The sequence below is a fragment of the Elaeis guineensis genome, chromosome 10 (assembly GCF_000442705.2).
Source record: "Elaeis guineensis isolate ETL-2024a chromosome 10, EG11, whole genome shotgun sequence".
Lineage (NCBI taxonomy): Eukaryota > Viridiplantae > Streptophyta > Magnoliopsida > Arecales > Arecaceae > Elaeis > Elaeis guineensis.
In genome coordinates, this window is record NC_026002.2 from 75,203,097 (window position 1) to 75,275,185 (window position 72,089).

At 40.3% G+C, this 72,089-nt stretch overlaps 3 protein-coding genes across 8 annotated transcripts; 2 read left to right on the forward strand and 1 right to left on the reverse strand.

Annotated features, from left to right (window-relative positions):
- Positions 1-16,122: 16,122 nt before the first annotated feature.
- On the forward strand, positions 16,123-19,239 carry LOC105052240 (uncharacterized). Its single transcript, XM_010932991.4, has one exon. It carries the CDS (start codon positions 16,139-16,141, stop codon positions 17,615-17,617), a length of 1,479 nt encoding a protein of 492 aa, XP_010931293.1. The 5' UTR covers positions 16,123-16,138; the 3' UTR covers positions 17,618-19,239.
- A 3,250-nt stretch (positions 19,240-22,489) lies between these two features.
- Positions 22,490-54,180, forward strand: LOC105052225 (transcription factor MYB3R-3). 4 transcript variants are annotated; one of them, XR_833338.4, is made up of 10 exons: positions 22,490-22,847; positions 22,939-23,117; positions 38,095-38,146; positions 38,825-38,882; positions 44,130-44,224; positions 44,324-44,427; positions 45,678-45,806; positions 48,161-49,363; positions 50,818-50,872; positions 50,980-53,611. XR_833338.4 is itself a non-coding variant. In XM_010932963.4 (9 exons), exons 2-8 carry the CDS (start codon positions 22,963-22,965, stop codon positions 49,341-49,343), a joined length of 1,776 nt encoding a protein of 591 aa, XP_010931265.1. In that variant the 5' UTR covers positions 22,490-22,847; positions 22,939-22,962; the 3' UTR covers positions 49,344-49,363; positions 53,637-54,180. The 4 variants fall into 4 exon arrangements, 3 of the variants coding, with proteins under 3 accessions (XP_010931265.1, XP_010931266.1, XP_010931267.1); XM_010932963.4 differs by lacking the exons at positions 50,818-50,872; positions 50,980-53,611 and adding an exon at positions 53,637-54,180; XM_010932964.4 differs by lacking the exons at positions 50,818-50,872; positions 50,980-53,611 and adding an exon at positions 53,637-54,180 and having other exon boundaries at positions 22,490-22,786.
- A 652-nt stretch (positions 54,181-54,832) lies between these two features.
- LOC105052226 (transcription factor AS1) lies at positions 54,833-59,625 on the reverse strand. Of its 3 annotated transcripts, XM_019853469.3 has the most exons (3): positions 58,442-58,641; positions 57,983-58,275; positions 54,833-56,665 (listed from the first exon to the last, which is right to left on the reverse strand). In XM_019853469.3, exon 3 carries the CDS (start codon positions 56,619-56,621, stop codon positions 55,593-55,595), a length of 1,029 nt encoding a protein of 342 aa, XP_019709028.1. In that variant the 5' UTR covers positions 56,622-56,665; positions 57,983-58,275; positions 58,442-58,641; the 3' UTR covers positions 54,833-55,592. The 3 variants fall into 3 exon arrangements, with proteins under 3 accessions (XP_019709028.1, XP_010931270.1, XP_010931269.1); XM_010932968.4 differs by lacking the exons at positions 57,983-58,275; positions 58,442-58,641 and adding an exon at positions 59,480-59,625; XM_010932967.4 differs by lacking the exon at positions 57,983-58,275 and having other exon boundaries at positions 58,442-58,637.
- Between the last annotated feature and the right edge of the window lie 12,464 nt (positions 59,626-72,089).

Sequence of the window (72,089 nt, forward strand, 5' to 3'; positions counted from 1 at the left end):
ACTGATCGATAGCGACGTCTGTAACCGTCTGGTTGTGGGCCATTCGTGGCCATGCGGAGTTTGTTGCGGAGAGTAGTGGCGTCAGTGGACTGTTCAGAGCCACGTGAAGTTTGTTATGGAGAGTGGAGTGGTGTTCGTTATCGCAACTTGCCAGAGAGTGGTGGGGCCACGTGGAATCTATTACAGAGAGTGGAGTGGGATAGTGGTCATTGTCGTGACTTGCCAGAGAGTTCGAGTTTGATGGCTGAAGCTCGATTGGGACGTCTGATGGAGTGGAATGGCTCTCTGTCTCTGCAATCTAAGAGAGGCTCGAATGTTTTCGAGGTTGCTGACGAGTCCACTGTTGTCGGGTGCCTAGAGCGCTGATGCTGCAGGCGGAAGTCATCTGCTGTAGAAGCTCGGATGGAGACTTTCTGTTGGAGAAGTCTGATTTCATGAAGAATCCGATAGAGGGTCGACCGACAGTGGAGTTCAGATGGCATTGTGGAGGTTCGTCCGCTGGAGGAGTCTTGAGGATACTGTGGAAAGTCGAACATTGGAGGAGTCCGAGATTCAATTCTATTGTAGAAGTTCGGATGAAGATCAGTTATCATGAAAGTTCAGATGGAGACTTCTTATTGTAGAAGCTCGGACGAAGACCGATTGTCGTGGAAGCTCGGATGGAGGCTTCTTATTGTAGAAGTCCCACTGCTAGAGAAGCTCGATCATTGACGAAGTTCGAAAGAAGTTCGGAGTAGAGATCCGACTGGTGGAGCCCGTCCGTTGTAGGAGTTCGTCTGGAATCTATCCGCTGTAGAAGTTCGGCTGGGATCCGACTCTTGTTGGAGCTCGGATGAAATTCGGAAGGTGGTCGACCGTCGTAGAAACTTGGATGGAGTCTGATTACTGTAGAAGTCCTGCTATTGGAGAAGCTTGGACATTGACGAAGTCTGAAAGAAGTTCGGAGTAAAGTCGTTCGTGGTCGGAAGAAGTCTGAAAGAGATTCGGAGAATAGTCGATCACTGTAGAAAATCGGCTGATCGTGAAGCTCAGAGAGCGTTTGGAGCAGTCCGATAGATGAATGGAGGAGCTTATTATTGGAGAAGTCCGGATGGTATTATAGAAGCTCGGACGGTTGGGGGAGTTCGGAAAGACGCCACACAAGGTCGGAAGCCGGAAGAGCCCTGGAAGGGTCGGCCTTTTACGAACTTCGGCTGGGGTTATTTTATACCCAACAAACAGTATCTAAAATAATCATCTATAAAGGTGATAAAATATCTACTACCACCTCTAGTAGGTATTTTAGTAGAGTCACAAATATCAAAATGAATTAGTTCAAATAACTCTGAATTCCTTACAACTTCCTTATAAGGATGTCTAGTTTGTTTACCTTGAACACATACTTCACACTTCTTAAATAAATCTACTTTACTTTTAGGAACTAGATTTCAATTCATTGTATATTGTAAAGTATGATAATTGACATGTCCTAATCTATCATGCCATAAATTTGAGAATTCAACATTTAAAACAATGGAACTTGAACTTTCATTAATATTGTACAGTCTTACATTAAGTTTGTACAAACCATCACATGAATATCCTTTACCAACAAATAATTTTTTATAACTTATAACAAGTTGATTACCATCAAACATAAGATGATAACCATCATTACACAATAAAGAACCACTAACTAAATTCTTCCTAATGTTTGAAACATACATCACGTCCTTCAAGGTAATAATCTTTTCAGAAGATATCTTCAATAAAATTTTTCCAATTCCCTTGATAGGCACAGCTGTATGATTTTTCAGTATTATACTTCCTCCACATTTATCCTGAAAGATGGTAAACCAGGAAGGATCAAAACAAATATGAGTGCTAGCCCCAGTATCAATCCACCAATCAAAGGAAGTAGTAACATTAACAATAGGGTTAGAAATAAATCTTAAATTATTTTTTCCTTCAAGCACATTAACTTGAGGATTTGTAGCACCCTTTGGCTTCATAGAAGGTTCCTTCTTCCAAAAATAGTACTTAGGGGCCAAATGGTTTGTCTTTCCACAAACATAGTAGAACTTTTCCTATTGACTTTTAGTTCGATTTTGGAACTTAGGATTTTGTCCTTGGCCTTGACCCATTTTCCTTTTCTTGAATTTCTTTTCTTTTGGCTTGACTTTAGAGGTTTAAGGCTTGGAAAGAACTTCAATTACATTTACTTTAGGTCCTTGATCATTCGAAGGTTGAAGTGTAGACCTACATTGATCTTCAACTCGAATAGCATTAAGGAGTTCAAAGAAAGATATTAATTTTTGGATCAAATAAAAATGGTTAGAAAAGTCATTCCAGGAGGGTGGGAGAATATCAATAAGAGAAGACACTTTAAAATCCTCTGAAAGAATAGTGCCAAAAGTTTGAACTTTCCTAAGTAACTCTTGAAACTCATGAAGTTGAGGATTAATTGGTTGACCATCAACAATTTTGAATTTATGAAAAGAAACGTTATTGAATCTATCAACTCTGGCATTATCCATGCCAAATTGAGATTCTAGTCCTTTCCATAATTCAATGGCTGTTTTGAATATCAAGAAATTTTCATACAAGATTTTATCAAGAGCACTCAGAATCCTATTCCTACAATGGTAATCAATTTCTTCATCAGTAAGATTATCAGATTTGGCAATCCTAATTGAAGATAGGAGACAAATTGAATCATCATCCTTAACAACAGAAGATGATGATGATGAAGATTCAGAGTTAGATCAAAATTTATAGAGACTTCAAAAATAGTTGAAACTAGACCTAAAGATGCAAGCCAATATTTTACTTTGGTCTGCCAAGTTTTGAATCCATTAGTTCCATCGAACTTTTTAGATTTTAAGGTTAATGAATCCTCAGACGGTGCCATTATAGATCTGAATGAAATATAATAATATTAGTGAATATAATATCTTAGATAGTAGCAATTATCCCAATACGTTTTTAGACTGTTAATAATTATGCTAGAATAATTGCTAACTCAGAACAGTAATTAAGTAAGTATAATATCAAAATTTATACATAGATAATTTTTTTTAAATAAAATATTAAAAAAATTGGATGTGACAAATCTGACCGAAGCGAGGCATGCAATTCAGCACTGCCCTAAGAACATATTACCTCCTATTGTACAGGATTTTTTGGCCAGATATGCCTCCAAGGTTCAACCCTCATCGGCTGATTCGAATCCCCGATAAGTATGAATCTCGGAGATGCTTATTTCAAGATTTTGTTGTCTCAACAGTGCCCCAAGAGATAGAAAAAAAAAAAAAAAAAAGACTGTATCGTAGAGATTTGACTAAGGATGGAAAGGCTCTTGGACTCAAAAAGACAACATGAGGGAGAGATTTATATATATATATATATTTGTTTTTTGAAACAACAGGCTTTGAAGCCTTTAAATAGACTGTTGATGTATCGTAAAGGTGCATCTTTTTATCATTTCAAACTATTTCAGTTTAAATGCCTGTTAAAGGCATCTCTCCAGATAAGCCTTCTTGTTAGCCGATGAAGCCTGTTATGGTATCATTCGGAAAGGCTCTATTAGACTGTAGTCCAAAAATAAAAGTATGGTTCTTTTAGCCCATTCCCTACAAGCTCAACTAGAAGCAATGGGTTGGGAATCAATATAAACACTATTATCCCCTTTGTTTCTTTCAAGCATGGGACTATACATTTTGAGGAGATAACCTTTTCATAATAGCCATTCCCCACAATAAAATAAGATGAAATCAAATCATAAAAATTTAGGAAACATTTTTAATTGAAAGTATACACAACCTAGATTAATTTGATGCTTTATTATCCATTAATTTATTTTATTGATTTTATTTAAAAATCATTAAAAATGGCTGACAGCTCTATGGCAAATTATTTGATGCATGGATGCCCTATACTGGATTAAAAGAAATTCTAACTTCTATACAACAAATTGAGTAAAGAGCCGGAAACAGTGGAGATAGCAAACCCATGAGAATCAAAAAATTTAGGTGAAAGCAGATATTTCAAGATGTGAACACCATGTATTTTCGCAGGTGACATGGCTTTAGGTCGTCTGTTGCTTGCAACAGTTCTCCTAACTTGCCTCTCCTCCTACCAAAAACAGAAAAAAAAAAAAAAAAGCTTTACTACCTGAGCCAGAAGGGATGCAGCAAATTTATATGCCTCTGTTTCTTCACAGCAGACACCACATGTCACTTCTTCCCTGATTATTTTAGCAACAAATAACTGCCCATCCATCTCTGTGATTTCAAGGAAACCAAGAGAAGGATTGCTGAAATTTTGGTTTTTGTTTCCTTCACAAACAATACTAAATTCAGTAAGCACTCAAGAAAATTATTGAAGAAAGAAGCACTGAGTTCGGTCTTAATTCGACAACAAATACTCCAGCTATACCATCATAACTATCAAGAAGAAGAATTTACTTTCCAAATGAAACAGTGATTTTGAAATCTAAAGTTTGGTCGATGTTTCTCATATAAGTCGTTCTTTGCTGATTTCTTAGCCTTTCATAACTGTAACAATAACTGTTGGCTTCATTCAAAAAATCCAACTATCTGGGGTTCAGTTTTGTCAATCCTTATTTGCAAAAATAGTTACTAAGAATAAGTCATTGCAAGATAAATGAAGATGTTGGTTTTGGCAATGTTGTAAAACAATGTTAATTACGAGGTCTTATGAACTGTAGAAGAAAGTATTAGTGCTCGGTTTCACATTTTCAAAACTGCTTTATCTGAGCTCGTTTCATCAAAGGGGCCGCTAGTGCAAGGACATCAACACTGGCATTGTTGCTGCACCACATACATCGGAAGAATCTAGAATTCTATTGTAGGGCCATGAGAGTTCATCTTGTTCTGGTCACAAAGATAAGGAAACCGACATATGCCATGCTTATTAGGCTTTGACTGGAGGTGGCACACTTCTCTCCTGGCACAAATCCAATTCAGTTACATAAGCTTGGATTTCTTGCAACAACAAGGCGGTTTAATTATTTTTGTCACCAGTAGTTATTTCTTTCATTGATAATTTATCACCAAAGATTCATCAGTATGTTGGAACCTGAACCTCTCTCCAGGTAACATCTTATGAAGCACATGCTATTTGGACAGATTAGAATTCCAATCTTATATGAAGATAGGTGAGCAATGTAATAATTGAAGTTCATATTTGCCCTGAGTTGCTTCAAAAGGATCACAACCAATCAAGAAAAGATATTATATTTTTTGCTTTTTTCCGATAATAAGTCTTCTGCCTTCTTGTCTCTAAGATACGGGGGAAAGTGGTATAGATATTATCGTTTTCATATCCGAATCATTTCAGATATGAACAGAAATTTAAAGATTCGATTAATATCCGTATTTGTATCCGTATATGTCAAAGAAAAATAGATATGGATATGTATAGACAATTATTCGACCCATATCCAAATATTCGAATTTACATATAATCTTATATAATTTTATATAATATTTATTAATTTTTGATAGAAATATACAATCATATAAAATCATTATTAACTTAATTTATTATCTATATAATAACATCTTTGGTTCTGTAGTCATAAAGTTTAATTATCTAAGTAACATCTGTAATTATATCCGTACTTTTAATATTCAACTTATATCCGTATCTGTTTAAACAAATATGGATATGAATTTTTACATCCCAATAATATCCATATCCATATTTTGTATTCATCAGACAAAATATTTTGCTAGAAGGGTTGTCTTCTTGGTTGCTGCCTCCAAAAAAATAAAAGAATTCCACTTCTGGAGAGGTAGAGACAACTGAGAAGCTTCAAGATCCCTCATAGCTTCTTCCTTCACTTTGTATCATGTGCTTTAATACACCTCGAAAGCAAGAGAAACTACAGTACATGCAGCTTCTACTAAACTACCCTCCCTCTCCAAAATCTTCTACGCAGCGATGACTTCTGTTACTAAGTAGTCACTTACCGAGCAACTGCAGTTCCTTCTCCAAGCACTCGGTCTCCAAACCTCCTTAATTTGTATTTTAGTTTTTCCTCCACCAAACAATTTTTGCCGAATTCACACTTGGAGAAAGTGTTTTTGAAGATTCTTTCTTCCAACAACTGTAAATTGATGGCTCCCAGATAATGACAAGCAAAGTCAACAAAGGGCCAATTTATGAAAATGATCCATTTTCTAGGGGGGGCACGATGCCAAAAACTGAGAAAAATCTGGGCAGTAGTGCCTGGTTCTCTTCCCCTCTTACAAGGGATATGCAATTATTCTTTCGTAAAACGCCATTTATCATGATGTTACTCTTCACCAAAGGAGAGGTCACCTTACTTATAAAATGTCACATTTTAGTATTTTTCCATAGATTGGATCCCAAATCAAACTGCATATTGCCAAATTTCCCAAAGGATCCTAAAGTGCAACATTTTCTAATAATTTCATGCCCAGATGCGGGAATTTGGACAAAAATATAGTCTAGAGCAAGAAATTATGGTTCCACAGTCTCAACAACAAGATTTACTTTAAGACTGGCAGACATCTGAAAGCAAGCAATCATGCATCATAAAGGTCCAATTTTGTATCTTCCGCATCGTCTCACCCCCAGCCAGAACCAAACTGGTTTGCTCTTCAGCGCAGAGAGAGAGAGAGAGAGAAGAAAGAGAAGATAGATAGAGACAGGGAAATGGAAAATCAAATCTGTAGCTTAAGACATTGACTGTGATGAGCTTCAAACTTTTGGAAGCAGTTGCAAGTATTGATTCATCAATGAGGCAATAGCCCAACATTCTTTTTTTAATGGAACAACAATATGAATGCTCTCTCAGCAAATCACCATTATGCTCATAAGACCTCGAGGTCTTTAATTTAATTTCAGGAGCCATGCAAATTTTCCACCACATCCAGTTTGAAATATGATTCTATGCTTCTTAAACAACGCGTCCCAGTGTCAAGGAAGAATGTGAGAACCAAGGGAATGCATTCTTGATCCTAGGCTCATTATTCCTAACATTTAGAGGTCATAGATTTATGCACCTCTCCTCTATTTGCTTCAGATTTTAGAAGAAGGGCATATGTCATGATGACACCATCGCGTAATCCTAATCAAGACAAATGTACATAGCAAACCATTACTTTGTGAAGGATCAAATTAATGCGCAACGTGCCCCAGGAGCATAACATGAGATATGAGATGTATCAATTGAAATGCGCTGTGCATACCATGCATGCGATATGCATGTGACACAAAACACACATATATCACGATGCTTCCCTTTATATGTTGCTTTGTATGTATATATGCATGTAAATCTATATTCAGAAAACAACTTCAGAAGGAACCCAACAAAGGTACATGACAAGAACTACTAAAAAAAAAAAAAAAGGAAGTATAGGTATCCTTTTCTAGACATGATTCCTTTTTAAAAAAGTAAGAAAAAAAAATGAAAAGAAGAAATCCGGTACTCATTCTAGAGTAGTTATCAAAAAGAAAAAAAAACAGTCGGTACATGAAACTAATGAAACCAAACGGCACTTTGAGACATTTTCTTGAACAACTTAGTTTCGTCTCCAGAAAGAAAGCCAACAGTTAGATAAGAGGGGAATGGAGGTGAAGAAGAACATCCGGATAAATTCTAAGTTTATAATCTTTAGTTGCTCTTAGCGAGCAATTGCAGTGGGTCCCACAGACTTATTTGTAGAACACGCATCATACGCTTATGGGGTGCTTAGTTCATCATCGGAATCAGAATCGGAATGGATTGGAATGAAAATCAAAAAGATCAAATCCCCTAAAGCATTTGGTTTATGATTAAAATAAGAATCAAAATTTGAATCCATAAGAGAGAGTCGGGATTGAGCTTTAGATAGATTGGGTCATTCTCATTCCACTCCAGAATCGAAATCGAAATGAAATTCTTTCCAACCAAATAGTCGGAATGGGAGTCATCCATTTCGATTGCCATTCCAGATCTCCATTCTCTCCAATCAAGCACCCCTTATTGGATTAGGATGCCGATTCACTACCAAATAGACATATCAATCGTATAATTTGATATAGTGAAATATCCCCTCAACTTTAGCTCAATTTCATTTACATCCTTGTACTTTAAAAAGTATCAAACTAACCCTTCTAGTTTCGATATGTTCCGATATATTCTAATATGGTCCAACCATCTATCTCCGTTAATAGAATTTTATAAAATTATGAAAATATCTTTATATTCATCCCCCTCCTTCCTCTCCGACAGATCCCCTCCTCCATCGTCGGCATTCTCTTTCCCCCTTTTCCTCTCCTTTCTTTTCTTCTTCCTTCTCACCCATTTTTTCTTCTCCATGACGGCTTCCTTCTGTTGGAATTTATTCGATTAAGTCCCATCCGGATGTAGCCCACACTAACATACATCGGGATTTATTTTGATTGGTTTTATTCATCTGGACTCTGACTAAAGATAAGCCTCCAATAAATTGAGGATATACTTGATGATTATCGTGATAAAGTTAATCTCTATACAACTATCGTGGATAACATCCATCTTCTAGTATTTGAGACTGATTCAAATACCGCCTCTAATAGATGAAATGCATTATAAAAGGACACCCCTTATGGACTTGGTTCCCAGCTCATCCAAGAGTTTGTGAGGTCATTTCCATCGAAAATTCTTGGAGTTGAGATTGGAAAATCAAAGTGCTGCTCGATGACAATGAGAGCACATCCAGCTTGATTCTTTTCTAATTGCAGGTTGTAGATGACTGTAGGATATTGTTGCAAGCTAATTCGATAGGCTGAGGGAAAAGATCTTCAACGACATCAATAGTTTTATCTTCGTGTAAGTTATATTATCTCGTAAAGTTCTTATATTATGATATCATAGCCATATATGTTTTGGCTTAAAGATTGAAGCCTTCGTATCCATATAAAATTTATACGGAGGTAGACCTGGCTGACCATCTTGATCAAAATATCACGATCTGAATCCGTTCTGATTTCATAAAAAATTTATGATTATTAATTTATTTTTAAAAAAATCGTATCATTTACTGATTGGACTTGCGATATTATTTATTTATTTTAAAGAGTTTTGATCATGCATTTTCTATTAAGACCATGATTATTAGATAAATAAATAATTAGTTAAAGTAGGGAAAGATGAGAGGCCGACGGTACTCTGGTTTCATGCCATCATCCCCCTCCCTCCGATGAGGATCTCCGGCCTATGTCCGGCGGCCACCTAAGGTAAGCCGCCGGCGTCCTAACCTCCAGCAGCCAAATTGCCGGTCCCCGATCTCTGAGGACCAGCATACAGATCCAACAACAAAAAAAGGTGGGAGAGATGAGAGGAAGGAACCGTCGGATCTTGGTAAACCAATGGTCCTCTCTCTTGATCATCGGGGAATATAGGCCAGAGCCTTAGAGTGATGATGGCGGTCCACCGCTTCGGGCTTTTCCAACGGCCATTGACCAGATTGTTTGGGAAAAGGAGCCTCGATTTGGCGCCTCCCTCCATCGATCTCCCAACGATCGACAGATCGCTTGTACACCCATCAGAAAACCAATAGAGAGCCTCGGCGAGAGGGCGGCGGCCTGCCGATTGGGTGTTTTCGGTGGCTGCAAGCTGGGATGTGATGGAATGGAGCGATGGTTTTGGGCGGCCTCCATTCCAACTGACCAATAGCCGACAAACCGACAGTCGGGTCGAACGTCTTTAGCAGGCTGTCGACGGTTGTGGGCGGTCCGTGACTACTGGCGGTGACTAGGAAGAAGAGATTGATCGACGACCATGAGGGTTTGGGTGGTAATCGGGAAAGGGAGAGAGGCGGAAGGAAGAAGATGGGTTTTCGGGTTTCGAGTTTCGACCCATAAACCTGGATCCGGATGCATTAAAATTAAATCCTAACCCATTAGCCCTTCAAGATGAGCTGGCTTAAGTTGATTCAGGAAATTTTGCATTTAAACCCCTGACAAGGCTCATATTCAATAAAGGTCCTTTCCATTTAGGAGTATTTTATAATTTAGCCCCTGATAAAATACTTATCAACTAAAGATCCATGTAGATTTGCAATTTAGTCCCTAGCAAACTACTTATTCCATAAAGGCCCTTCTAAATTGCTTGTTTTAATCCCTATAATGTAGTTTATTACATAAAGATCCCTAAATTATTATTAGTCCCCGTAATAAACTTTATTACATAGAGATTCTCTGATTATTATGATAAGATCCCTGACATATGGTTTTATTGCACAAATGTATATATTTGCACGTTATATGGTTAATTTATGTGCTATTTAATTTATTTATATACAAATAAAGTATTGAAAACCTATTATCATATTCTTTATAATATATTCATGCTATGTTTAGCATGTAAACTTTACTGACACTATTTATAAAGAATTGAAAGTTTTTGGTTTGATTAATTCGATGCGATCACCAAAGTGATCATAAATTTTTAAAATCAAAAATTTTCTATAATGTCTAATTCTAGATCAATATAATTTATCTAATAAAATTTTAATAATATCATAATTGCATCTAAGCTACTGAAATATTGATCAGCTCTCAAAGGAGCATCTTCATGTTCGATACTTAGATGGGTGAAATGGCAGGATTATTTGTTGGATGGAGTGACATTTTCATATCCAAAGATATAGTATTTGCATATATCCAATATACATATCTTGTTAGGTTTACTGGTGATATGACATATCACTAAATGGGTATAGCTACTAGTATGTTATAGCACTCGCCAAAAGAAGAGACATAGTGATGCATCTAGCTGCCCATCAAAATTAAATATTAAGAAATTTATTTATTTTGAATCAAGTTTATTGGTCTCATTATTTGATGATAACGTGAGCATATAATTTTTGCAGCATTAATTCCCCCAATTATTAATAGTAGCATAAAAAAAATTTAATAAATTAAATTTTTTGGAATAGAAAGAGAGATTAATACTTACATTAGGATGTGCTGACGTTGATCTGATATTTTCAGTGGATGAACTTTCATCACTTATGGATGAAAGTATACTAAAACAAAAGAGCTTTTGAGATGTGAGTGTTCCAATCATCTCAATTTGCTCCACAAAAAATTTAACATGGTACATTAAGAGATCCATCCCTTCATTTCATAAGGCACGTGTTGCTTTGATAAGATAAAGACCAGCATCCATGAGTATATTATGAAGATGAGAAAAATTACAACACAATTATCCAATATTAAAGTTTTCATATCAGATACTTTCTGGTCCACTTTATTTCACTTCTCTTCTATCAGATTTTGATCTCTTTCAAGTCTCCTATAATTCACATAATAAGGATTGAACAGTTAATAAATTACTGACCATTTGTATGCAAGTGGAGAAGAAATTGATAGTAGAAAAGATAGAAGCATGAACTTTGATTCACATCAAGTTAATGAAAAAACAAATAAAGATAAAGGTGTATCCAAGATAAAAGAGAAAAAAGCATTAGTTGTGGTGTAAGCCATTAATAAGGTTGTTAAATACTTCTTCTACAAAAAGAAGGGACACCTAAGTAAAACTGCATCAAAAGTGACAGCAAAAGAATAATACCCTTTACTCTTATGTGTATTTTGAATTCAATTTTGTAAAAGTTTCTAATTCCACCGATGCATTGACTTTAGTGCATTTGTGCACATTGCCAACAACATTTAGGACATCCTATTAAGAAGGTATTTGCTTAAAAGTGAACGATCCATTCTTATTGGATATCAAGTACGTTTACTTATTAAGACTGTTAGATGCTATAGGATAGTCTTAGATTCTAGAGCTATTTTTATATTCTTTTTGAAAACTCTTTCATGTTATAGTGTTGGCATTGGAGGTTGGGGTATACCTCTAAAAGAAAGAGTCAAAAAAATAGTGAAGGATGGGATCTTAAGATCATTAAATTTCACTAATTTTGTAACATATGTTGACTGTATAAAGGTAAAGCAGACATACACATTTAAGAAAGGGTACTAGGATAAGTAAAAAAATTTTGGAAATCATTCACATGATTGTATGTAAATTTTTTCTCTACATTTAATAAGTATTTTGTTATACTCATTGATGACTATTTACAATATATATATCTATAACTTATGTTTGATAAGGCTGATATTTTTGAAGCTTTTAAAGAATTCAAAATAAAGTTAGAGATACAATCAAGAAAAGTGATTAAACTAATCTAATCAGAAAAGAGAGGCAAGTACTATAATAGATATATAGAGATGGAATAAAGATCAAGACTATTAGCAAAATGCCTACTAAATTACTTATGAGGTGAGGCTGTAAAGAGAACTATACATATATTTTATATAAAGTCTCTACTAAGGTAGTTCAAAAGACTTCTTATGAGTTATGAACAAGTAGAAAATCTAGTTTGAGATATATGTGTATATGGAGTTGTCCAACTGAAGTCAAGATTTATAATCCACAAGAAAAAAATTTTAATCTAAAGAATTTGATCTAAAGAACAATTAGTGATTTTTTATTGGTTATTCGAAGAGGTCAAAAGGGTATAGATTCTATTGTCTATCTCATATACCATAAATAGTAGAAAATAAAGCTAGATTTCTAGAGGATGGCATGTTAGTGGGAGTGGAGAACCTCGAGATATTATTTTTGAGGAAAGATAGGACTTAAATTTTGAGTCTGAAAAGCAGACAAAAGTGATGATTCCTATAGTTATTCCTTAGGATAATACTCAAAAGGAACCACCACTTTATCAAGTTTCACTCTATAGGATTTCTATTATCAAAAAGGCGACTGTCTCACCACTGCCATAGGTGGATCAAGAAGCAACTCTCTGGAGATCTATTAGCATAAGAAAATCTATTATACCTCCAAATTATATGGTGTACTTGATTAATATAGAGAAAAAGATATGACCTTAAGACGTTCTTACAATCCATGAAAGATGAGGACTCTTTATAATAGTTGGATTCCATAAAAGGAAGCACTAGGCTCTATCGATAATAACTATGTTTGGAAATAAGTTGATCTACTTGAAGGATGCGACCAATAGATTGCAAATTGATCTATACGACCAAATAGAATCTAATGGAAAGGTCGAACGGGATAAAACCAAATTTATAGCAAAAGAGTTCACACAAAAGAAAGGCATTGATTTAAAAGGATCTATTTTTTTTAGGATTGTCATACTCTTAGTAGTTTATTTTTGACTTAGAGCTATATTGGATGGATATAAGAACGGCCTTCCTCAATGACGATCTAGAGGAAAAGGTCGACACCCGAGGATTTTGTGGTTAGTGGACAAGAGCATATGGTTTGCAGATTAAAAAAATTAAGTTATGGACTTAAACAGACTTTCACACAGTGATATCTCAAATTTAATAGGATAATTATTTTCTTTGGATTTAAAAAAAATATATTATTAATGTATATACCTGAAATTCAGTGAGAATAAGTTCATAATTTAGGTATTATATAGATAATATTCTGGTTGCCAGTAGTATTTATAATTTATTTAAGAAAACCAAACATGTTCTATCACCAAATTTTAAGATGAAAGATATAGGTGCAATCGCTTATGTAATCGATATTAAGATTCATAGAGATAGATCCTTAGAGTTATTTGGACTGTCTTAAAAGACTCATATCTCTATAATACTGAGTTTAGGATGGAAAATTGTTCCTTTGGATGTGTTGATATAGTAAAGAATGATAAAATTAATAAAGCTCCATATCCAAGAATTAAGATTAAAAAAAAGAAATAAGGTTTATAACCTATGCGTCAGTTGTAGACATTTTAATTGATGCCCATATGTGTATGCATCCAGACATTACTTTCATTATATCAGTATTTGGACATTATCAACATAGTCCAAAAATGGAGACTAGAAGCTACAAAAAAAGTCATGCATTACCTATAAGGTATAAAAATTTATCAGCTCATATACAGTCGATCTAATCATCATGAAGTAATAAGCCATTAGGATTTGAACTTTGCTAGATGCTTCAACAGTAGGAAGTCTACCACCGATATATCTTCTTACTTATAGGAGGTGCTATATCATAGATGTATGTAAAATAAGATCTTATTTACAATATCCACTATGAAAACAGAGTACATAGCCTATATGAGACTTCCTCACAAGCTATATGTTGTTAAAATGGATCACAGGATTTAGAGTTGTTGGTTCTATTAAGTAGATCGATAAAGATATACTATGATAATAATTCTATGATAAAATTCTTCTATAGTATGGAGAGTGCCAGCACCAGCAGATATATTGGTGTTAAATACTTGGCTCTTTGTGAGAAAATAAAGAACATAGTGTCTATAGAACATATTATACAGAGTTGATAATTATAGATCCACTGACTAAAAAACTCATTTTCAAGATTTTGAGAGTTCATATGGATCATATGGGTATAACTCATTTTATGATATGTATTAGACATTATGTATAAATTCATCATATTGGGTTTTATAATAAATTTAATTTATTTTATTTTATACTGATCAACTATTTACCATGCGATATAAACTGACCAAGGAATAGACATAAAGTTCTGTCTATTCATAAAGTAAAATTTCACATAAAGAACTTAATTATGGGAGGTCATTGGTGTTGTGGTGCATGAAAGGTCGTGTGTTGATTGATAATGCATTTGCCACCATGATTCACATTGATGATTATTTTGTAATCAAGTATGCAGTGTATATCCTATGGATTAATTAAATTTTTAAATATGGATCCACATCAGTTTTTCAATTTTCAGATCCAGAAAAATTTTTATTAATTTTTTTTAAAAATATTTTAAATAATTAAAATGAAGATGCTTGTATTAGGTTGGGCCAAGTAGAAAAATATTAAAATTTATTCGATTAAGTCCCATCTGAATATAGCCCACACTAACACACATTAGGATTTATTTTGATTGATTTTATTCATCTGAACTCTGACTAAAGATAAGCCTCCAATAAATTGAGGATATACTTGATGGTTATTATATTGAAGTTAATCTCTAAACAACTATCATGGATTACGTTCATCTTCTAGTCTTTAAGATTGATTCAAATACTGTCTCTGATGGGTGAGGTATGTTATAAAAAGATACCCCCTATAGATTTGATCTCCAACTTATTCGAGAGCTTGTGAGGTCCTCCCCATCGAAAATTTTTGGAGTTGGGATTGGAAAACCAAAATGCTGCTAGAAGACAATGAGAGCATATTCGACTTGATTCTTTTTTGGTTGCAAATTGCAGATGATTACAGGATATTGTTGCAGGCTAATTTGACAGGCTGAGGGAAAAGATCTTCGACGACATCAATGACTTCATCTTCATGTAAGTTATATTGTCCCATAAAATGATTATACTTCCACCTTCCTCCTCTTCTTTCTCCCCATCCTCTTCTCCTTATTGTCCTCCTTCTCCAACCCATTTTTTGCGGTTGGCAACCCCTCTTCCTTCTCCTTCCTCCTCATCCATTTATTTTCTTTATCCTCTTCTTCCTCCAAACTCACCCGTGACCCCATCTCTCTACAACGATCCTCTTCACATCCGTCCCTTTTCAACAACAACCCATCTTTCTCCTTCCTCTTTCTCCTCACCCATGCTCCTCCTCCATGACACCTTCCTCCAGCTCCATCCATCTCTCCACTTTTCTTCATCCTCCTCATCGTCCTTCTTCTTTTCATCCTCCTCTTCTAAGCTGTCCATAAATCACTTCCTTTACGATGGCCTCTCCACCTTCATCCTTTTTTATCGGCAACCCATTTTCTCCTTCCCTTTCCTCACCATTTTCTTCTCCTTTTTGTCCTCATTCTCCTCATCCAATCTATTTGGTCCTTCTTTCTTCTCTTTATTTCTTATCTACTCCTCCTTCTCATCTTCTTTCTCCTCAAAATTTATCCATGAGCAATGGATATTTTCGTCCATTGAGAAAAAAAATTAATATCATTTATCGATAAAATAAATGGTTAGATCACATTAGAACATATCAATAATTATAAAGATTAATTTGATATTTTTTAAAATATAAAAATATTAAAAAATTAGATTAAAATTGGGGGAGTAGTTTTGTAATTTTTTTTATTTTAATTTTTCCCCGGTCTTTTGAAAGAAGAGTAATAGCCAATGATCCCGCGGATTTCTTCCCGCAATCGATGATGCCTCTAACCCACCATCCCTTCAATCTCATCCCAAGAATAGTGAAGACTCAACCAGATTCCACGGCTCTCATCTTCGATCTCCTCATCTCCACCTACGTCCGATCCCAAAAACCCGACCCCGCCGCCTTCTACCTCGACCGCATGCTCCGTCTCGGTCTCAACCCCAAGACCCGCACCTTCAACAACCTCCTCCACCTCCTCCTCGCCTCCCATCGCTTCCCGGAGGCCCGCACCCTCTTCCAACAAGCCCGAGGCCGGCTCCAGTTGGACAGCCACAGCTTCGGCATCATGATCCGAGGCCTCTGCAATGCCGGAGAGCTCGGCGAGGCTTCGGAGTTGTTGGCCCAGTTCGACGAGAGTGGCGAGCCACCCAATGTGGTCTTGCATACTACTTTGATTGACGGATTCTGTAAAAATGGCGACTTGGACCAGGCAAAGAAGTTGTTTGCCAGAATGAGAGAGATCGGTTTGATTCCGAATGCGTTCACCTACACTACAATGATGAACGGGCACTTCAGAAAGGGCCTTAGAAACGATGGGTTTCAACTCTATGATGAGATGAAACGAGAAGGTATACCGCCCAATCTTTACACATATAATTCATTGATATGTGAATGCTGTAAAGATGGAAGTTTTGATCTTGCGTTTAATCTGCTCGACGAAATGCGTGAGAATGGAGTTTCGTGTAATGTCGTGACGTATAATGCATTAATTGGCGGGATGTGTAAGCAGAAGAAACTGCGAGATGCTGAGAAGTTGTTCGGGGGAATGAGACGGGATGGATTGAGGCCGAGTTTGGTTACGTTTAACCTACTTATTGATGGGTATTGTAAAGCAGGGAAGATATCGAATGCTTTGGATGTATTGGCTCAGATGAAGGCAACCGGCTGTACTCCGAGTATTGTTACATATAATGTGCTCATTGCTGGGTTTTCTCGGGCTGGGGATTTGGTGGGGACTGCCAAGGCTTACAAAGAAATGAAGGAGAGGGGCTTAGCTCCTACCAAAATAACTTATACTATTCTTGTCGATGCTTTTGCTAGAAGGAATGATATGGAGAGGGCATTTGAGATGTACCAGTCCATGGAAAGAGCTGGCCTGGAGGTTGATGTTTACACCTACGGTGTTCTGATTCGAGGGCTGTGTTCTGAAGGTAATATGAAGGATGCATGGAAGTTGTTCAAGTTGATGAGGGAGAAGGCACTGAAGCCGAGCAACGTGATCTATGACATGATGATTTATGGGTATTGTAGGGAAGGCAGCACATACCGGGCTCTGAGATTGCTTAGGGAAATGAGGGGGAATGGATTGGTCCCTAATGTTGCTAGTTACAATGTAAGCATTCGTGTTCTGTGCAATGAGGGGAAGTGGCAAGAAGCTGAGGTTCTGCTTAATGAGATGCTGATATCTGGACATCAACCAAGTGAGTCCATCTATAAAGTACTGTCAGATGCCAAGCTCAAGTGCCCATAAACACTTCATAAGGTTTCTGATGAACAAGCAAAGGCAATCCATGCACAGATCATAGATTGACAGGACAAGCAAAAGGGATTCAAGTGACAGTTGGTGGCAGCAATCAGCATCAATAACCATCGAGCTGATTGCAGCATTGTTAGGTTAGTAGGTTGTGAGCCTTTGCTAAAGAATGCAGAATCAAGCAATATTAACTGATGCAGGCTCTTTCCTGTCACATGCTTCAGAAGAAAGCTGATGTCTACTTGCATGTGATCAATCCATTTTAAGATGGCCCACGATACTTAATTTTTTTGAAAGAAATTTGGATTCCTTCCAGTTGGATGACTGTAGAAGAATACCCAGTCCATGTTATGTAGAACCTGCATTTTGACTGACAACAGTACATCGCAAGATATTAAAGGTATCATTCACATTTCTGGATTGCAGATGACATGCTAATTGATTCAAGCTCTTCTCGTCATGCAATCTGCTGTCTACTTGAATATAATCAATCCATTTTAAGATAAAAATTGATATTTAACTCTTGGAAGACAATATAGTTACTTTTCCATTGGATGGCTATAGAACACCCACTAAACTTTATTCAGAAGCTGCATCTTAACAGCTGCGTATTGCAAAGATATCATATACATTAGTGAATTGCAGATGGTACCGTATACAGGCCATGGACAGAAGGATTGAAGTTTGTAGATTAAGTGAACCAGAGGTGCTCAAGCTCTGCTGGGTTTTCAAGTCGATAATATAGTTTGGTGGGTCTGGAGATCTGAGAATGCACAAACCAACTGGTGACAATTGAATAGATGCTCAAGTATTTCTAAATGCAGAATGTGACTTTAAGGAAGGTAGATGAGGTAGTAAATAAACCAACTGTAGTGGTTCCTGTTGCTGTTGGAAACCATACTACATCTTTGTCATATGACACTTGTGTGGAGGGTACTTCTGGCATTTTCTTATTGGGAGCTTGATTGTTTGGTTATCAGATGGACACAGTTTGATATCAAATCTTCAGGCTATTCAACTTCTCTGATATTTTGAAATACAGCTCAACTCAAATAAGCCCTAGTCCCAAACTAGTTGGGGTCTGCTACATGAATCCTTTTCCTCTATTCTTTGATATTTTGTAATAAAGATGTCAAATTAATATGGCCTGGATGATCGAGAGGAGGGTCTAGATTGGCAGACAATGACTGGCATTTGAAAGACTAGATGGTCCATTTGGCTAATATCAGAAGTGGATTTCAGAGAATTGCACATTACCGGTTGTCGTTCTTATGCAGTCAAATGCAGAAACAGATTATTTCTTATCTATTGAACATGTAGTGACCTGATGAATGGGAACACTTTTGCAGACTGTGACTTCCACTTGCTATAATCATCTTGAGAGATTTGCACAATCACCATCTTACATGCTTCATGAACAGCAAAACTAGATGCCAAATTATTTGGTTTCACATTCACAGGACTGGATACATGTCTCCTCATGAGTTCCAAAAGTTCACTACAGAAGTTTTCCAAACAATACCTTGTTATTACGCTGGAGAAAAAACAACTAACATGGTCATGTAGCTTCACTACAATCTCATCCTGTAGCTACACACTTTCTACATCTCAAAAAAAAAAAAAAAAAAAGAAAAAAAAAAAAGAAAAGAAAGAAGAAAGAAGAATCACACTTTCTGGACACTTCATCTATGTTTGCAGAACTGCCCTCTTAAATAAAATGAGCAGAAATGATGCGAAGCGGCCGAGAGTAGCGCCTCCACGATGACTCATTGCCTCAAAATACATCAGGATTATATAGAGAATAGGCCGGACCAATGCTCTAGGTTATCTCATATATGCTCTTTTAAAGAGAGCCATGTATCCTTAGGGGGCATTTAGTGACCCAACTTAGATCACTAGTGATCCAAATACTAGTATGATCTAATCTCTAGTAATCTAAGATCATAATATTTGGTTTACCATAGTGCAGTGATTAAAGATTCTCAGATATGTACAAACTATTTGTTTGGTATGCTATAAAAATTCAAGATCACCAATCATATAATACCAAAAATATCCTGATAACTTGTTTGGGAGTTGGGATTGGGGATTGGGATAGAAAAGATTTTAAAATAAAATTAAATAGATTTTTTCTCTTTCTAATCAGCATGACGAGAAAGAAGAGAAGGAAGGATTTCCTTTTCTTTCGCGGAGACGACGCTTCTCTTCTATGGAGAACACCTCAACTATCCCTCAAAGTGTGTGGAAAAATATAGCGACAAAAAAAAATATTTTTTTTTTCGGAAGTATCTTAATGTTGAGGATATTTAAATTAATATATTTTAATATTAGATCATCATGATAGAGTGATGTTAGATATCCATCCTCAAGAGTAGGTTTCGTATCACCGTATTAGACGATAATTTGAGGAGTGGAGATAATTCAAAATCACCACCACGTAAGATCATCATGGTGCAACTAAATACGGTGATCTCATCACCTCCACTTATATCACACTTGATCCTGAGTGGATCATCCCATACCAAATGCCCTCTTAGGGCCACACGTATATATGCCAAAAGCAACTCACCTGCGGGCTTATAAATGTGGGCTTGGCTCAGATGCGGGTCAAGTGTTCAGCATTCTATCCCATTTTTGACATATGTAATCCAAATTGATCAATCAATTGCATATCCTAAATTCCTAATTGGATCAAGATAAGGGAAATTTATTACCTATACTATATATACTACATGACCGTATATACAACAAATCATAGCTGCTAATTCATGTAGACCCTATTCATTAAGTACTTATCTTCATGCATCATCATAGGAACCGATGACTATGATTGACTGTATGCATGGCCATATTAGTGCATCCAGCATGGACAATAATTTCTCCAAGATAAAACCATAACTGTTGTTCTACAAATGATTTTAAAAATAGTTATACGGCTGCTCGAATCACAATTTGCAAAATAATTGAGACTGATTTCTTTCATCTGGTAGAGCACATTAAATCCAACCCCCCAGTTAAGTTCCTTCATTTCCTTTGACCTAAACACTATGGACTCACAAATGATTTAAAAGAAATAAAGAAGGATATAAAATTGAGAAATAAAGTGCCAAGAGAATAAAAAACTAAAATTAAGTCCTATACATATATTTAGAGAATTGGAGATAGCAGATTGTTCCATACTTTAAATATAATTATTGAAGATGCAAAATATTGAAAGTCCAATTATTCTTCCATTAACTGCAATTTTTTTTGGTAACTCATTAACTGCAATTTTGAATCTTAAAAAATAATTTCTTTTTATTCTATATTGTTCGTTCTCTGATTTTAATTTTTTTTCCATTTTCGAACTTTCTTGTTTTAACAACCAAATCACTCTGAAGGAAAATTCAACTTTCAAATTTAAACAAACAATAGTTGCCTATTTAATATTGAATCATTAAAGTTACCAAATAATTTTGTTTGAATAATTTGATCTCACTACTTGATTGGTTTGCATAACTTAATTAATTATTACTTGATTGGTTTACATAACTTAATTAGTTATTGTGCATCAAACTTAATTCAGATTCGTTTTGAACCTGTTAGTGAACTGATTCAAATATGACTTCAATTTAAGTAAAATAAAAACACCATGTCAGTCAATAAATTGGATCACTGGTTAATCGTTAGATCATAACTTAAAGAATTATTGATGTAATTTAAAAGACTAAACAAAATTAACTAAACTTTGTTGTAGAAAAATTATAAATAATTTACATAACATTAAGACATAAAATTAATCAAATTCAGAAACATGTTGGACACTGTCCTGAGACGTATTTTTATTTTTTATATAGAAATATCTAGAATATCCATCCCAAGATACGATCGGGATCTGTTTGCGGGCATGAATGTGGAGGAGGTTAATAAAGACTTTTTCAGTACTCAAGAAAATTAATTACAAAGATAAAAGATTTAAAGAGAAAAGTTAGAAATAAGAGAATAAAAGGATTGGATAGGATGTATAAAATTAGATCTCAAGATGATTTTTTTATAGCCATTTAAAATTATGATCGTGAGATTTTTATTGATCTATCAATATTCTTAATAAAAAGCTCAATGGTCAGAATCTTAAAATAAAATTAAATATATATGATAGTTGGTAATTAAAATTTCAACGGTTAAAAATTAAAATTATGATAATAAAAAAATTAAAATATTTAAATAATAAAATTAAAATATTTGAAAAGATATTATAAAAAAATTTTAAATTTTTTGTAAATGACTTTATGTACCTTCATCATAATGTTCATTATCTTAGTTCTATAGTATAACAATAATTACAAAGATGCTGATGTTAAGTCACCTTTCTTCTTGCACACAGTTTCAAATTCTACAATATTCCCGGCCAACATCATGACACCAAACAGATCCGGGTCGTCCAAATCCTACTAAGCTCCGTATTCCTTCTGGACGTACATCCCTCGAACATCATTCCATCAACTACGCCAATTAAATCCCGACCATTAAAACCCCAAAGCTCATTGCTTATCTCCAGTAGTTAAAAGGTAACTCTCCTGACCCCGGATCCTGGAAACGTTCCATTAAAACCCCGGCCCGGGATCTGACAGCCCACGTAAACCCGAGAACGATCCGACGGCCCCCAGCCGCCCTTAACCCTCACCACAAAGGCAGAGGGCCGTTTGAGGTTCAAACTAGTTCGGCAACGGTAACGTTGTCGTCACTGACCGTTAGCCAATTTCCAGTTCGCTTTAACCATATCTCTGACGGCGCCGTCACGTCGCCGTGACATGGTCGCTTTCGATGGTCGTTTCCTTCGTCTAAATATTAGGATTTTGATCCCTCACCTTTCTCCCCTTCCTTCAACGGGCAAGGTTTTTTTTTTTTTGAAAGGCTTCTCGGCTTGGCGAGAGAGCTTTCTTCGATTCGAGGGTTTCGTACCTCTCCGTCCCAACCCCCCTCGCGAGCTCTCCGGCAATCCCCGTTGCGCCCCCTCAGCCGAAGTTGCTCGATTCCTCTATCCTCCGTGGTTCTCTCGGCCTCTTCGGGAAGGGATCTCCGTTCTTGAATTCCTACCGACAGCGCTGGATCGCTCCGCGGCGGCTTCTTGATCCGTCCTCGCTTCGATTCCTCCGGTTTCTTGGTCTGAAACCCTGGAAATCTGAGGTCTTGTTCAAGTTGCCGTTCTTGCTGCTAATTCTTGGTGTTCTTAAATCGGGATTCGAACGTTGGTGTTCTTTCCGTTTTCTTGTTATCTTTTCGTGTTGATGGGCTATTGAGAGTAATACTATGGTTCTTGGGTTGGTTTCTTGATTTAGGATGCGGAGTTGGGGAGGTGATCGATGGAGGTGATGGCGGCTGTGAAGATAGAGCAGAGCTGTATAGAGAACAAGCAATCAGCTGCCGCATCGAGTTCGTCTCTCTCCGAGGGTAGTTATGGCTTTTCTAGAATGTCTCCTGCTGTTTCCAGCCCGGCGACATCTTCGCCGTCACACAGGTAATCGTTGTTTGGTGAATTTAGATGTGGACTCGATCTTTCTTGCTTTAGTGCTATGCGTGTGTTGTTGATCAAATTCATGATGTTTTCTAGTTTCGGTTCTTTATGATTTTGGATTTAGAAAGCTGCAAATTTGAAGCGGTGATGTGGTTGTTCAACTGCTGTATTCTGTGGGAAGAGGACCTAGTTCCGTGTTGATTCCGAGGGTTGATTTCTTGCTTTGCCTGTAATTATGTTTGTTGCTAACGCTTCCAGTTTGGACCAATGTTCCTACAGCCTTGGAAAGTTTTTATGTCAGAACTCAGATGTGCAGTACTTATCAATGAACGTAAATAGTTGCCACGAGTGTGATTGACATGTGATACAAGAAGACATGCATGCTGTAACACAAGTGTTGCTACGGGACTCAAAATTTGAGACTGGGGCAGGTTGGACGAAGCCGAGCTATAGGTCGGTAGCAGTCCGATCTGAAACGTCTTCGAAAAAACCTACAAAACAAGTCAAAAAATCGGATGAGAATCCTCTGATTCTTGACCCTCCAATGTTTAAATCAGTTCGAGTCTCGAGAATAGGAGTTGGAAAAGAGTAATAGAGCACAAGAAGAGGATGGAACTAGAGAAATTGGACTGGATAGGAACTAAAGTCCTTGTTCAAAAATTGGCAAAGTTTCTACTGGTATAGTCTCATTCTAGTTTTTGGAGTTAGAACTTACCATTGGAGGATCTCTGGCCCTTTATTTATAGAAGGACTGATGAGGCCATTACAGAGTTTGTTAGGTTGTTAGAGGAGTTTGTTAGGCGGTTATAGCCAGTTGTAAGTAAGCTAGAGTATAGCTATACATATTAGCTGGAAGTGAGGTCATACTTAACTGTATCTGCTAGTTGTATATGAGCTTATGACCAGCCGTGTATGAGATCGTGGCTAGCTGTGATTTAGCTATAGAGATTACAAATAAACTCCACAAGATGATTGCTATAGATAATATAGAAGTTGACATTAGCTAAAGACCGATGTGCACCAAATGAGATCGGTCATTGGCTGATCGGAGGCTGATATTATAGATAAAGGTATCACCGATGTACCTTACTTTAGGTCAGTAAAATCTCGATCTTATTATTTGTTAGCAAGTTTAATTCACTGCAACTCTGTGTTTTGAGATTGATAATTCGGTGATCTCATGTGATGATGCCACGTGGCATGAAGTTGGTTTAGTGTACCAATATTTTGCCCCGCACTTCCTATATCCGAAGTGACAGTTATCATATCGAACATGGGAGTAGAATTATCTGTCAATTTTTGTCGTCAGAAATAAATGCATCATATCTTGATAATGCCAAAATTTATTACTTGAGTTGAAAACGGAGAGACGTGCACTCCTTTCTGGAAATGATACAGCTGATCTTCCTATCATCATTATCTGAGAAGGTGATTTCAGAACATCAAATAGACATCTATTATTTGTCAGTACTTGATTAGTTAATCAGTTCGATCGTGGATCAGTCCGATATGGCAAAATCTGGTGAAGGTGCACTGAACCGTCGTCTGACAAAGCCGTTAGAGTAGTGCCAAACATCACAAATCGATGATAAGATCAGTTCATCTGAACTGTTGATTTGCCTATAAAAAGCTTTCACTTTAGAACAGCTATTCATCTTCGCCATTTTCTTGTGGAGGTACTGCCAGTTTTTCTCCAGAGGTCTCCCGTGCTCAAGACCGTCGGAGATAAGGAGTTCACCGGAGGTGGAGAAGAAGAGTTCTTTTTCATCTCTGGGAGAGTCTCATCAAAGTTTCTTAGGTAGAAAAATTTTTCTTTCTATTTTGAACCTTTCCATTCCAGTTCTCCTTTCTTTTCTGTTCTTCAAGTTTTTTTTTCTTTTATTTTTCTTTAGAAAAGCATATCCACTCGAGGTGATAAGGGGAAAGAGGTTGTAGGTGACCCAAGGATTTAGTCAATCCAGCCTTTACTAGATTTTGAGATAGAAAGTCCTCCTTGAAAAAGTCCCAATGTCGATCCCGTAGATGAGGGGAGTCCAGAACAACGTGGGGAATCTCCTATACGCGATCTCCTGGACTACTTTGATCGGAAAATGGAGGAATCCATTCTGACCGAGGAGAACCTGGTAATTCTTTGGAAAAAGTATAACATCTTCGATGAGTACGAGATGTTGGTGCCTGATCTGAAAGGTTGGATTTTTGAACCCCTAGAAGGCTGCATAGCTTTCTATGATGAAGCTTTCCAATCTGAATTTTGGTTTTCACTGCATCCCTTTTTCTGTAATATTTTTGACTTTTATAAGATCCATCCTACTCAGGTGACCCCAAATGCCATTATGATGTTTATAGTGTTCATAATAATATGTAACTTTCAACTAGGTCTGCAAATGGGTCGGGTCGGATCAGATCCTGAGTGATCCCGATCCGACCTGGTTTCTTGATCAGATCTTGATATTGGACCCATATCCATCCCGATAAAAAATTGGATCGGGTCGGGTTCATGGTCGAATTTATTGACCCATTGGATCATTCGGGTCGAGTCGGGTCGGATCCATATATAACTTGGCCCCAATCCATGAAATGCAGGTCCGGTTCGTGTCGGATTGAATCACGGGTTTATTTTATTTGAAACCTACCATCAGTGAATGCTAATGCTAGATGACAACTAAGAAAGACCTCTTTTCTTATATTGCTAAAGGGACGGATTATATATTGATGGAACAGGAAGAGGGAATCCATAAAAAAAAAAAAGCAAGGAAGAAATGTCAAGCATCGTAGTACATGGAATTTGGGAGTTTGAATATTCTGTTGGCACTGGGGTGGCCTACAAGACTGCATCATTGGTCTCCTATAAGCCCCCACAAGCGGTAGCTTTGCTCTATCAACTTTCTCCTTTTCTCAGTCTTATAATTCACAACCGCATCATAGTAGTCTTCTACGCACCTGAATCATATAAATGACAGTCATTAGTTGCAGACTAGAGGAGCTTAAATATTTGTATTTAATATCTAGAAATCATATGAAAATTTTTTTTGATGGGAATAGGAGGTAACATATTGTTGCCCCCTGATTATTATTGATCATGAAAGTATCCATGATCTACAAATGAATGGGCTTGATGGGAGCCTTTTCCAATATGACATGAATGTATTATCATTCTAATTTTTTGTGATTAATATTTTTTCTGATTTCAGTTCTTTAGCACTAAACTTATCAGATCACTCGAAAATTAATTTTTTTTTTTTTATTATTATTGCCTTCTAGCGCTTTAGCATTAAAAAAATCATGACTCAAAACCAAATAAAGAAGAAATCAGAACATACGGCATCAAAATATAGAGATTGTAGGAGATAGGAACGACAAACCTTAAGATCAAATCGGTCCAACCGAGGTACCCAACCTTGACAAGATTGTCGATAGTGGCATCCCTCAAATGCTCCCGTCTGGAAAAAATGAGGAAGATCTTCAAACCTCATGCTCTGATTTCGTGGTCTAGATCGAGCATATGCTCTCGGAAGATCGAAGGGTTTGAAAAATTTTGGTCCAAGCCCAAACTCCTATTTGGGTGAGTCACTCTAACTGGGTTCGGATCCTATGTTTGGATTCGGATCGGGTCGGATCGGGTCGGGTCATGTATCTTAAGATCCAAATTAACCCAAAAATCTCCACGGATCGGATCCAAATTCAAAAAATCCATATTCGACCTAGAAAAGGGAACGGGTCCAATTTTTGAACCCGATCCGACTCCATGGGTCTTTTAAATAGGTTCGGGTCGGGTCTAACCAGGTCAGGTTGGGGCGGATCACGGATCAACCCGACCCATTTGCAGCCTTACTTCCAACACATAGGGCTTAGAATTTTCTTTTTTAGGTTTTTAGTAGTTTTGAAGAGGCATCCGTATGAGAAAGGTTGGGGGTACTTTTCTCGAAAAAATTATAAATTCGCCTTCCTCCATTCACGACTGGAAACACCGTTTCTTTTTTGTCCGACCCCCTATTCTATGGGATTTTAGATCTTTCTGGGGGCATCCAGATACCAAGTGGAACTCTCATTATGAAATTCTCCTGGAGATGAGGAGGCTCACACATCTCTGATTACCATAGCAGTGCCCAAACTATCAAGGCTTGTTGATGATAAGGCATTGTACGATGTTGGTATCAGCCTGTACTTTTCTTGAGGTAAAATCGATGTATTTCTCTTTTGACTTTCTTTCTTTTGCATCTTCTTATTTTTTTAAATATACTGCTCCTTTGTGCAGAAATGAGGTTCGACCCAAAGAAGATGACATATGCAAGGAAGAGGAAGGAGGATCCAAAGCAAGCTTCTCCTGCCCCCGCACCGAAGAGAATTAAAGGTGTGGATCCTCCTGCAACTCGGGTGCCTTACCGATCTTCTTCAGCAACCCCATCTCCGACCACTTTAGGGAAAGCCGACCCTCCTCCAAGAGTCGCACAGAGCAATCCACCTCGGGCACCATCGTCGGAACCTTCACCTTACCCACCAATCGATGCGAGGAAATCAAGGGAAAAGGACAGTGCTCATCTTGCCCCTCCAAAGTCAAGTCAGAAACCTACTTTTGTTGCGGCACCGTCAACTTCGGCTGAAGGAGATAGCATCGGGCGGATGTCTCTACTGGAGCAACCTTGACTTGGTCACGATCTTCTTACCTCTTGCCGAAGGTTGATATGGGGGCACGTCGAAAGAATAAATTGGAGATAATGAATCCTGGCTTTGAGCATCTTATGCATGTAAACTTTTTTCTCTTTTCTTTTTTTTTTGGTCGGTGTCTAACCGATCTATTATTTCTCTGTGTAGGTCGCTATTGACTTTCAGATCATGTATGAGAACATGGCCTGGCTTGTAGAGAATAAAAGAGCCATGGATGATAATATACTGATCGTCGAGGAGCAAAAAAAGGCAGCCAAAAAGAAAGCTGAGGAGTCCAAGCTTGCAAAAGGACTCAAAAATCAACCCAATAAGAAGATGAATACATTGAAGGCAAAGAATTAGAATCTTCTGGACCTTCAGCGTAAAGTGAATGAACAGGAGATGCGAATCTTCGAGCTACACGAACGGGCCAAGAAGAACAAGGAGCTAGAGCCGAGACTTCTGGAGGCGATGAAGGCCAATGAAATCCATGAGAAGGCTATTGAGGCTCTTAAAAAGCAAGTGAAACAAGAGCAAGATAAAGCGGCCAAGGCAGTGGAGTAGTACAAGGCCTCCGAAGAGTTTCAAGATGAAGTGACTGAGTGCTCTGAGGGGGCATACGACTTCAGATTCTATTAATATCAGAATTTGGTCAAGCTGTTTCCCGAAGTCAACATTTTCAAAGTGATTCCAAAGATTGCCATTGACATGGGTATTGAGGGGGAGTTCGAACCGTCTGCCAAAGTATCTGAAGAACAAGCAAAGAAGGCAGATCGGGATGCCACCGAGGTCACTGTTGCGGAGCCCATCTTAGCGGTTCCTCTAACTGTGACCGAAGTCCCCAATACCGAAGTTGTATATGCGGAGTCCCCTGTTGTTAAGGTCGCTGAGAAGCCAAAGCAAATTAAAGAAGAGACAGCTCCGAAGAACTCCGATGCTCCTGTCGTTATCCTGTAATTTATTTTTTGTTTTGGATGCATTGACCCAATATAGGTCTTTTTGATGTGTAATGGCCCGATGTGGGTCTTTTTTTTCTTTTTGCAATGTATGGATCCGATGAGGGTCTCTTCTCAATGTATTTTACTTCCAAATCAATGAAAGTAAAATTTTCGATATGTCTTGATCCGACATATATATTTTCGTCATTTGGATAGATTTTTATAATTTTTCCAAATTTAAAGAACTTTGTGTAACTTTTAGGATCATAGTTCAATCAAATTAAATAATTAACAGAGAAAATCTTATCAGTTAATAACTAATTTAAAGTTAAGGTTCAAATATACCATTGTTTGATGTGGCCTTGAATAGATCGGCTTCTTATCAGAACCTTAAAATTTGACCTCGATCCTGAGATTGTCATTTGATCTTGGCTTGTAGCTATATTCATTTGATCCGAAGATCAGATTGACATAGGCTTGATCTGGAGATCGGCATTAGCTATCCAATTAGCTTTGAATAGATCGGATTTTTGATAGAAAAAGATAATCTCGATCTGGAGATCAGTACTCTTCATCAAATGTAGCTTTGAATAAATTGGATTGTCAATAGAACTTCAAGATAATCTCAATCCGGAGATCGGATTTTCATCGATCAAGAGATCTTATCTCTATCTTTGCCTTTTGGGACTTATCGATCCGAAGATCGGATTTTTATTGATCAAAAGATCTTATTTCCATCTTTGCCTTTCGAGCATCATGATCCAGAGATCGAATTTTTATTAATCAAAAGATCTTATCTTTATCTTGGCCCTTTGGGGCTCGTTGATCCGGAGATCGGGTTTTCATTGATTAGAAGATCTTATCTCCATCTTGGCCCTTCGAGGCTCGCCAATCTGGAGATTGGATTTTCATCGATTAGAAGATCTTATCTCCATTTTTGCCCTTCAGGGCTTATTGATTTGGAGATCAAATTTTCGTTGATCACAAGATCTTATCTCCATCTTTGCCCTTCAGGGCTTACCGATTCGGAGATCGAATTTTTATTGATCAGGAGATTTTATCTCCATCTTTGCCCTTCAGGGCTTACCGATCCGAAGTTCGAATTTTCGTTGATCAGGAGATCTTGTCTCCATCTTTGCCCTTTAGGGCTCACCAATTCGAAGATCGGATTTTCATTGATTAGGAGATCTTATCTCCATCTTTGCCCTTCGGGGCTTACTGATCTGGAGATCGGATTTTAGTTTTTCTCATACAATATATGATGTGCAAGAACGAGCTCTTTGGAGTATTTTTATTGATAATACTTTTTGAGATTTTTCGAATTCCAAGTACGAGGAATAGAAGACCTATGTAGGTTTACAATTCTATAGGCTCTTGGGCGAATAATATCAGTGATTCGATAAGGTCCTTCCCAATTTGGAGCGAGTTTGCCTTGTTCATTTGGCTTAGAAACTTCAGTTCGTCTTAGGACGAGATCATCTTTTTGGAATGACTTCGATTTTATCCGAACATTATAGTATTTAGCAATCCTCTGTTTATAGGCCGCCATTCTGATGTGGGCTTGCTTTTTTATCTCTTTAAGAAGATCTAGATCGGTTCTCAATCGATCAAAATTTGTTGCCTCATGAAAATTTCTCACCTTTTCAGATGGTAAACTGATCTCAACTAAAATTACAACTTCGGCTCCAAAGATAAGTTTAAAAGGAGTTTCTTCAGTCGAAATCTGATATGTGGTTCTGTAAGCCCATAGAATGCTGTAAAGTTCTTCAGCCCATAACCTTTTTGCTTCTGTAAGCCTCGTCTTTAATCCTTGAAGGATAGTCCTGTTCGTGACTTCGGTTTCATCATTCGATTGTGGATGCGTAACAGAAGTAAGCTGATAATTAATATGAAGTTTGAAACAGAATTTTTTAAATTTGGGATTGTCAAACTGTCGACTATTATTAGTAATAATTATCCGAGGTAAACCAAATCGACATATTATTTATTTGCAGACAAAATCTTGTATTTTTTTCTCAATAATTTAAGCCAGAGGTTCTACCTCCAACCACTTAGTGAAGTAGTCAATAGCAACTACCAAAAACTTCCTTTGATCTGTTGCCATTAGAAAAGGTCCCAATATATCCATTTCCCAAATTACAAAGCACCATGGTGCGGTAATAGAAATGAGTTCGACAGCAGGCTGGCGTTGGATATTGGCATACCTTTGACATTGATCGCATTTGTTGACAAGATCTGCTGCATCTTTTTAGATGGTCGGCCAATAATAATCCTGTTGAATTACTTTGTAGGCAAGTGATCTGCCTCTCAGATGATTTTTACATATTCCTTCGTATATTTCTCGAAGTGCATAATCGACTTCGGATAGTTTTAAGTACCGAAGTAGAGGAAGAATAAGACCTTTTATATAACTGATCCCCCTGAAGAATATACTATGGAGCTTGTCTTTTGATGTTTCTAGCTTTAACTGGGTCATCGGGCAAAATTTTCTTTGTTATATAATCCACAAGGGGGTTAACCCAACTCGGTTCATGACCGACCTGAAATATGGAGAGAATTTGAATGCTGGGCTTCTCTAACTGCTCGGTCAGAACCTTTTGATTAAGTTCTGGAAATCCCGATGTAGCAAGATGTGACAAGGCATCAGCTCAGATATTTTTCAACCTTGGGATTTGTAGGACTTCATGCTCCTCATAATTTTTAGATTATTTTTTTATATTTTGCAAATATCGAGCCATTATGAGATCTTTAGTCTCAAATTGACCTCATACCTATCCGACGACAAATTGTGAGTTCATGAAAATTTTCAACTTTTTGACTCCAAGTTCTTTCACCATCTTTAATCTTACAGTCAGGGCTTCATATTCAGCACCATTATTAGAAGTGTTGAAATTAAACCTGAGGACTTGCTCGGTAATAAATCCTTCAGGACTTGCCAGAATTAAACCAGCACCACTTTCTTAAGAATTCGAAGCTCTGTCCACATGCAGAACCCAGGATGAATTAATATCTTCAAGGTTTCTAAAATTGATCCATCATCGAGAATAATGCATTCTATAATGAAATCAACTAATACTTCGCCTTTTATTGCAGATTGAGGTCGATATTGAATATCAAACTCATTGAGTTCTATTGTCCACTTAGTAATCTGACTTGATGTATCAACTCATTGTAATACCGATCTCAATGGCTAATCTATCAATACTATAATTGTATGAGCTTGAAAATATGGCCGAAGTTGTTGGATCGATGTGATCAAAGTATATATTATCTTTTCGATTTTTCTGTACCAGGTCTCGGTATCTCGTAACAATCTGCTTGTGTAATAGATCGACTTTTGAATACTTTTGTCTTCTCGAATAAAAACCGAGCTAATAGCATTAGGTGAGACAGATATATATATATATAAAATTCTTCCCCTTCAACTGGTTTCGAGAAAAGAGGTGCAGAGCCCAGGTATTTCTTTAAATCATCAAAAGCACTTTGGCATTCTTCTGTCCAGTCGAAATTTTTAATCTGCCTTAATATTCTAAATAATGGAAGACACCTTTCAGCTGATCTAGAGATGAATCGATTGAGAGCTGCTACTCGTCCAGTGAGTTGCTGAATTTCTTTGATGGTGGTCGGACGTTTCATTCCAATAATGCATGAATTTTCTCGGGATCTGCTTCTATTCCTCTCTGATTTATAAGAAAGCCAAAGAACTTGCTCGAGTTACTCCGAAAACACACTTGTTCGGATTAAGCTTCATCTAATGCTTCCTGAGCTCTTCGAATGCTTCTTCTAAATCGGTGATATGCCAATTTTTTTCAGCATTTTTTACCGGCATGTCATCAACATAAATTTTCATGTTCCGATCAATTTGATGCTTAAAGACTTTGTTGACAAGATGCTGATATATTGCACCTGCATTTTTAAGACCAAAAAACATCATTTTATAACAATACAGACCTCTTTCGGTATTGAAGGATGTATTTTCTTCATCTTCTGGAGCCATTCTGATCTGGTTATATCCTGAAAAAACATCTATAAAGTTGAGAAGTTTATGACCTGAAGTAGCATCCACTAGCTGCTCAATTCTTGGTAGAGAAAAACTCTCTTGGACAGACTTTGTTAAGGTCGGTGTAGTCAATGCATATTTTTCACTTGTCATTAGTCTTTTTGACCATAACAATATTGGCTATCCACTTCGGATAGTGAGCTTTTCTGATAAATTCTGTCTTCAGGAGTTTATCAACTTCCTCATCAATTGTCTTTTGTCTTTTTGGAGTAAAACTCTTCTTTTTCTGCTAAACTGGCTTAAACTTTGGATCAACATTCAATTTGTGAACAATTACATCAGCAGGAATATCAGGCATGTCGGAAGCCGACCAGATGAATACGTCGGCATTTGCTCGAAGAAACTTGATATTTTGTCCCGCAAATCGGATTTAAGATTTGACCCGATTTGAACTGTTTTTTTCAGATCATCTTCCAGTGAAATAATTTTTAGTTTTTTAGCAAACTCACCTCATTTTTTTTCGACCTCATCTATTGGATCTAGTACTTCAATTGGTACACTTTTCGAGAGTTGCTTCATCTTGGAGGCAATCATCAAGTACTGTCGAGCTACCATCTGATCTTCGTGCATTTCTCCAGTCCCCTCCTTAGTCGGGAATCGCACCAATAGGTGATACATGGGACAATAGCTTTAAGAGCATTATGACCAGGTCAGCCAAGAATAGTATTATAAGCAGATGGGATTTTTACCACCAGAAATGTAAGCTGCACTGTTGATTGCTTTGGTTTCTGTCCTGCTGTAACTGGTAGAGTAATTTTTCCTTCAACAGCTACTAAATTTTCTGAGAATCTGAGGAGCGGAGTGCCGACCTGCTTCAGTTGATCTATCATATTCATTTTTGAGAATACATCGTAGAACAATACATCGGTAGAGCTTTCATTATCAATTAGAATTTTTTTTACATCATATTTTACTATTGTCATAGAAATGACAACAGCATTATTACGAGGGATTGGAATCTCCTTTACATCATCCTCAAAAAAAGAGATAACATCTTCAGTCGTCTACTTTTTAGGAGATGGATTACCAGTTTTTTTTGCAGTACACCAGATATCATGTTGATGATCCCGACAATTAGCCGATTGTGGTTCTCAGGATTCTCTTCTATCTGAGGTTGATATTCAATGGCTTTGGTTGGCCTCATGAATTTGCTAAGGTAGCCTCGATGCACCAGGGCCTCTATCTCATCTCGAAGTTGCCTGCATTCTTCGATATCATGGTCGTGATCTCGGTGGAAGTGGTAGTACTTCTTTTTGTCTTTTTTTGTTGGTGGGGCCTTTATTGGTTCTGGCTTCTGGAGATATCCTTCAATTTAGTAAGGATCTGTGCTCGGGGGGCTGATAAAGGAGTGTAGGAATCAAAACGTCGAGGTGGGCTTCTTGACCTCGGATTTTTCTGAGGTCGGTCGGAGCCTTTGCTCTGTTGAGCTCCATCATCCTCTCTCGATCACTTCTTCTCATTTTTATTTTTATTTTTATTAGCCTTCCTGGCGATGGCTTCTTCCTCGATCTGAGCATACTTCCGTACTCGGTCGAGCATTTCATCATAGGTATCTCAAAAATTTTTATTCAAAGAGAAGATCAGGCGATTGCTTTTAAGTCCCCTCTTTAAAGTAGACATGGCGACCGCCTCATTGAAGTTTTTTACTTTCAGAGTGGCTGCATCGAAGTGAACCACATATTTTCTGATGTCTTCTCCCTCTTGCTGCTTAATAAAGAACAGACTGTCTGTGTGCCTCAAGTGAGGTCGGTTAGTATCGAAGTATGTAACGAACAGTCTCCCGAGCTGCTCAAAAGAAGAAATGGACCCCTGCGGGAGTTAAAAAAATCATACTCTTACTGCTTTCTTGAGGGTAGCAGAGATGGCAACGCATAGTAAGGCATCAGAAGCCCCCTGTAAGGCCATAAGAGCTCTGTAGCCCTTAATATAACCCATTGGATCGATGGAGTCGTCGAAGGACTCAATTATGGGCATCTTGAACTGATTCAAAACTGGCTCATTCAGGATTTCTTGAGAGAAAGGAGATCGGAGATTATAGCTATCATTATTTTGAGATCGACCTTCTACTTGAAGCTCCATTAGGCGCTTCTCAAGATCTTGAATCTTATGCTCCAGATCGTCCTCTCTTTGAGATTTTGCATTGTTAGGAGCAGATTCATCGTTAGCCTTATCATCAATGTGGTGTTCATCTTGATGGACTGGTTGACGGCTGTGCTGAGACATAGCTTTCGGAGGAGAAGCTTTTTTTTGATGTCACTCCTCAATCTTTTAAAGCTGTTGAACAATTGCTGTCAGAACTTGAACTTGTCGAACAAGCAGGAGGAACTGTTGAGGATCAACAGCAACTGGTTATTACTGGAAAACTTTTGGCAGGACGTCTGGAGAGGATGGAGATGCCAAAGAACTGTTTGGTGCTCGCGCTCTGACCATCTTTTCCATAAGAAATAAGTCAGACCTTTCTTCTAGCGTCAATCTGTTGCTGCAAGACTCAAAATCTGAGATGGGGCAGGTCGAACAAAGCTGAGCTATAGGTCGATAGCAGTCCGATCTGAAACACTTTCAAAAAAACCTGCAAAATAAGTCAAAAAATCAGATGGGGATCCTTCGGTCCTTGACCCTCCGATGCTTAAGTTAATTCGAACCTCGAGAACAGGAGGTAGAAAAGAGTAGTAGAGCACAAGAAGAGGATGGAACTAGAGAAATTGGACTAGCAGGAACTAGAGTCCTTGTTCAAGAATTGGCAAAGTTCCTACCGGCATAGTCTCACTCTAGTTTTTGGAGTTAGAACTTACCATTGGAGAATCCCTGGCCCTCTATTTATAGAGGGGCTGATGAGGCCGTTACAAAGTTTGTTATGCCGTTAGAAGAGTTTGTTAGGCGATTATAATCAGTTGTAAGTGAGCTAGAGTATAGCTGTACGTATTAGCTGGAAGTGAGGTCATACTTAGCTGTATCTGCTAGCTGTATATAAGCTCGTGGCCGATCGTATATAAGATCGTGGCCAGCTGTGGTTTAGCTGTAGAGATCATAAATAAACTCCATAAGATGGTTGCTATAGATAATACAGAAGTTGACATCGGCTAAAGACTGATGTGCACCAGATGAGATCGGTCATTGGTTGATCTGAGGCTGATATTACAGATAAAGGTATCATTGATGTACCTTACTTTAGATTGATAAAATCTCGATCTTATTACTTGTTAGCAAGTTTAATTCATTGCAACTCTGTGCTTAGAGATTGGTAATTTGGTGATCTTATGTGATGATGCCACGTGGCATGAGGTCGGTTTAGCGTACCAACAACAAAAAAAAATGAGTGTCTTCAGTTAGCTAAAAGGTTTAAGATTATCAACAGAAAATAGCAAAAATTACTACCGCACATATTCTGTTTAATATTGTAGACACCTATGCACTTGTTAAAACGTCTTCTGTTTAGTACACTTTAAAGTAGATGTCCCACTTCATGCCATGGAAACACCTGTTTTGAATATAAATGTGGATCTATCACCAAGCATAGCCTTTTAAAACGTTGAATCCTGAAGGCACAGTTAGAATTTCAGATTATAAATAACATGCCTATCATATTCTATGGGGAATGTCTCGATAAAAATGAAAGCTGTGGAAGTATAAATGAGTTTTCTCCTTTTTGATATGATGATAGAAGGTTGAGATTATCATTATTGAAGGTAAACAAGTTTAGTTCATTCGATAAGCAACTACTATATGTGAAAAAAAAAAGGGAAGAGCAATGATCTCATAATAAACTTGGCAGTATTTTGAAAAAAGTTCCACAATTGTAATTATTGACTGATCTAAGCATATAGGTGTTGTGGGTGAAGTAGATAAGTTGCTTAAAATATATTATTCTTCACTCCTTAATTTTCATCCATCCCACTATATGTTCTTTTCCATTTTTCTTTTTCACCCCTACTTCCATTCTTCTCTATCAATGCTCTACCATCAGAAATCCTACCTAACTTTAAGAAATATGCTCCTTTTGTTGTGACTAAATTCTAGAGGTAGGTCTTAAGATGTGTTCGCTGCATCATGCCCATACTAGACCATTTTATTAGCATAGTTTTCTGATCTTTTTTAAAACACAAATTTTCATGCTTACTAGTTTACAATTAATTATGAAGGTCCATAGAGTCATCAATAATTCAGGCCACCCTTTTTCAACAGGGTAACCCATTTGAACCAAATGCAACACTCAGCTCATGGTCGCTAGTTATGACATATTAAGCTTTTCACACTTTGTGTTAGTATCTGCAATTATGGAACTTTTGTTAATGATAATCCAGTGCCTCATATATGTCACCAAATGCAACAGCAAGCTCATGCTTAGCACATCAGACTCCTCTTTGTCATGTCATAGTTATCCAAGCAAGTCAGAAAATGGTGAAGTGTTTTCTCTGCAGTATTCTGAACCGTAACAATCAAGGCCTCTATCATCATAAAACATGTCAGCAGCCTTCATGTTAGATACAATTCAGTTTAAGCTCATTTCATCAAACATCCTATATTCTGAGATTTGTGTACAACTCGTGTTTTTATTGATTAATGAAATTATTATTACCTTTTGGCGGTCAGTTACAACCTTTTTGCCAATTATGAATGCTGAACTGCAATTATTCTTGGCAGTCCGCTGTCATTTATTTTGATTCAACTATCGCGTTTCTAATTTAAGTCCTTCATGCTTGACCCTGGCTTTCTTCAGAATTTAAAGAGTGCTAGAATCTTCACCTAAATTGAGACATTCGCATTATTGCATAGATAAAGTAGTAATGAGTCAATTATGAATCTTTTCTGAGATATACAGAAGTTATATTGCTAGTAGAATTTCATATATTTCTGCAAGTCAAAAGTCTTGTAGTTATCAAATAAGTCACCATAAGCAGATTCTTGGGAAGATCAAAGGTTAAAGTCCTTTTGAAATGGATGCTGGTGCAAGTTTATATATAAAAATATCTACCTATTGGAAATTAATTTCTTGAACTGAAAATTCTCTTTAGCTATATAGATTATCATCTTTTTATGGGGGATGTTGTAGATAGAACAGTGCATAAGTAGATAGGATTATTACCAATCGATAGATGCAAATTTTTTCACTTGTACTAAAAGTATTACTTTTGTTCATCTTTTTTGAACTTTAAGCTATCAGCTAGACTTGTTCTTGGATATGTTTACCAGCTTCTGATGATTATTTTCATCTTTATTCTATTGACCATCTATTCATAATCATTTTATGCTATTTGACACAAGAATTAAATTTCCAGTAGCAATATGGATTTTGTTACAAATTTTTCTTTTGTTGCTCTTTATCTACTTTTAACTCTAGGAGGACTAGCGGCCCAATAAGGCGAGCTAAGGGTGGTTGGACGCCCCAAGAGGTGAGTTCTTTTATTGCAGTTCTTTCTTTCTTTTGTATCTATATATATCACACAACAATTATAAGTGTCCAAGATCTTGATGACAACTTTGGGGATGGTTTCATTGAGTTTGTATATCTTTTTTCTCAATCCCACATTTATGCTTCATGACCATCAGATTATGGAGTTTTCTTTCAAATAATCTTGTATGATGTGGTAATGACTGTTTTCAAAAGAGAAAAAAAAAAAAGTAGAAAAGGGAGGGGGTTGGCAGTCACCCAACTACTGGGGTGTAGGTGGGATTCAAGCCCAGGTCATTGGATACCATAGCCCAATGACTTCACCCATGGAATAGTTGACACCCAGTACACAGTAAGGTTACTTATTACAAACATTATTTCTAAAAATATTTAGATACATGTGAACCTAAAAGTTGCCTCTCCATGTACCGTGTCTTTTGAATTGGTAGGATAATTGTGGGTTTCATTTTAGATATCTATATCTTAAAGTTTAGTGCATTACTTTCATTTGGTCTTCTTTTGTCTCAATTGATGTCCCATGGATTAGACTTCTTGAATTTGAAGATTGTGTTGGCCATGCTACCTATGAATTTTAACTACTTGGATGCTTGAGTGAAATGTTTTCTGTAATTCTAATGATTATATATTTCCAATTTTGCTAACCTCTAACATGCCACAGGATGAGACACTAAGGAAAGCAGTTGAAACTTACAAGGGAAGATGTTGGAAGAAAATAGGTTTCTACCTATCTACTCTCTTTCATACATTTTGTTTATTACCTCACAGAAGCCAATCTAAACACCACTATTCATTACTTTTATTTGTCCTATTGCATGTTGTCTTAGTAGGTTTGTGCAATTATATATAATTTAACCTAGAGGTGATTTTGGTTATGCCTTTTTTTTTAAAGGAAGTGGTAAAAGGGATAGGACTTTTGCATTTTAACTTAGCTGGAGAAGAGAGAGTAAGGATCTATATAGGAAGATCTATGTAAAAACCTTGATTATAAAGTTGCATTGCACATTAACCTAATCTATTCAACTCATAAGGTCCGCCAACTAGTACCAGGTGCCATACTAGTCGGCGACTAGTATGGCATGGTACTGGTTTGGCATCATATTGATGCATGGCATGGTATATAGCTTATCAATCATCTGGCTGATACACCATATTCTTTTTTTTTTTCATTTTTATTCTTATTTTTTTATTTATTATTTTAATCATTGCCGTTGTTTAATTTAGGATTTTGATATTATTCTGAAGTTTTTTTTTATCATCAAATGGGCAAAAAGTACAATTAATGCAATCATAACATAACTGAGTATATGAATACATATAATTGAATATGCATATAATATATCAAATGGATTAAAATTCAAAATATGTATCGATGTCCAAGATTTTGTGGATTATATCCCTTGTAGATATAAGGATCATGATCATAATCTCGGCTTGGGTTAACTCCAACTTATTAGATAATCTGTTTTGTATCTTTGCATGTTATAACGTGCATTTGCTAGATAGTCACTATGATGCTAATCCTTTGTCTGATATTGGATGGTCGTCTGAAGGTCGCGGTAGTGAAATCCAACCAATAAGCTACTGGAGGTATGATATCTCGGGTAAAGGATACCCATGAGGATGATGTTTTGGCTGTGGAATAGGATTTGGCGTAGGACTTGGATCTAGATATGTGTAGGGATCATACTCCATGTGCAAGGTAATCTGCAGCAGCAACCCCATGCCTTGAATGATCTTGAATGGCCCATTTTCTATCTGCAATTGTATTTTTATGGGCTCTAATAAGTTGTGCACCATGGGCCCTATCCTATAGTATGAGTAAATTGGGACTCACTGATATATTGAAGATCCTAGGGTTGAGTTATATGTAGCCATGCCATATCCATTGTTACCTTTATGGCCACCAAATACATTATTGCTCAAACTGTCGTCATCATTGCTTGTATCATGAGATGATCCGGGCAACTGGTTATCCGAGGGCTCAATATTTTCTGAACTAGAGTGAGGAAAATCCTCATATCCACTCTCCAATAGAATAATAGTTTTTTTTTCTTTTTCATTTTCCTGCTGATCCGAGGAATTACCTTCTTTTCTGGATACCCTTGTTTGCTTAGTTCTGTCGGGTGGTTTGACTGCCCCCCCACCTTGATTGGCATTACCCGCCTAACTAAATGGCATATCATGGTAACCCTATCTCAACATCTCTCAAATCTTTGGGAGGATCTCTCAGACATGGAGCCCTGGGTTGATGATTGGCTTCCTTCGACCTTTGTGGCCACTTGATTGGATCTGAACAAGGTATGTATTGTTTTGCCTATTATTCTATATCCATCCTAGCCTCCCTTGCTATGAATCCGGTCACTTGAGGAGATGATCCTGACTCATTAAGTTCTAGTTGCTTCTAGCTCTCAAGCCAACCAATGATCAGATCCTCATCATATTCAAAATTATTGTGAAGTGGATCATCATATTTCAATTCCATTTCTTCTCCAATACACTTCAATTGATTCTCGAATTGTGGTGAACAAAATGAGACAGGAGGTAGATTAGTTGTGCTCCTAGCCACTAGAGGAGATCAGCTGCAAGAGGATCCAGATTGCCAATCTCCTTAGGATTTTCAATGATTGCCCCAAAATAGAACTATCATTCACCTGCAAGCGCAGTCAAGCAAATTATCAGACATTACTTATCATAATATACTAGACCAGTTATACTCGATGTCTAAAAATATCTGGATTCATACTTTGTTTACTTGCTGCAGCTAGCCTATCACCGAAGCTATGGGAGACCTCCGTAAAGCTTTCGCCTGTGAAACACAAATATGCTATATGATGTCAATGATTTGCCATTAAAATTAACACAAAGTAATGATCCTACATGCCATTAAAATTAACATACCTTTTTCAGACATTGGTCAACAACTTCCGGATCATATAGATCACATTGTGCAAGGTAGTCGAAAGTTCCTTATCCATGTCTTTTCCTAGGCACTATGTTGAAACTTCGGATTGTGGTAGTAGGCTGTCAATATATTTTGCAATTGATTTAGTTAATGAATAAATTATGGTACTTGAATTTTATTGTGCAAGAATAAACGAGTATAAAATGAACAAACTATTACCTGTTGGATGTAATTCCCTATCCATCTGATAATCCTGCATTTGCTTAATGATGTCAATGTAATCCTAGGCATGCTTCTGATCTGCCTATCTAATATCAACCATAGCAAATATCATTATGTGATAAAGATGCCCATCTAAGTGTATCTCTTACTGCCTATGACCCTTGGTACTCGATATAATGGTGCGATAGACGTAACAATTCTCTCAATCCACTGCAAAACTTGCTGACTTTTGACTAAGCCCTCCCTATGACTATCTTCTGTACCAACTCGGGCATATATGCTCTCTGGCCACTTTTCACTCTTGAACATCTGATGTAGGCCTTCTTTCTTCTCAATGAGAATTTAATTCAGCAAGTAGGACAATGAAAAGTTGAAGTAGCCAAAAAATGGAGTGTCATAATCTTGTCAATGAAGGTTACTTTTTAATTATTAATACTGAAAATTCCAAATAAATATCAACAAATTAGCGTCATAAATGCTAGAGCCATCTTTTTGGTTATATGTAAGAGTTCATAGATGAAAATTTCAAGTCAAAGCTCTCTCTCACTTGCCCACATGCTCGCTCATCTAATCACTTAGGTCCTATTTGGGATTGCTTTTTAAGGAGCCAAAGTACTTTCTCGAGTCCAAAAAGCACTTCTGGGTGACATATGGATGTTTGGTAAAATAACATGAAACAACTTTTTGGTTCTCCTAGCATCTGAAAACCTCTACTTGGAGCTTCTCCCTAGAATACCCTTGAACGTTACATTGTCACATTAATATGAAAATTATATTATATTATATTATACTAATATTATGACAGTACTATGTTGCTATCATTATTTTATCATAATAATCATATTTTAATTGTATAATGTTTTTATATTCCTATAATATTATACTATCAAAATAAATAATTTGTAGATTAAGAATATTTATAATAATAGTTTTTGATGTACAAAAAGTTAAAAAATTAAAAGCACTATGCAATATCCTTTATTGTTATTTTCTCGTACTAAAAGCATTTTTTTTGTTTGGTTATCAAACAACAAGCAACTTTGCTCTACTTCCAAGAGCTCTACTACCAATAGCAATCTCAAACAGGGCCTTACTCATTCACTAAGGAGGGAAGGGGCATTGATATAACTAACTTTAGAATTGGGTAATTTTAGGTGGTTTATTGGGATGCAATTTTAGTGGGAGCCAAAATAAGATACAAACTGGTTAGAATTGTTGGTGTGGGACCGTCCCCGGGGGGGGGGGGGTGTTGGTGGATGTTGTTGCTGCAACCTGATTAGTTTCATGATCTTTGATCAATCAAATAAATAAATGTGCAGATAGGTGAAAACATCTATAGAATTAGATCATGGTGGTCAAATCTCATAACAAGCTGTGCTCCATATGGAAGTAAGCAAACCATCTAATAAATCTAACTTTATCAACTTAATAATTGCCATTGAAGAAGTCACCAGTATTTGGCAGTGAAACCTACTGACAAAGGTTTTGGGAGGAAGTTGTGCAGGTCAAATTCAATTGGGTGGTTGGCAATGGATGAGCCATTTCCTAACGGTGACTCTTTGAAGTTATCACAAAATTCCAATAAATTTTAAAGCGTCAGTGTTGGTAGTTTACAGCAATGCAATGAATCCATGGGTGAGGGAGATATCCAGATACATGCAATTAGAAAAAAAAAGTTATAGCCACTGACTTATAACATTTGGGCTTTTTGATTTATTGACATAGACACCTAATGTTGGATGTTGGCTCTGATTTATTCACATATATAGAATAACCTAAGATTGAATGTTGGCTTTGATAGGTGAAAACATCTGTAGAATTAGAGCGCAGTGGATGAAAGGAAAACTGCATTGAAAATGTATGCAAATGCAGTATATGTTTTTGTCTTAGTGACTTAAAGCATTTTTGATAGACACAAATTAGATAGAATATTTTGAGCTACTGTACATTGGTTAAAGGCCCATGCAAATGATGGTGGGATGAGCCTTTTCTTTCAATTCTCATAACGAGCTGCGCTCCATCATGAAAAATAAAGCAAACCATCTAATAAATCCGACTTTATCAACTTTTCTGATGTCATTGAGGAAGTCAAATGAAAAGTAAAGCAAACCATCTAAATGCAAAGTAAAGCAAACCATCTAACAAATCTGACTTTATCAACTTCTCCGATGTTGTTGAAGAAGTCACCAGTCTTCGGCAGTGAAACCTACTGGCAAAGGCATGGGGAGGTTCCTATGATGGTTAAATTTAATTGGGTGGTTTGGCAATGGATGAGCCATTGGTGACTCTTGGAAGCTGCCACAACAATTCCAATGAAACTTAAAGTGCCAGTGTTCATAGTTTACATCAATGCAATAAATCCATGGTGAGGGAAATATCTAGATAGTGCAATTAGGAAAAAAGTTTTAGCCCCTAGCTTACATCATCTGGGCTCTGATTTATTCACATAGATAGAATAACCTAATATTTCCTTTGATATAACTATTTAATATCCATAACTCTGAATATTGCAACTCATATTTTCAGTATGTTGGAGATTTCCCTTGCCAACTTGAATAATTGGATGAACTTTGTCTGTTTGTTGCATATATGTCTCTCATGCATGTTTAGATCAAATTATTTTTTGCATGCAAGGTTCCCAAAAGCCTTGAAGTTATGAGCTAATAATCTTTGAATAAAGTGGCATTATTAGTCCTTAAACATCTGAAAAGCTTTATCTGACTGAAAACATATGATATTTTTTTCGTATTTGAAACTTTCGCTATTTTAACCTTTCTTCTAATGTAATTCTTTTGAGAATCTGGTTTGATTTTCTGGTTGTTCGTATGTGCCTGTTCAGCTGAGTTTTTTCCTGATAGAACAGAAGTTCAATGTCTGCATCGGTGGCAAAAGGTTCTTAATCCTGAACTAATCAAAGGTCCATGGACTCTGGAGGTTTGATGATGACCTACTACCCGTTCAGTTACAGTTTTAGCAAATCAATGCTGTGAAATAAATCACTTTCTTCATTCCCATTGTTCCTTTGCTTTGCAGGAAGATGAAAAAATCATCAATCTTGTACAGAAGTATGGGCCAACAAAATGGTCTGTTATAGCAAAATCTCTGCCTGGCCGCATTGGAAAACAATGTCGGGAGAGGTACTTTCTGAATATACTGTTTTAGTGATAATTAACAGACCACTCTTAATATTAGTTCTGTAAATATTTCTTGAGAAATTTTGCAGTCCATTTACTGTTCACTGCTTGCAAGCTATGTCATGCAATGTGCAGAGTAAGCATAACCAGCTTTAGGAAGATGGTGCAATGCATCTGAATAAATGTTACAGTTTACTGGACATGACAATCACTGGACAAATAGTTGCAAATTGCTGGCAGATTCCTACTCTTTGACCAATGGGAGGCTCATAAATTTATTTTTGAGAAGAAGATTTCAATGCTCTCCTTCTCCATATCAAAATAATCAAGAGGGAGGGCCTAAACAAGGACCTTAACTAAATGATCTTGTATTGTTTATGTCAAACTTTTTGTTTTTTCTTAACTCCTTGTTTAATATGTTTTTCCATTTTCCACTATAAATAGTTTTTAAGATTTTGTGTTGCCTCCATCAGCTAAATGAAATTGCAAGATATGTTGCTTCTTGTGCTAATTTTTGGCTGTGATTTTAGATGGAAGTCAATGTTAACTAGAATTTTTTGCACATATTACTACTATCATGTTTTGTTGAATTTATTATATTGTCAATAATAGAAAAGTATAATGAATTCCTCAAATAGATAGCCTAAAGGCCTCACAGAATGGTCTAAGATTCTAAGCTTCTAGATCAATTATTTACAAGATTACATATTGTAGTGGAGTTTAGGATATCCACAAGGCAATGTTGTGGTACGAGATGCTTGAGGGTTGTATCATTATGTTAAGTGCAAGACCTTACAGGAACATAGCTACACTAGGTTTGCTATAATGCCCTTGTATTTGATCTCATGCGAGGTGACTAATGCATGATAAGTTATGAGTTCACTTGGATAAAATTCACATCTTTTGAAGAGTTGGCTCCACCTTTTCCCCTTGTTTTCATCATTACTATCTAGTGTCTGAACTGTTAAGGAGCATACTTTGAGGGCTTTTCACCTCCTGGTAACCATTCGTAGAAATTTTGTTTGCTTTACTCTGCAAGTATCTTCTTTTTCTTTTCAAAATGAGGGAAACGTTAACTTTTAATTGCCCATTTTGTTTTGGAAATGAAAGCACACATCTTTAGGTTCTTAAAATTGTTGATATAAAAAAATTAAGTTCCTTACATTTGTAAATTGCTCCACTTGGCATCATAAGACTATCTGTTTTTATCCTATCAAGTTTGCTAATTCATTGGGTCTATAACATTTTATTAGGTGGCATAATCATCTGAATCCTTTGATAAAAAAAGATGCTTGGACGGTAGAAGAGGAACTCACTCTTATGAATGCTCACCGCATGCATGGAAATAAGTGGGCAGAAATTGCAAAACTTTTACCTGGAAGGTATTGATTCTCATGGAATATTATCCTTTTGATGGTTTTTCCATCTGGATAGTTTTTTCCTTAAAGTAATAGAGTCTTCATGTCCTGTCTAGTTTTGCTTCTTTAACTATTGGTAATCACTGAACATCTTTTGAAAACATGTACCCCATTATTTTAGAGGTTTTATACTTGGAACACAGATGCACATGCATGCAAGAGCACTTACATGTATAAATTCATTTAAAAATAAGGAGAATACAAGTTGGTAAACAAACAGATCTTCCAACAACTTTATTATGATGACGGTACTGCCCAAATGTCTAAACAAACAGATCTTCCAACTACTTTATTAAGATGACAGTACTCCCCAAATATCTTCAAAAAGGTTTCATTTTGTTTGTCATATCCCCAGCATGCTACTTGTGGCATCATGCTTGTTTGAATTATATATCTTTGCTGCTCCTTGAAGATTCAAAACCAACATTGAATACTCTTATTTATGATTAGAATAGCATTGTTAGCAAAATTAAAATGAAAGATTCAACTAAGAAGATGCTACCGGACTTCCATCTTATACGTGTAATCTTCAAGCTTTGTCCTCCACTACTTTGGAAATCATGGATAACAAAGGGTAAGTTTTATTAGTTTCCTTATATTGAACGTTCCAAAACACATGATCACATATTCTCCACATTCTTGTTCACATGGGTGATTCCTCACAAAAGCATCAAGGACTTGCACACAGCTGAAGTCCTAGAAGATGGAACTAGTCTCTTCTTACACCTATTTTGTTAATTCTGATGTTGTCACCTTTACGCTGAGAAACCTAACCCCCACCTTATAACAATTCACCCCCTTCCCTAATGAGGACCTTCTTCATGCAATTCTTATCATCGTCAACCTAAAAGTGTACTTATTAAGGGAACTACATATCCATCTCGTAAATTACTCAGAGCCCTCCATGTTTCTTGTCCAGGCAAGTAAATGAAGTTATTTTTAGCAACTTCACATCTTCTGCCTCTACAAAATATTGTGTTGTTGCAATTAAAGCAATTAAGAAAATTAGAGTTCAACAGGTTACACATATCATGCACAGGAGGTTTTACATTACTGCTTCACTAGAATGTTTCTGTCCCATTAATTTCTTAACAGCCCTTTCTGTGACATGATTTCATGCTTCGAAGTCTATCCGACCTCATAGGCTTCCACAGTGCTCAAAATGGAAGCCACTTTTGAATTTCCTTGATAATAAACCTTCCCTTTCATCCCCATGCATAGAAATAACCAAAAGGACCTGGAAATTGACTGCATCAAAGAAAAAACATTGTTACTAAAATTTGCCAACTTTCTATGATTACCTTCACACAAAGAGACATATCTTCTCATTGGAGTAGCTAATCAGGGTGGCCTTTTCATACACCATAATGCCTCGATAAGCTATATTTTGTGTCCTTCTCTATCACATGACCAACTAAAAATCTTTTCAACTGAACTTACAAGCGAATTTTACAATATTTTAGCATATCAATTGAGTGAAATAGGTTGATGTTTTTCATTTTGGTTGATGTGGCAACTAGCAATTGTTGCTTTTATTTAATTTTGTTTTTATTTTGAGTGCATATGATACCTCTCCCTGTGGATAAACATTGTCAGTTAGTTTCAGTTTGGTTTGTGGTCACCAAGCTTCCTATAGGTTTGCTGAGCTGTCGAGCTTTTTTTTTTTTCTTGATCTGTTATTTGCAATAAACCTTGTTAACATATATTGATATATGTGTGACTAAAATGGAAGCTAGATCGACCTTTTCACTGTAGTATGTATTTTATTAACTGATTGCTATAACTATTGGAGAATTCATAGTAATATTTTAGTACCATTAGGAGGACTTAAAAGAACAAATTTCTTCATGTTGAATTATGTATAGAGATTTGTTTGTTCTTAGGGAAATTCTCTTTGTTTGATATTTGAGGTTTAAATAGTTATGTTTTCTTCATTGGGGTATCAAACTTTTGCTAGATGCTTAGGATTGCTGTTTTGTTCCACCAGTTTGATGCAAGACGGTTCATACCATAGTTTCCTTTGGTAACCATTCTTTTGAATTTATTATTTCTGAGGGTATTCTATCCATGTCATTCTGGCTTCTTTTTGCTTGCTTCCTTCTGCTTCTTAAATTTGAAGTTGTATAATGCCATAGAACATGATCACCATTTTATAGAAAGTTGACTGCTCGTCTTTGCTGGATGGTTTGAGGCTGTCTCAGTTGTTCACAATACTGTTATTACTTTGTGCATCACCTGGATGTTTATGCTAGCGCTTATCCATTGGTGTTTATCTGATCTATGTTTTTTTTTTTCCTTCTTTTTCTTTGCATGTGTAGGACTGATAACTCAATAAAGAACCACTGGAATAGTTCGTTAAAGAAAAAGTTAGATTTGTACTTGGCAACCGGTAAACTTCCACCAGTTCCAAAACCTGGTGAGCATAGTGGTTCGAAAGATATAGGGAACCCAGCTAGTGGACAATTATTTCTTTGTTTGAATAAAGGGTCAGATACAAGTACCAAAGCTTTATCAGAAAGTGCTGGTTCCACACATTCTCTCCTGCCTTCTGAACTATGTAAGTTGGAAGAGCGTAGGGAGTGGTTGGGGCCCTCAACCATGCAGGTTTCTTGCTCAGAAACTTTTACAGGTGCATCAATAAGAGAACCTAATAGTTCTACTGCTGAATACCAAGCACAAGCCACGCAAGTGGATAATATCTGCAATGGATCTGATCCAGGAGAAAGGTTTGGAAATGATAGCAACACTGGTGAAATTGATAAAGATAACAAGATACCTGGGATAACTCTGCCCTCTGAACTTTCCTCTACATTTGGTTCTCTCTATTATGAGCCGCCTCAGTTAGAAGATCTTGGTGTTTCTTTAGCTTCTACTCTTTTAAACACGTATGATCCCAATCAGCAGTCATACAACTCGCGGATAGGCACTTCCCCTCTTGGCTATTTCACCCCACCCTTTGTGAGTGGAAAGAGTTCAGGGCAGCATAGCGCTGAATCCATCCTAAAGAATGCAGCGAGGAGCTTCCCTAATACTCCTTCAATTTTGCGAAGAAGAAAAAGAGAAGCAAATACACCTCTTCCACCTGATAGAACTGTGCAAACAGATCAGATAAAAATCCAGGACGGTTCTTGTACTCCTATAGAAGGAAAATATGGAAGTGACCAACAGCCCTTTAAGTCTTCAAATTTGTTGCGGGCAAGTCGATGTAATGATGGTGGAATTGTGCCATATAATGGCAAGATCTTCAATGTTTCTCCTCCATATCGGTTGAGGTCCAAAAGGACGTCAATTATCAAATCTGTGGAGAAGCAGCTTGATTTTACATCGAGGGAAGACAATATTGATGGTAATGCGAAGTCTCTGAGCTTGGCTATCAATAGTAGTTCTCGTAGTGCTGATTGCAACTGCAACCTTCCAAGCATGAAGGGGAGGAAACTGAGTGAGTGTCCAGTTGGACTGGAAATCTTGGCCAGTGACTCAGCCCTCATACAACTAAGTTAGGCATTACCTAAGCACAAACTGTAAGTATGAACTTTGATTAAATTAATGAATGCATATTATTTGGTATATTCTGTTTTCTATGGACATCCTAGAATGCATTATGCAGTTGTTTTCCCTTATAATAGTTTTTTCAGAAAAAGATCCCATGTTATTTGTGAGCAAATCAGCCCTCTTCAATACTCAAATTCTTAATTAACTTTTCATTAGCTTAAATACTTTCGACAACATTAAAAACTAGGTAACTTGTGATGTGGTCATATCATTATTTCATAGGTATAGACTATGTTCTAATTTCACTTTAATTATTTTAATTTTCTTTTTGAATCCATATTATGTGAGTCACAATACTAATACCTTGTTAAATCATTTCATGGAAGTTGTTACTTATATACATTTAAGGAGTATTGTTATATATGTATGTTTGTGTGTGTATGCAAGTATGGATTCCTACATGTATGCGTGCATGTTGATAGGTTTGAGTTTAGATTTTAGGAGAGAATTTGATGCATCTAGTGCACACAAAAAAAAAAAAGCTAAATTATTCTTTTTCGACAAAAAAATATTCATTCTGCCAATTTGCTAACCTTGATAACTGGGACAAGTTTTTTAGTTGTAATAATAATTATATAATCAGCCAATTTTGAGTTGAGATCATAGTTTGCTGTACTAGACTTATCATATGGTACAGGTGTACCATATGTTATCAATAAGGTATCGAGGTTGGGTACACCCTATACTGAGTGTCGATACTAAGGTATGCACCATACTAACACTGACGTTGGAGCGCCCAGCGCACGTGACAACCACACGGGTGGGAGTCCTGACCACATGGGTCACGGGTCCTGGCCACTTAGGTCGTAGATCCCCACTACACGGGTCGCATGTCGTGGTCTTGGAACTAGTTTTTTATAATTAGTTCTTTTCCTATATCAGTTAGGAAAGTTGATGTTAGTTAATTTTAGAAAATTTTGATTTTTTGAGAACTTTTGGTGTTATTAGGAAAGTTAGTAGTTAGGATTCTAGCAAAGTTGACGCCATCACCAGCTGGCCCAAGCCCAAAACATTGCATGAGGTGAGAAGTTTTCATGGCTTAGCTTCTTTTAATTGGCAATTTATCAAGAATTTTAGTTCTATTGTTGTGCAAGTGATTGAGTGCATGAAGGAAGATCAACTTCAGTGGACTAACAAAGACAATAGAGCCTCAAAAAACTAAACAAGATGATTATTGAAGCACCAGTATTAGCGCTTCCAAACTTTGACCTATTATTGGAAGTTAATTGCGATGCTTCCAGTATTAGTATTGGTGCCATCCTCAGCCAAAAAGGCCATCTGATTGCTTTCTTCAATGAGAAGTTGAATGATGCCAAGCTCAAGTATTCAATATATGAAAAAGAATTCTACATTATCTTACACGCTTTGGAGTATTAGTCATTATATACTACATAAGGAGTTTATTCTCTACTCCGTTCATTAGGCGCTCAAGCATTTGAATTTTCAACATAAACTCCGCCGCCAACATGCTGTTTAGAGTGAGTTCCTCCAGCCTTTTCCTTTCCTTCTCAAGTATAAATCAAGTACCCAGAATTGAGTTGTGGATGCTTTGAGTTAATGACATGTGCTTCTTTTTACTATGCAGCTGAAAGTTGTCTGATTTAAATTGTTAAGGAACTGTACGAGAAAGATCTAGATTTTGAGGAGATTTGGAGCTCAATGCTGAAGGTTCATATTGGCAATTTCATCTCCAAGAAGGATTCTTGTTCATGGATAACCAGCTTTGCATGCCTTAATGTTTATTGTGACAAACTATTATCTTTGAAGCCCATGATTGTGGATTTGCTAAACACTTTGGATGAGATAAGACAGTGGTTCTTGTTAAAGAAAATTTCTATTGGCCAAGAATGAAGAAGGATATAATGTGTCATATTGAATGGTGCCGAGTTTGGCACGTTGCCAAGTCAAGGGGCCAGAACACCAAACTCTACTTGCCAATGCTGGTTCTAGAGGTGCCGTGGGAAGATGTGGGCATACCTAGGACTCAATGCAGTAAGGATTCAATTATGTTGGTTGTTGATCGATTCTCCAAGATGGCTCACTTTGTGGCTTGCTAGAAGACTTATGATGCTTCTTACATTGCTGAACTCTGTTTCCATGAGATCATGCACCTTCATGATATTCCTAGAATGATTACATCTGATAGGGATGTGAAGTTTATGAGTCGCTTTTGGTGAACCTTATGGTTGAAAATGGATACTCAACTTTAATTTAGCTCAACTAACCATCCTCAGACAAACAGTTTGACTAAAACTGTGAATTGAAGTTTAGAGAATCTAATGAGAAGTTTCATTGGTAACCATGTGCGCTGGTAGGATCTTTTATTGACTCAAATTGAATTTGCCTACAATAATTCAGTGAGCCAAGAAATTGGGAAGTGTTCATTTAAAGTTATCTATGACAGACAACTTTTAAGTTCATTAGACCTTGCGCCCTTACCAATGACGTGCCAATTCAATAGAGATGCTAATGCATGAGCTAAGAAAATCAAGAACCTACACGAAAAGGTGTGAGAAAGGATTCTTCGATAAATAGCAAAATACTAGCATCAAGCCAACAAGCACGAGAAACCTGTCGTCTTCAAAGAAAGTGACCTTGTTTGGGCACACTTGAGGAAAGAATGATTCCCTTCCAAGAATTCTAAGTTATCTCCTTGAGCAAATGGCACTTTCAAAGTTCTAAAATGCATCAATGACAATGCCTATAAAATTGAATTTTCTAGAGATTATGGAGAATCTGCAACCTTCAATGTAGCTGACCAATTTGACCTATTGCCTTACTATGAAGACTAGGAAGACTAAGAAGACCTAGATTCAATGGCGAGTTTTCTCCAACTAGAGTATGATGCCGGAGCGCTTAGCGCACATGATGGCCATACAGGTCGCAAGTGCCGGCTGTGTGGGTCCCAGCTGCATAAGTGATAGATCTTGGCCGTATGGGTCATGGATCTCGGCTGCACGAGTCATTAGTCCCATACGTATGAGTCCCAGGACACAACTAGTTTTTAATGATTAGTTATTTTCTTATCTCAGTAAAGAAAGTTGTAGTTAATTTTAGAGGGTGTTGATTTTTTATGAATTTTTTTTTAGAACCTTTGATGTTATAAGAAAAATTAGTAGTTAGGATTCTTCGAGTTAAAATAGGATTTGAAATCCCACATTAAAATGTTGAAAGAAAGAGTCCCTTTGTACTATTTATAGATATCCTTACTAGGGCCCCTTTTGTAGTCAACACCGAAAATCATTGAGTCGTGAAAATGCTATTGTGCAAATTATTCTCCCCTTATTTTCTCTCTACTCTATCTCCTCCCTTTTGGTGGATTTGTAGGGTTTGCGAATGAGCATTATGAGAGCTGTATCCTTGGAGTGGTTTGCCAAGGTGGTGTCTTTTGATCTTGGAAGAGAGTGATTTGCCTCTGCTCCTCTTCTAGCTACCATCTTCTTTGTGTTGTATATGTGTGGTAGAGTTTTTACCTTGTCACAATCGGTTATGCTGACATACCCTTCCTCTTTCGAGTTTTGAGCCAAAGTTAAACACCTCTCCGGCGTCAAACACTCAATATGGGTTATACCAGCTGGATATCAATAGAGGGTACAACTGAGATTGCAAACCTTGCTCGAGATATCTAAGAAACTTATAACTTTATAATAAATTCTCTTGTATTGCATGAATTGCATGTGTTATTTGCAACCATGATTCTGTATGATAATTAACTTATCAGATGTGTTTGTTGTAGTGGTGTAAGTGATGGATGAGACAGATAGCCACTTAATTGTGTTTCATTGTTGACAGAAGAGTGCTCAAAATCTGCCCAGTTTAACTTGAATATTTAAAAGCTTATTCGATTCTTTCTGCATATGTTACATGAATGTAATCATTTATTAACGTGGTGAATGGAGAAAGCCATATACCTCTTCATTGATATGGCGTTTTAAATAGTAGTTTGGCAAATGGGAGGGGCATTTGTTACTTGCTTTGATGTTTGTGAGTTGGGTTTCAGAGCATCCAACCACATGATCAGCAGGATACTACAATCTATTTGTGTCTCAAAATTTTCCTATTGCAGGCTCAACGTCCTTTTAGTTCCTTCCTGATTATCACTTTTTCTGTCTCAGCTGAAATGAGAGCTACTAGCTCTCCGGCAACTCTGGATTTGATGTTTGGAGTCCCATTTGCTTCTGTTCTGACTATGTTGTGGTTATTAATTGATTGTTGATTATGTTCTGTTGCTTGTTGATGTAGGTTTATAGTGCTGCATTGATCCAGAAGGATTGAAGACTTGAGATGTCTTCATCACCTCAAATATAGCTCCAGACTACAAATTTTGAGTAGAAGTCCTGTTGCAGATGGACACTTTGGACAAAACCAGTGTCTCTGCATCATACAACGAGGGAGAAAACCAAGAAAGCTTGCACGTTCCACTGTTAACTGTATGGATGATAGCTCTCATGTTGCATGGAGTTTTTTAGTGCAGAACCAGGATCCACGTCAAGTCAAGTTAGAAAAGGAATCACTTGTAGATAAACGTTCTCAAAAGGATAAGGTGCTCTAGAAACCTGGAGTTGAATAAGAGCTTCAGTTAGAAGAATTATCTACGTCAGGTTGCAATGCCAAGAATCAGCTCCTATATTTCACTATTACTATTGTTGTTTATAATCCACAAAATGAGACTAGTGAAAACTTTTGTTGGAACCTCTATACTTCATGCAGCATCTGTAATAGTAATAAGCTCGGCTTGTTTTAAGAATTGTATCATTTTAATGGCTGGCCAAGTCTGGATTCTTTATGCTTTCAGATATTTTGAAAGGTAAAAAAATACCGAGATAACAAAAGTTATCAACATTGAGTTATAAATACAAGCAAATCAAAGACGCATGATAGCAGGAGCATGTTAGCATTGACAAATTTTTGCAGTGCAAAAATAAAAAAAGAGAAAAAAATGTAGAGGAGAGAAAGAACATGAAATTTTGAAACCAAGGTTTTCATGGAAAGAAGAAATGTGCCTCATAACTAAGCATGCAGCAACACTTCAGGGTCTAACTGCTTAGATCAAAAGCAAGAACAAACTTCTTTTCATAATTTAATTTTCCAATCAAAACGTCTTGGTCCATATTTGATGTCATACAGGAAAAGAGAGCTTGAGCCATGAATATCCGTACTCCATAGATTTAAATTTTAATTACCTAAGCTATTTCCAGTGATCCAAAAAACCCACATGAATGCTCAATTCAGGCAATTGAAAGGTAATCACTTAACAAAGTTGACAACCGTGAATTTACATGGTCGAGAAAAGATACCATGTATCGTCTCTTGAAAAGATCATCCTAGTCTTTGGTAAGCAACTTAATAAAATAAAATCAAATATCATAGTTTTTTACTGAATCCTCATACGATTCCTCAGACGCCATAACATCAAAGACATAATAATGGGAAGAGAATTATCATGCCATCGTTTTCGTGTCCTTTCTAATTGTTTCATTGTACTAATTGCAACAAATGAAGCCAAGGTAAGCATATAATATCATATATAACTGATAAGAGATCCATTCTCAACAGCTGCAGCAAATGCACAAGAAGAGATCCATTCTCGTTTCTCCTCTCGTGCTTTTTATATAACTGTAAGTGGGGGGAAGACTTCTTTAGCAAGGAGCCGTGAACGTTGCAGCAATATAAACATATCAAAGGAACATTATATACATTCCGCGTGCACCAACAGGTAAGGAGTTCATCTTGTCTTCGACTGCAATTTTGTCAGAGAGACCATTTCGATGGTGTAGGAGCGTGTTTTCCAGCTTTTTCCTCAAAATTGTCTGCAATCACAATACCATGTAACCTCTGGAGGCAGATCATCTATATGGAGTTGGATTCTGTATTCCAGCTGTTGTCAAAGTTCTTCGAGTACATTAGCAGCCTAGCCTGAGGGATCATATACAATAAAAGGATAGTTGAACTGAATAAGACTGGCCCATTGAAATGTAACCTTTTACTTTCAAAATAATTGAGATATGAGGACAAGATAAAGCATGGTTGTTTCCGTCGTCCACTGAGAAAACCAAGAACAATATCATACTGACTGGTCTAGACCACAACAATACATTCATCAACTAATACTCAGTTCTATAGAGAGAAGATAACAATAATAAAAGACTCGAGGATCAGATCAAGCAACCTCAAATGCCTTCCTACCATAATTTCACCTCACCGGCCATCGATGTCGGTCCCCGGCCATGGACGACAGCCCATCTGGTCGAGAAACTTGGTCAGCCGGATGTGCTTTGCGGCCCACTGCTCCGCTAATTTCTGTTCCTTGGCTTCAGCATCCCTCCTCAATCCTAGAATCTGCTCCTTGTACTCCGCTTCAATCCTCTCCAGTGCCAGCTGCTGCTCCTCCCGGAGCGCCCTCACCTTGGCCTCAATCTCCTCCATCTTCTCCCTCCTCTTGCAAGCCTTCTCCGACTCCAGCTGCAGCTCAACCCTCTTCAGCCTCCATGCCGCTTCCTTCTTGTGCGCCGCCCAAGCACGATGACCTTCGTCCAACTCCCTGCAGCACTCTAACAGCTCGGAGACCATCTGACCACCGATCGAAGGAACACCCGACACCATGCTCTGCTGCGAACTGGCCGAGCCCTTGCTATTAGTATCTGCTCCTCGATCTGTTTGAAGCCAGGGTATTGAAGCAGGAGGCGTGGTGGAAGGTGAGAGAGTGAGAGCAACAGAAGGCGAGGACGGTCTGTGGGAGCTGCTGGAGTTTGAAAGCCATGGAGGAAGCAATGGTCCAGCCATAAGCAATGGGGTGATCTGGCGCTCTCTAACCAGCTTCTCTGCGAAGTTCTCGAGAATCCGATCGTACTTTCCCTGCTCGAACGAGCTCACAACAGGATTGATGCTCTCTCTCTGCTCCCTTTGCTGCTTCTCCTTGAAGACTTCCCACCACTTGCCAAGCCTCTTGGCGGTGCGGCCGGGGATCTCAGCAGCTATCCTCTTCCACTTGTTGCCGTGCTTGGCCTGGAGCTTGATCACAAGGTGCTGTTCCTCCTCAGTCAGAGAGCCCCTCTTGATCCCAGGCTTGAGATAGTTCTTCCACCTCTCCAAGCAGGACTTGGCATCCCTGTTAAGAGGCACATTCATTCGCTGCGACACAAGGTTCCACTCCCGGGGTCCATACTGCTTCACGTATGCGCACAGGACTGCATCCTCTTCAGCTCTCCACCGCTGCCTGTCCTTCATTTGCAGTGGCCACCACCCATCGCCTCCAATTCCTCATAACGTATCTGAAAACAAAGGCAGCCAGAGTAGAGTATATTGACCTGATAACAGCTGGTGCAAGAATCCCAAAGGGTTCGAGAAGGGATTGATAGAGACAAATCATGAAGATATAACCATGAAATATTACTATGAAACTAGCAAAAAAGGAAAAAAAAAAAAAAGAGAGAGAGAGAGTTTAGGCTAGATCACCAAGGAAAATTCAATCGTTGTGAAGCATTAGCACGCAAGGTACTATATTCTGTGCTGTAAAGAATTGAACATGTAAATGAATGCTTTTAATATCTATCTATTAGAGAGCACATGTATTGGAAAACTTTTAGGATCTAAAGGAGGACTAGATTTCAGATAACCCACAGTCACTGATAACAATGACAGAAAACCAAAGATGCCCATGATCGTTCCATCACACAAGGTGGCGACCATCATAGAAACAGTATTGCAACTACTTAATAATAGAGCATATATATATATATATATATATATCAACGTTTTCCGAATAGTGTTGAATAGTTTTATAGTGAACTAAATCGTTAAGCAAGGGATTATGATTGGTTCCTGTCTGCACGGAAGCATGACAAAACAGCGAAGATGGAGAGATGGACGCAGATATGCATTCAGAAATGGGAAGATAACTTAAAACAAGTATGAAAACGATCTAATGTGGACATCGACTGTAATCACAAATGGCTTTTTCTGATATGCTACATGGTTATATGTTTATTTAGAAAAATGGAAACAGGGATGTACTCATGTTTTGTTTAACTGGAACGCAGCAAGCGGCCAAAGAAATGGTTCTCTGCGGAATGGTCGAACATCACCAATAGATGTCTTAAAATCCAGCTATAACTGTGTAAGTATAATTGTAACATATAATTAGTACAACAACAGTTAAGTAGAGAGAGAGAGAGAGAGAGAGAGGGAAGGTCCTACTTGTGGGAAAAAAGCAAGCATGAATCACAAAAGACGCACAACGGCTGTAGTACTAATCTTTTCCTCACTCAATATTAGCTAGTATATCTGTCATCCAGAGCAAAGATTTGCGAGATTTTACACGGGCATCATCATTATATTAAACAACTCAACACCAACAGAAGATCCGTGTCATATGAGTACTTTAAATAAATCAGGATCCAGGGGTCAACTAGTGGAATAAAGGAGTAAGCGACACGACATGAATCGGTGGTAGATCCAAGAGATACGGAAGCAAGTTTTTAGTTGACGAGAAACATTATTATTATATTATAAGCTAAATTTGCCATGATGGAAACAGCGTTAGGAAGCTAGAAACGTGGTTCAGAACCATGCAAAAGTACTCCACATACATAGATAAGACATGAACCAGTTTTAGCCCAAGACGCCATTCTTGTCCATTCCTCGTCAGCTTGATCATTTCAAGTTCTCGAAAAGATATGAACTGGTTCAGTTATATTACATTAAAGTATAGAGCAGAAGAAGAGAGAAACAGAGCAGGAAAACTTCTTATATTCAACGCCCGCACGCTTGCTCCAGTGGTATCACCCTTGCCACTTGTACAAGAGGGTAAGAGGGCAGAGGTTCGATTCTAGTTGGAGACAGCCCGTGAGGGTACGGAGTAGAAGGTAAGGATTAGCCCCTCCTAACTCAACCAAAAAGAGGGAAAATAAGTTACCACATTCCACGTTAGCTTCCTTTCCACTAGTTTTCTCAAGGATTAGAAGTCATCTCTAATTTCCAAAGATTCACAAATAAATGAAAGATAACCACAAATAAAACGGCGAGAGAGAGGTAAAGAGATCTCTTACGGCTCCAAAAATTTCCGGCGCCGTCTTCCTTCAAGTCCAGAGGCCAACAAGGAGCAAAGGCCAACAGTAATGCGAGATGGGAAGCTTAGAGAGATGATGATGACGACGACGACGAAAGGGAAAAGGGAGAATGGGAGCGAGTAAGAAGGTGCGGCATAAATAGCGGGGAGGGACAGGAGAGAGGGCCCTGACAGCAGCGGAAAGGAAGGGCACGCGAAGGGAAAAGACGAAGGCTTTCTGGGGCCCGTGGACTGGGGGCCGCGACTCGGTCACTCGGACAACAGTTTGGGGTTGGTTCGGTGGTGACGTCAGAGGGGAATGTGCTGGCGTCATCCTGGGGAGCCGGAGGAAGAACGAGCCCCACCCCTTTCCCATCGAGATCGAATAGTTATTTCAAAAGGCCAAAAAAACCCCGTTACATCTTTTCGTGCTGCCCGGCAGAGAGTGGCGGGAGAAAAGCTGGGAAAAACCTAACCCTCGCCCGACCGGGACACCAGCCACCATTCATCGATAACGTGTGATGTCTCGTTTCTACAACACAGTCTTACTGGGGTCCATTTTGTAACCAATTAGCTAATAACACGTTGCAAAGATAGCTGCTTGCTGGCTGCGACAAGACAGCTGATGCTTCGCCTCGTTACCCAAAATCGAGCAGATAGAGCATAACGGTAAAGCTGGTGATCCCAGTCGATATTTTGATCACTTTTTTTAGAATAATAACGTTTACGGGGTAGGGGGAGAAAAAGAAAAAGAAAAAAAAAAAACCAAAAACAAAAACAAAAGGGCGGGCGAAAAAGGAGTAAGTAAATCGGAGGGGATCGAGGTGGCGCTCTCCTTATTCGTGCTAAGCAATTATTTATGGCACCCGGAGTGGTGCGGGCGTTAACCACTAACATCCCCTCTCAATTAACGCAGGGTCTCTAATTTCCAAGACCTCCGACCTTCTGAATGGTCGGCACGTCCGACCGAGGAGCCAAACGGCAAAAGCCGGCAAAAATAAAAAATAAAAAAGCAGTCGGGTCACCGTCACGTTTTTACCTTAAGCCCGGATCCCTCGGGTACGGACAACTCCTTTTACCTCCCTAATAGGAAATGGACTGGAGCTGGCGGGTAGGGGAGCCTGTGATCTCCGCCCCGGTACGGACGGGATCTTCGCCTCTCCGAAGAGCGCCATCATTAGGGGGGAGAGGGGAAGAGGTGCGTAGTTACTGAAGGGTAGAGGTGGAGGGGACTGTACTCCGCGTTTCGCGGCACAAGGAGACAAGGCGATGTGGACTCGACCTCCCGGCCACTCCTCTCAAGGTGTCAGCGAGTGGTAACGTCGCTCTCCTGCCGCGGCGGGCCCCACCTCCTCGATCGGTAGAAGACTGCAAGTACGCGGAGGGTCGTCCATCTGCCCTCCGGTCCTCTCCCTGTAGCTCCTCCGTTTCCTCCCGGACAGCCCGATGACGTGTTGAATTGTGACTGGTCGGGGTGCGGAACCCGTCATCTGTTTCACATGCATGGCCCCTGTGGACCCCACAACGTGTGGTACGGCATCTCAGCGAATCTGGCCGGTTGGGTGTCAGACGGACCAGCGACGACTTCCCTTGTTGTATCATCGTAAATGCTGAGCTGCAGTCCCGCCAATGGAGGTGTGGGGGTGGGGGTGGGGGTGGGGGTAGCTGGTTTTCCGTTTGAACTAGCGGTCTGGCACGAGGGACGTATGGCGGGATCACGTCAAACCGCTTCGGCTTTGTGAGAGAACGGGTCCACGCTGTGATCCCACACACGGACGATGGCGTACCGGACTACCCGTGCCTGATTGTGTACCTGCATAAAGTGTTAAATTCATACACCATATCCAAGTTCATAACTGGCCGGTGCCGACACGTTCCGCTAATCAATGCCTCGAGCCGGATTTGAGATAAATCGTGAAAATAATCGCATGTTTTTTCTCCTTTCTTTTATCCCTCGTCGTACAACAACTTTAATGACTTCTTTTATCTTCGATTATATAGTCGACCGACAGGAGTTTCAGCTACTAGAATCATCTAGACCCAGATATTTAGAAAAAGGGATCGATCATTAGAATTCCAACCCAAAACCTCCTTCGATGAGGAAAGCTACACCATTTTAACCCCGCGATTTTTGACAATTTTTTTGTACTATTTTTTTATGGTCACGAAGAGGCAGCCTATTATTTCGATGGTAGCTTTGGGCAATATTTTCATGAAAACCACTTAAACTGGGAATTAAGATCAGCAGAATGTGCGCCTGATATTTGCCCCCATTGGAAAGCAAACCTATGTCACTTCGCAAACAAGTGGACAACCCTCCACATTTTCCTCTCGATATGGAACATGCTAGACGTATTACATGCGTTCTGACGAGTTATTAGCAATGATGGTGTGACCAGCACATGATAACTAATATTTGAGCTGTTATAGAACATAATAACAATTATTGCGGCCAATCTCTTTATCGTCCGTTCGTCGGAAACGAGCACCTGTAAGAAAAGTTCACACTGATCGGAGATACTTCTGGCGGAGACCCTCCGACGGTCAAATCAGAGAGGAGACTAGGCAACAATAGAAAAGAATCAGGAGCTCAGCGGGAGAGGGCCAGAGCAAGAGAGAGAGAGAGAGCTCAGGGGCTTAGAAAAAAAATCTCCTCCAACATCGTTGCCTTTCCCGTTTTATAGTAGAGCACGGCGTGGTCCCGCCATTAATGACGCAGACAACCGGAGAGTTGTCAAATCGTCGGAGGCTGTCAAAGTTACCGCGGACTGACAAGTCACCGTAGGCTATCAAATCACTGAGGCTGACCTATGTCCTTGGCAGGATGATGCCCCCAGGGCGGTCACGTCGCATGTCCTTGTCAGGACAGCAGTCCATAGCAGTCGTACGGCGTTTGGGGGAGCTGACTGACCATACGTCGGCATTCGACTGCGGGACGTTGGGTGAACACCCGGAGACACCGTCGGCTGGTCTGGCGCATTGCGGGAGTCGGACGTCGGCTGCCACCCCCGCCCGATAGTGGGTCAGTAATCTGGGCTCCGTCGCTCGGCTAGTCGGGAACAGAACGGGTCTGCCCGATCGGCACACCTTCGGTCGGATAAGGTCGGCGGCTACTGTCGGTAGTCGTCGGTCGGTGCGACCGGTAGAGTCGGACGTCGGTCGGACAGGCCCGAGGATGAGTCGGCATAAAAGGGGTCGGTCGGTATATCCCAACAGTTGCCCCCCCACTCCTGAGTCGAAAGTCGTGCTGGCCAGCGTTTCAGCGTGGGCGACGGCTTCGGGCGAAAGGAGTAGATATCCATCACATCATGCTCCGACTCTGGTGACCGTACCAATGATCGGTCCAGCGTCAGACGTCCCATTGGTGTCAGATGTCCCATTGGGAACAGGAACCATCGTTTCTGCCGTCTCCTCGGGAACACAAACCGCCGTCGGTTAGTGAATCCTGAGATGCGATTTTTTTGCCACGTGGCAGGGGGCCATTGGGCCGAACCCGTTCAGGCGGATGGAGGCGACGTGGCTTGATCTGGGGTAGGTGCGTCGAATCATCGAATCGAGGAAAGGTCCAGATGCTGCCACATGTCAAAATTCGGGAGACCCTCGTTGGGCGTGCTCTCATTCCGGCCATCGAGGAGCACTATATATAGGGTCACCTGTATCCAAAACTCCACTTTTCACAGCCCTGTTGCCGAGACTCTGGTCGAGTGATCCCCCAGTTCCAAGTTCCAGGTAGTTGTGCTTGTCTCCTTCCTCGGGAAGCTTTCCTCGAGATTTTTGCCTCCTTGCATCTTTGGCTTCCTTCGCTCCCTTTGGACCTCTTTTCTTCTTCTTCTTCTTCATCCTCCGACCTCAGTTCTAGCATCATGGCCAGAACCTCTCTGCGAGAAAGTCAGTCGGAGAACCCGACCGACGACTCACAATCGACTCCGGATGTGGAGGTTTCTTCACTTTCGGGGGCAAACGTTGAATGGCTCAGGGAGCAATACAGTATCCTGGAGCAGTTCGAGCTCTTCGCCCCTGGGGCTGAGGGTCGAGTTAACAACCCGCCTCCGGGTCAGATGGCCTTCTATATTGAGGACCTTCAGGCAGGTCTTCATTTTTCGATTTTGGAGTTCGTCCGAAACGTCTTAAATTACTACGGGCTCTGTCCGGCGCAACTGGCGCCGAACTCAGTTCGGCTGGTAATCAGTTTCGCCTTGCTGTGTCGACTGTTGCCGACCCATTCTCGTATTTTCCTCTTCCTGGCATTCTTTGTCCTCCGACCCCACCCGAAGGCCCGAGGGTAGTGGTTCTTCAACCCCTGGAAGGGTCTCTCGTTTATCACTGGTCTTCTATCGTCAATCCATGGATGGAAGAATCAGTTTTTCTTTGCTTCTTCTCCACTTCCTTGGGGGTTTCCTTCCCGCTGGGGGGACCCTCGGACTCAGCCGAATGAGAACAGTCGGGTGGAGGACGGAGACCGAGAGGACTCCCACCGACTGAAGGATATCTCGGTGCCGAAGCAGGGGAGCTCATCACCGAGCAAGCTCTGTACGATGCCGGCCTAAGCTCGATTCTTCGTTTAGGTACATCTCAGTCTGTCATTTTTTATCTTTTTTCTCTGTCTTTGGACTGGTGCTGATCCTCTGTTAAAATTGCAGACATGTCGCCGAGGATGAGGCTAACGGATGCCGACATTCGGCAACATGCAGTGAGGAAGAGGCCGGCTATCGGGGTCGGGCCCTCGCGGCATCCTAAGAGGCCTCAGACAGCATCGTCAACCGACCCTGCGACGACGGGAGCGCAGCCCGACTCCGAACGTGCGTCAAGCCATGAGCCGGTTATTGCACTGTCGGTGCTGACGATGCCTCCCGAAGCGCCGTCCGAGGAACGGGAGGCCGAGGGAGCAGCCGAAGATGTGCCGGCTGCACAGCCCACAGAAGAGGTTCGGGCCAAAACACACGAGCCCGAACGACCTGCGTCGACGACCGTCGCAGCTTCGGGAGGGACCCAGTCGAACTCCAGCCTCCCATCTTTTCCTGACTTCAGGGCCTGGGCGGCCAAACGAGGGAAGGCCCCGATGGCGCCAGGCGATGACAGAAGGTCGGCCGACCGTGCCGCATCATCTGACATCCAACTTCCCGAAGAAGCGTCAGCCCTGGCCAACCATGATTTGGCCAGGATGTTATGTCAGGCGACCATCCTCCCGACCGATCGGGAGATAATGAAGAATCGGCAGGTGTCCGACATGCTTTCTTCCTTCTACCCGACCATGATCCAGGTGAGCTTCTCTCCTTCACTTTTCATTTTCATCATTGTCTTCTATCAGTTCGGTCTTCTGACGATTGACCTGTTATTTGCAGCTGATCTACAATATGTCCGAGCTGGAGGTCGGGTATCGAAGGTTCGGCGATTTTCTGGCGGCCTGGAAAAATAGGGCCGAGGCCGTCGAGGCCGAGAAGGCGACAATGGTCGAGCAGCTGAAGCAGACGGTCGACCGTGAGGCTCGGCTCGAGGAGGAGATCTCCCATCTTATCGATGCCCTGGCTACCTCAGGGGCCGAACTACAGTCGGCTCGCGAGGAAGTCAAACGAAAGTCCCGTACCGCTCGCCGGCTGCGGCGTGAACGGGATGGTTGCGTCGGTGAGCTCAAAATCGAGCGCGAGCAACTCCGGGTGAGTCCGGGGAATCTCGCCAAGGCCGAGGAGAATTTGTCCACCGCTTAAGCCGATGCAGACATAGCGAGGGCAGAGGTAGAGTCGACGAAAGAGGTGATGAGTCGGGCTGTGGAGGACTTCCGCGGCTCCGACGAATATCGGGAGGAGCTCCTGGAGAGCGATTTCGCCTCGTACCAAGTGGAGTACGAGGATGCCCGGGGCGTGATCCAGGGTCTGTATCCGGAGCTTGACCTCAGTAGCGTCGTTCCCCCAAGGTCGGAGGGCCAAGTCACAAGAGAGATGGCCGATCCGACATCGGAAGATCACACTGCCATGGAGGAAGCCGTTCTGGATCAGGTTACCGAAGGTGAGGCAGCTCCGACCCCCGATGCTACTCCGACCCGAGCGGCCACGTCGATCGCCCCCGAACTTCTCCCGATAGAAGAAGCTGACTCCGACGAGTAGTCAGAGCATCTTTTATTTTTGTTTTCATTTAGCGTACTTGTAATCGGGCTTCGGCCCAATTTTGTAAATTCAGTTCATACTTGAATAAAATTGAGAACTTTTCAACTTTTTTTCCTTTATGCATCCTGAAATGTATCTTGGAATGTATGTTTCGCCGAAACGCTCTCGAGCGTATAGGTCGTAGGCCCGACGTACCATGTTAGGACGTTCGATAAGATCCCGGATAGTTAGTCGGGATAGCCGGTAGCGCGTGTCACGATAAAGGCAGAGCCAGCTTTGATTTTAGATCGACGTCCTGACTGTCGTACGACCCGACAGTCGAGAGTCTAAGTCGAGCATCCGTTGCCCAGACCTGAGTCGGGCATGTTTGTTGAGTCGGGTGGCGTAGCTCTTTGACCCGATCATCCCGTAGAGTCTGAATAGTGTCCGATGCATTCGGTTAAGATAACGATGACAAGTCGGTCATCCATTACCCGATTCTTTATCGGGCGTATACGTCGCGACGTATGATAAATGGTGGTAAGCCGAATACCCTTCGATCGATCGTGACCTGGTCGATATGTCGCGAACGCGACGTTGGTCGCGTTGGCATTTTGCCTTTCTTGGCTGGAGCCAAGTCAGCAAGTTAGCCAGTCATCTTGCTCGAGAGTTGACTGTGGAAGGAGCGTGGCTTCAACTTAGGGGGGTTTCATCGCCATCGCTAGCCTTCCACCAACGTAGATATATCGGTTCTCGTAAGAGTCCAACGCATCGTCGGTGATCGGGCCACAGATTTTTGATGGAACGTTGGACCCAAGTCGGGGCGTCGGGGCTCATACTACTGGTGAGCGCCGGCCCACAATCGGAGAGCCAAAATTCTAGACTCCGGGGTTTTGAAATTGAGTTTGTATTCCGAACAAGGATACACAGGGTTCACTGGTAGTACAATCTCAGGTTGTCGATGTTCCAAGTCCAGGGAACGGCCATTCCTTCTAGAGTCTCCAGTCAGTAGGCTCTCGGTCTGTAGGTGTCCGCTATCTTGCGGGGTCCTTCCCAGTTCGGAGACAATTTCTCTTGGTCCAAAGGCTTCGAAACCTCCGCCTTCCTTAAGACCAGGTCTCCGGGCCTGAAAAACATTGGCTTAACCTTAGCATTATAGTATCGGGCCACTCTTTGTCGGTAGGAAGCCATGTGGAGTTGAGCCTCATGTCGGAGTTCGGGTAGGAGGTCCAAGTCGGCTCTTCGACACTCGGAGTTGCCCGACTCGCAGTACTGCTCAACTCTAGTCGATGGTAGCCTAATCTCGAGTGCAATCATCATCTTCGTCCCATAGGTCAAGCTGAAAGGAGATTCTCCGATCGGGGCACGGGGTGTCGTCCGGTATGCCCACAGGATGGAATTCAATTCCTTGACCCAGAGGCCTTTGCCTTCATTCAGTCGGATCTTCAGTCCATGCAGAATAGTTCGGTTGGTTACTTCGACCTCGTCGTTGGACTGTAGATGTCCGATCGAGGTTAGCCTGTGCGCGATATGAAATCTCGCACAGAACTTTCGAAAATCTCAATTGTCGAATTATCGTTCATTGTCGGTGATAATAGTGTGCGGTAGTCCGAACCTGAAGATGATGGACTTCTGGACGAAATCTTTCATCTTTTGCTCGGTGATTTGCGTCAGAGGTTCGGCTTCCACCCACTTAGGAAGTAATCAATTGCGACGACTATGAACTTCCTTTGGCCAGACACCGAGGGGAAAGGACCGAGTATGTCGATTTTCCACTGGGCGAAGGCCCACGGGGCGATAATGGGAGTGATTTGGTTGGCGGGTCGGTGTTGTATGTTAGCGTACCTCTGACACAGCTCACACCTCCGAACCAATTCAGCCGCATCCTTTCTCATGGTGGGCCAGTAGTAACCCTGCCGTAGGATCTTGTAGGCCAAGGATTTGCCCCCCAAGTAATTTTCGCAGATCCCTTCATGCACCTCTCTGAGTGCGTAGTCCGCGTCAGTGGGTCCCAGGCACCTCAGCAAGGGAAGGGAGAACGATCTTTTGTATAGTCGGCCATCCATCATCACATATTGGGAGGCCGCCCACCGGAGTCGTTTGGCTTCCGCGAAGTCTTCAGGGCTGGTTCCATCGGTCAGATACTGAACGATCGGATCCATCCAGTTCGGCTCGATCGCCAATTGCAGCACCTCCTCGGCCCTATCGATGCTCGGTTGCTCGAGACTCTCCACAAGTGTCCGGCCCAAAGTGTCGTAGGCAGACGTCGCAAGCCTGGAAAGTGCGTCGGCCCGAGTGTTCTCCGACCTGAAAATGTGAGAGATCTTGAAATACTTGAAGTGTGCCACGAGATCTCTCACCTTCTGAAAATATTTTGCCATGGTCGGGTCCCGTGCCTCGAATTCGTCTTTGACTTGTCCCACGATCAGCTGGGAGTCGGAGAAGACTCTGAGGCTGTCGATCTCGAGCTCCTTTACTACTCTCAAGCCAGCGAGGAGCGCTTCATACTCGGCTTGATTATTGGAGGCTTTAAAATCGAATCGGAGGGCATACTCGGTAACCACTCCCTCCGAGTTGGTGAGCAGGAATCCGGACCCACTCCCTCGAGCATTGGAAGCTCCATCGATGTGCAATACCCAAGTGGACCCGGGGTCACGTTCAAAGGTTGCAGCCTCTTTGGAGCTCCCGACTTTCGATTCCTAGTCGGTTGTCGGGCACTCCGCAATAAAGTCGGTCAAAATCTGGGCTTTCAAAGCAGGTCGCGGTCGGTACTGAATGTCGAACTCACTCAGCTTCACCGTCCATTTTGTCAGTCGTCCTGATATATCGGGGCGATGCAAGATCACCCTCAGGGGCTGGTCGGTGAGGACCACGATAGCGTGTTCTTGAAAATATGAATGGAGTCGTTATGCAGACACGATCAAGGAGAATATCATTTTCTCCGCCTTTGAATATCGAGCTTCAGCTTCGTGGAGCACTTTGCTGGTGTAGTATATGGGCTGGTGAATTCGGCTCTCATTCTCCCAGACGAGCACCGAGCTAACCACCTCTAGGGAGGTTGCCAAGTAGAGGTACAGTGTTTCTCCGACTTTTGGCTTTACAAGCAGTGGCGGGGAGGCCAGATATCTCTTCAGATCCTCGAAGGCCTGCCGGCACTCGTCCGGCCAAGAGAAGTCCTTCGCCTGCCTCAGGGTTTTGAAGAATGGGAGGCATATCTCAGCTGATCGAGAGATGAATCGGCTGAGCATGATGATCTTTCCGTTAAGCTGTTGTACCTCTTTTTTGATGTCCAGATGCCGCATGTCAATGATCGACTTTATCTTCTCGGGGTTGGCCTCAATTCCTCATTGAGAAATGAGGAATCCGAGAAACTTTCCCGAAGTCACCTCGAAGGCACACTTAGTTGGATTCAGCCTCATCCAATGTTGTCGAAGAGTGCGAAAAGCTTCTTCAAGATCTTGGACATGATCTGTAGTCTGCGCGCTCTTCACCAGCATGTCATCCACGTATACCTCCATGTTGCACCCGATTTGATCTTTGAAGACCTTATTGACGAGTCGTTGGTAGGTGGCTCTGGTATTTTTCAGTCTGAAGGGCATTACTCTGTAGCAGTAAAGGCCCTTGGCGGTCACAAAGGTTGTATGCTCCTCATCTTCAAGTGCCATCCGGATCTGATTGTATCTGACAAAGGCATCCATGAAGCTGAGCAGTCGATGGTCGGACGTCGCATCTACCAGCTAGTCAATTTTTGAAAGTGGAAAGCTGTCCTTCGGGCAGGCACGATTCAAGTCGGTATAGTCAATGCAGATCCTCCACCTTTCGTTGGCTTTTTTCACCATGACAACATTGGTGAGCCAGTCGGGATACGTGGTTTCTCTGATAAAGCCCACCTCGAGTAGCTTGTCCACTTCCTCGTCGATGGCCTTCTGTCTTTCGGGAGCAAAAGATCGCTTCTTTTGCCTCACCGGCCTCATTCCAGGGTCAATGTTGAGTCGGTGAGTCATCATCTCCGGGAGGATGCCAGACATATCCGCTGTCGACCAAGCAAATATGTCGGCATTGGCCTTCAATAGCTCTATTAGCTGCCATTGCTCAGGGTAGGATAATTGAGATCCGACCCAGACCACTCGTTCGGGATTCTCTGCTATCGGGACAAAAACCAGCTGTTCGGTCGGTTCGCCCCGTTCTTCCTCTCCCCGTTGGTCCAACTTGTCGGCCGTCAGGGAGTCCTTCGCTTCATTGCTTCGAGCAGAGATTTGGAAGCATCACCGAGCGAGCTGTTGATCCCCGCGCATCTCTCCGACTCCATTTTTGATCGAAAACCGAACCAGCAGGTGGTAGATCGAGACTATCGCTCTGAGGGCATTTAGTCCGGATCTTCCAAGTATGACGTTGTAGGCCGAAGGTACTTGGACGACCGCAAAGGTTAGGTGGACGGTGCTTTGTCGTGGTTCAATTCTGGCTATCACGGAAAGAATAACTTCTCCTTCCACCATGACAGCATCTCCAGCGAAACCTACTAGGGGTGCAGAGACTCTCTCGAGCTGATCAGCCGACAGTCACATTCAGAAGAAGGTCGAGTAGAACAAAACATTAGTCGAACTTCCATTATGAACAAGGATCCTTCTTACATCATAATTTTCTATTATTATCGAGACAACAACAGCGTCGTCATGGGGAGTTTGGATTCTCCGAGCATCTTCATCTGTAAAAGTAATTACATCATCTTGGCACAGCTTCTTCGTTGACTCCCCTCCAGCAGTCGTCTCCCGGTCCAGTCGTTTTGAGATCATGTTGATGACCCCGACCGTAGGCTGGTTGTTTGCTGCCTCTTCAGTCGGTTGGGGTCGTCGGTCAGGGATGGATCGAGTCAGCGGATTCCTTCGAAATTTTTTGAGATACCCTCGATGTATGAGGGCCTCGATTTCATCCTTAAGTTGGATGCACTGTTCGGTGTTGTGGCCGTGGCCCCGATGAAATCGACAGTATTTTCGCCGGTCGAGGCCCTTTGCCTTCAAAGGTGGAGGCCATCACAGATATTTCTCTCCTTCGATCTCCATCAAAATCTACGCACAAAAAGCAGAGAGAGGAGTTTAGGAGTCATACCTACGACGCATCGGCCTCGGACTCCACCGTCGAGGCGATCTCGGACTCTGTCGCTGGGGTGAGACCTGTTTGTCAGTCGGGGTACAGTTAGGCTCGACAGGAGTCCGACCTTTCCTTCGCTTCTCCTTCGGGCCCTTGGTCTCAGTCAGGCACCGATCGGAAACTCTTTCATCTGTGTGCATGTATTTGTACGCAAGCTCCAGTAGTTCGGCATATGTCCGGAGGAGGGTCTTGTCCAAGGAGTATGTAAATCGGGACCCCCTCAGCCCCCTCTTCATGGCTGAGATAGCTATGTCTTCGTTGAGGTCCCGAACCTCAAGCGTGGCTGTGTTGAATCACGTCACGAAGTGTCGGAGCGTCTCATTTTCTCCCTGCTTGAGGGAGAAAAAGCTGTCCGAGGTTCGTGGCGGCTTCCGGCTGGTGCTGAAATGGGCCACGAAAGCATGCTCGAGCTGCCCGAAGGAGTGGATGCTTTCTGAGTGGAGGTCGGAGTACCAGACCCTGGTAGCTTTGCGAAGTGTGACGGGGAAGCCGATGCAGAGGAGGGCATCGGTTGCCCCTTAGATCATCATGAGAGCCTTGTAGCTCTCCAGATGGTCAACTGAGTCGATGGAGCCGTCGTAAGGCTCCACATAAGGCATCTTGAACCGACTAGGAATCGGCTCGTCGAGGATGAGTTGGAAGAGAGGTTGGGCGGTCTGGAAGTCAACATCGTTCGAAGACTTCTGTCCGTCCACCTGGAGCTGGGCAAGCCGACGGTCGATTTCTTCGAACCTACGTTCGTAGTCGTCGATCCATCGGTGTTGGGAGACCCCAGGGGTCGAGTCTCCCGATGAATCTGAGAGGGAGGCGGACGGTGTCTGCGGCCACTTCTCCTTCCTCGCTCGCTCCAGCTACGAAGGAGAGGGTCGTCGAGACCGGTGGGTGTCACGCCGTGGCCGCCTCTCCCCTTCTCGGTGGGAGTGCTGAGACGGCTGCTCCTGAGGTGGAGACGGAGACCGACGCGGACGTCGACGGCTGCTGTTGGATGGCATCAGGTGCGCCGCCGGTTGCCCCACCGGCGAGTGCGGCAACCGGGTTGGTTGTTGTTGAAGGCTCTTGACTGCATCCGTCAGCACAGTCATCTGCCGTACGATCACCGCGATCTGCGCCTCCATGGTCACCATAGGATGCGGAGAGCTGGTTCTGCCATGGAGGGTGGAGGAGAGGCCTCTTCCCGACGGGAAGAGTGCCTCACCGATCCGGTGGCTTTCGATCGCTGAGCTCTGGTTCTTGTCATCTCGAAAGAATTTTTCAAGCTCTATGGAGGTCATGATCCCCCCTTCTTAGCGCGCCAAATCTATTGCGGCCAATCTCCTCATCGTCTGGTCGCCGGGAACGAGCACCTGCAAGAGAAGTCCACACTGACCGGAGATGCCTCCGGTGGGGATCCTCCGACGGTCAAGTCAGAGAGGAGACTAGACAACAGTAGAAAAGAATCAGGGACTCAGCGGGAGAGGGCCAGAGCGAGAGAGAAAGAGAAAGCTCAGGAGCTTAGAAAAAAAACCTCCTCCAACATTGTTGCCTTCCTCGTTTTATAGTAGAGCACGGCGTGGTCCCGCCATTAATGGCGTAGACAACCAGAGAGTTGTCAAATCGTCGGAGGCTGTCAGAGTCACCGCGGACTGACAAGTCATCGTGGACTGTCAAATCACTGGGGCTGACCTATGTCCTTGGCAGGACGATGCCCCCAGGGCGGTCACGTCGCATGTCCTTGTTAGGACAGCAGCCCATAGCAGTCGTACGGCGTTTGGGGGAGCTAACCGACCATACGTCGGCATTCGGCTGCGGGACGTTGGGTGAAGATCCGGGGACACCGTCGGCTGGTCTGGTGCATTGCAGGAGTCGGACGTCGGCTGCCACCTCCGCCCGACAGTGGGTCGGTAATCTGGGCTCCACCGCTCGGCTAGTCGGTAATCTGAGCTCCGTCAGATAATGCCGGCAGTCGTCGGTCGGTACGGTCGGTAGAGTCGGACATCGGTCGGACAGGCCCGAGGATGAGTCGGCATAAAAGGGGTCGGTCGGTATATCCCAACAACCATCATTTGTACTCATATATCTTCGCATGGCTAGATATCAAAATAAATAATCATTAATTCTGATTTTTTTTTTCGGACAACAAAAATAATCCACCGACTTATTGCAAGGGATAATGAAACGAGACTAGCAAAATAATATCATATATTATATATTTTAATGCTACTTAAACACCATTAACTTTTCACTATCCTATTATGGCTAACAAATCCCAATCTATTCTGCAGTTTATTCTTAATCCATCTCTGTTTCTATTTGGCCGAGACATAGAGCAATGGACGTGCCCAGGTAGAAAATGAAGGTATATTGCAACATTGTTGATAATGAAAAGCGTGCAAGTCCTGCGGTGTGATGGAAATGACTGGGAGGTAAAGGGACCAGCTGGAG

Bases quoted from the DNA above. Each gene is read 5' to 3' on its own strand.
- LOC105052240 (XM_010932991.4), top strand. From the start codon at position 16,139: ATGATGCCTCTAACCCACCATCCCTTCAATCTCATCCCAAGAATAGTG.
- LOC105052226 (XM_010932968.4), bottom strand. From the start codon at position 56,621: ATGAAGGACAGGCAGCGGTGGAGAGCTGAAGAGGATGCAGTCCTGTGC.
- LOC105052225 (XM_010932963.4), top strand. From the start codon at position 22,963: ATGGAGGTGATGGCGGCTGTGAAGATAGAGCAGAGCTGTATAGAGAAC. The intron at 23,118-38,094 runs GTAATCGTTGTT...TTTTAACTCTAG, and splicing joins ACATCTTCGCCGTCACACAG to GAGGACTAGCGGCCCAATAA. The intron at 38,147-38,824 runs GTGAGTTCTTTT...AACATGCCACAG, and splicing joins GTGGTTGGACGCCCCAAGAG to GATGAGACACTAAGGAAAGC.